This window comes from Oncorhynchus mykiss, chromosome 8 (assembly GCF_013265735.2).
Source record: "Oncorhynchus mykiss isolate Arlee chromosome 8, USDA_OmykA_1.1, whole genome shotgun sequence".
Classification (NCBI taxonomy): domain Eukaryota; kingdom Metazoa; phylum Chordata; class Actinopteri; order Salmoniformes; family Salmonidae; genus Oncorhynchus; species Oncorhynchus mykiss.
Window position 1 is genome coordinate 73,335,181 of NC_048572.1, and position 59,320 is coordinate 73,394,500.

At 42.8% G+C, this 59,320-nt stretch overlaps 3 protein-coding genes across 9 annotated transcripts; 1 reads left to right on the plus strand and 2 right to left on the minus strand.

Annotated features, from left to right (window-relative positions):
• Window positions 1-15,255: 15,255 nt before the first annotated feature.
• Window positions 15,256-28,635, minus strand: LOC110530523 (phospholipid phosphatase 3). Of its 2 annotated transcripts, none has more exons than XM_021613676.2 (6): window positions 28,147-28,629; window positions 21,294-21,451; window positions 17,516-17,796; window positions 17,235-17,292; window positions 16,948-17,124; window positions 15,256-16,772 (listed from the first exon to the last, which is right to left on the minus strand). In XM_021613676.2, the coding sequence occupies exons 1-6, from the start codon at window positions 28,286-28,288 to the stop codon at window positions 16,644-16,646; spliced, it is 945 nt and encodes a 314-aa protein (XP_021469351.1). In that variant the 5' UTR covers window positions 28,289-28,629; the 3' UTR covers window positions 15,256-16,643. The 2 variants fall into 2 exon arrangements, with proteins under 2 accessions (XP_021469351.1, XP_021469352.1); XM_021613677.2 differs by lacking the exon at window positions 21,294-21,451 and adding an exon at window positions 21,839-21,993 and having other exon boundaries at window positions 16,473-16,772; window positions 28,147-28,635.
• Window positions 28,636-31,000: 2,365 nt separating this feature from the next.
• Window positions 31,001-40,861, minus strand: si:ch211-188c16.1 (uncharacterized protein LOC562677 homolog). 6 transcript variants are annotated; one of them, XM_036986174.1, is made up of 19 exons: window positions 40,402-40,861; window positions 39,012-40,035; window positions 38,673-38,783; window positions 38,007-38,496; window positions 37,726-37,829; window positions 37,522-37,547; window positions 37,381-37,421; window positions 35,719-35,851; window positions 35,201-35,360; window positions 34,772-34,892; window positions 34,491-34,525; window positions 34,104-34,167; window positions 32,936-32,970; window positions 32,623-32,686; window positions 32,406-32,504; window positions 32,299-32,312; window positions 32,133-32,163; window positions 31,944-32,016; window positions 31,001-31,825 (listed from the first exon to the last, which is right to left on the minus strand). In XM_036986174.1, exons 1-18 carry the CDS (start codon window positions 40,408-40,410, stop codon window positions 31,947-31,949), a joined length of 2,631 nt encoding a protein of 876 aa, XP_036842069.1. In that variant the 5' UTR covers window positions 40,411-40,861; the 3' UTR covers window positions 31,001-31,825; window positions 31,944-31,946. The 6 variants fall into 6 exon arrangements, 5 of the variants coding, with proteins under 5 accessions (XP_036842069.1, XP_036842066.1, XP_036842068.1 ...); XM_036986171.1 differs by having other exon boundaries at window positions 38,673-38,873; XM_036986173.1 differs by lacking the exon at window positions 32,299-32,312 and having other exon boundaries at window positions 38,673-38,873.
• A 9,707-nt stretch (window positions 40,862-50,568) lies between these two features.
• c8a (complement component 8, alpha polypeptide) lies at window positions 50,569-56,237 on the plus strand. The gene is given in 11 exon segments (NM_001124624.1): window positions 50,569-50,728; window positions 52,188-52,302; window positions 52,442-52,589; window positions 52,768-52,915; window positions 53,066-53,255; window positions 53,375-53,557; window positions 53,821-54,064; window positions 54,298-54,435; window positions 54,759-54,916; window positions 55,537-55,762; window positions 55,919-56,237. Coding segments are annotated over 11 exon segments (1,848 nt in total). The 5' UTR covers window positions 50,569-50,579; the 3' UTR covers window positions 56,068-56,237.
• Window positions 56,238-59,320: the final 3,083 nt, after the last annotated feature.

Genomic DNA, 59,320 nt, shown 5'->3' on the forward strand with positions numbered 1-59,320 from the left:
CAGTTTTCAGTTCTTTCCACAGATTCTCGATTGGATTCAGGTTTGGACTTTGACTTGGCCATTCTAACACCTGGATATGTTTATTTTTGAACCATTCCATTGTAGATTTTGCTTTATGTTTTGGATCATTGTCTTGTTGGAAGACAAATCTCCGTCCCAGTCTCAGGTCTTTTGCAGACTCTTCCAGAATGGTTCTGTATTTGGCTCCATCCATCTTCCAATCAATTTTAACCATCCTGTCCCTGCTGAAGAAAAGCAGGCCCAAACCATGATGCTGCCACCACCATGTTTGACAGTGGGGATGGTGTGTGTTCAGGGTGATGAGCTTTGTTGCTTTTACGCCAAACATAACGTTTTGCATTGTTGCCAAAAAGTTCAATTTTGGTTTCATCTGACCAGAGCACCTTCTTCCACATGTTTGGTGTGTCTCCCAGGTGGCTTGTGGCAAACTTTAAACGACACTTTTTATGGATATCTTTAAGAAATGGCTTTCTTCTTGCCACTCTTCCATAAAGGCCAGATTTGTGCAATATACGACTGATTGTTGTCCTATGGACAGAGTCTCCCACCTCAGCTGTAGATCTCTGCAGTTCATCCAGAGTGATCATGGGCCTCTTGGCTGCATCTCTGATCAGTCTTCTCCTTGTATGAGCTGAAAGTTTAGAGGGACGGCCAGGTCTTGGTAGATTTGCAGTGGTCTGATACTCCTTCCATTTCAATATTATCGCTTGCAAAGTGCTCCTTGGGATGTTTAAAGCTTGAGAAATCTTTATGTATCCAAATCCGGCTTTAAACTTCTTCACAACTGTATCTCGGACCTGCCTGGTGTGTTCCTTGTTCTTCATGATGCTCTCTGCGCTTTTGACGGACCTCTGAGACTATCACAGTGCAGGTGCATTTATACGGAGACTTGATTACACACAGGTGGATTGTATTTATCATCACTAGTCATTTAGGTCAACATTGGATCATTCAGAGATCCTCACTGAACTTCTGGAGAGAGTTTGCTGCACTGAAAGTAAAGGGGCTGAATAATTTTGCATGCCCAATTTTTCAGTTTTTAATTTGTTAAAAAAGTTTGAAATATCCAATAAATGTCGTTCCACGTCATGATTGTGTCCCACTTGTTGTTGATTCTTCACAAAAAAATACAGTTTTATATCTTTATGTTTGAAGCCTGAAATGTGGCAAAAGGTCGCAAAGTTTAAGGGGGCCGAATACTTTCGCAAGGCACTGTATTTCCTACAACTATAATGTTTGCCTTCCATCTATTCTAGAGCTTCTGATACGATCTGATGGACATAAAGACATCTATAATGGCCATGCTCCTCTAAAGCACCCATCATTCAGATAAATGACACCGTCAACGGATTCCTTTTGCATCAGTGTTGTTGGTTAACTAGAAGGACCGCAACCAGAGAGACGGTACGTCTGATCGGCTGCCTGATAGGGGCCACATTAAGGGCCATACATGCAGATTCTAAGCACATTAACATTCCTGAATAAATAACCCCAGGGAATGTTACTCTGGAGACATTCAGCAGGATTTTCCTTTTAATGCCCAGAAGAGAATAATGAGTAGGATGGGATACCTCCAGTCCAGTCCACAGCCCCAGATTAGGAGCTAGGACCAGGGGTGAATTCCATGAGGCAAAATGTTCACAACACTGCAGATAGAAATGTAACAAATAGAGTCAACTCATGATATCCTATTGTTCTTCACAGACAACCAAATACAGTGCATTCGGAAAGTATCCACATTTTGTTACATTACAGCCTTATTCTAAAATGTCTAAAATAAAATAAAAATCTAATCAATCTACACACAATAACCCATAATGATAAGGGAAAACAGTTTTTTTGAAATTTTGGTAAATGTATTAAAAACAAAAAACAGAAATACCTTATTTACATAAGTATTCAGACCCTTTGCTATGAGACTCGAAATTGAGCACAGTTGAATCATGCTTCCATTGATCATCCTTGAGATGTTTTTACAACTTGATTGAAGTCCATCTGTGGTAAATTCAATTGTGGACATGATTTGGAAAGGTACACACCTGTCTATATAAGGTCTCACAGTTGACAGTGCATGTCAGAGCAAAAACCAAGCCTTGAGATCGAAGGAAATGTACGTAGAGCTCCGAGACAGCATTGAAGGTCCCCAAGACAACAGTGGCCTCCATCAATCATAAATGGAAGAAGTTTGGAACCCCCAAGACTCTTCCTAGAGCTGGCCCGCCCGGCCAAACTGGGGGAGAAGGGCCAAGGTCAGGTTGGTGACCAAGAACCCAATGGTCACTCTGACAGAGGTCCAGACTTCGTCTGTTGAGATGGGAGAACCTTCCAGAAGGACAACCATTGCTGCAGCAATCCACCAATCAGGCTTTTATGGTAGAGTGGTCAGATGGAAGCTACTCCTCAGTAAAAGGCACATGACAACCCACTTGGAGTTTGCCAAAAGGTACTTAAACAAGATACCTTGGTCTGATGAAAACAAGATTGAACTTTTAGGCCTGAATGCCAAGCGTCACATCTGGAGGAAACCTGGCACCATCCTTACGGTGAAGAATGGTGGTGGCAGCATCATGTTTTGTGGATATTTTTCAGCAGCCGGGACTGGGACACTAGTCAGGATCGACGGAAAGATGAACTGAGCAAAGTACAGAGAGATCCTTGATGAAAACTTGCTCCAGAGCCCTTGGGACCTCAGAATGGGCTGAAGGTTCACCTTCCAACAACCCTAAGCACACAGCCAAGACACCACAGGAGTGGCTTCGAGATAAGTCTCTGAATGTCCTTGAATGGCCTAGCCAGAGCCCGGACTTGAACCCGATCAAACATCTCTGGAGAGACCTGAAAATAGCTGTGCAGCAATAATCCCCATCCAACCTGACAGAGCTTGAGTGGATCTGCAGAGCAGAATGGGAGAAACTTCCTAAATACAGGTGTTCCAAGCTTGTAGCGTCATACCCAAGAAGACTCGAGGCTGTCATCGCTCCCAAAGGTGCTTCAACAAAGTATTGAGTAAAGGGTTTGAATACTTATGTAAATGTGATATTTCAGTATTTTTTTATACATTTGTAAACATTTCTAAAAACCTCTTTTTGCTTTGTCATTATGGGGTATTATGTGTAGATTGATGAGGAAACGTAACAAAATGTGGGAGAAGTCAAGGGGTCTGAATACTTTCCGAATGCACTCTATGTTCTACATAACACATCTGAATGTTCTGTAACATTGCACTCTCCTGAACAGGCCCCAGGTCTCTCAGCGCTGCATGCCACAGCCAGGACCAGCCAGATGGTTCTCTCTCTCTTGCGTTTTGTACTCTGTGTCCCTGGATGAATATTGTTAGCTAATCACCATGATATAGCAGGACACAGAGGGTAAGAAGATCCCTATTTTCTCTGGACCGTTAGATAATATCATTAGCAAACCCCTGCAATTCGAGATCTTTGTTTCTACATTTTCTGATGGAGATATGTTGTTATTGCCAAAAGTTCTCAAAACTCTGCCATGTTCCATTTGACATGCATAGGAGAGTGTTGGCAGAATTCTTCTAGATCTGCTAGTACAGATTGGTTTTCCAGCTTGGTTCTCCAGCTTGGTCCAATCTAGATAGGGCGACATCTCTCTTCTTTCAGCAGCCAAATCCACCCAACTTCCTGTGAATCACACATTCCTGGTGGTGCAGGTCAGTGTCATGGGACCACTTGTGTTTCATAGAGGAGCTGAATGATGATCAGATGAAATATGGCTGTAAATGATTGTTTGGTGTGTTGGAGTATTTCAATAATTTATAATTCTCCCAGGGTTCATCGCCTAGGGAGCGGTGTTACCGCTCACTGAATTATCCTGCAGTGAAAAGTGAATGAGGTCAAATACCTCTGGCCGTTCGCCAAGAAAAACCAATATTTCAGTTGAGAATGAGAGTGGTACCTGAAACTAAAAGTAAACCAAACACTGGGGATTTTTTCTCTTTGCTATTTTTTCCTTTTCCAATTTGTATGTCTCTTGTCTCTTGTCTCTTGCTTCACCCCTCCCTCTGCTCTGGTTTTGGGTTCAAAACACGAGGGGACAAACCAAGGCTCATGGTCTCCAAATGTTTAGCGTCTACCAGTCATCATTATACAGTCGAGGATGTTGTTTCGAATTTTCTCAACCTACGGCTCAGACTTTTCTAACATTCAAACCTTGTTGTGTATGGAATTATACACCTGTTATTGTTTTACTCTCCTTTAGTTTTCTCCTTCGTTAAAGAAGCTCCCCCGTAACGTTCCAAAGAAACCCACACAGACATATCGTGAGTTGTGTAACCAGTGTCACTGACAACACACACCAGTCTTTCTATGTCAGATGCTGTATGTAGGCTACATATGTGGGATGGGTGACTGGGATGGTTAGTTAAACCCACCAGTGAAGCGACATACGTATGTAACGGTCCCTGCTGTTAGTGGCAGTGAATGGCGCGCCAGTACCAGGTGACCATATGGAGAACATCAGAGTTTGCTTTTTGATGAAGTCAATGTTTGTGTTCAGTCAGCAATATATTCTTCTTGGCTCCTTCCCATGGGGCTCCTTCACACACACACATGGAGGTAATTTGTTCAAATTCTTTGGCAAGAAAAATAAATGGGGGGGGGGGGCCTTGGGATTCGGGGTTGGAAGTCGACTAAAGGGGCTGGGAGAGGATTTCTGTCTCTGGAAGAGGGAGGGGGTGGGGTAAGTGGGTTGGGACGGAGTGGGTACTGTGTGAAACAGTGTCAAAGATCGAAATGTCACATTGTAATTAGCTGTTACTGTACAGAACCAGTAAAAAGTTTGGACACACCTACTAATTCACCGGTTTTTCTTTGTTTTTAATATTTTCTACATTGTAGAATAATAGTGAAGACATCAAAACTATGAAATAACACATATGGATTCATGTACTAACCAAAAAAAGTGTTAAACAAATTAAAATATATTTTATATTTGAGATTCTTCAAAGTACCCACTGTTACGTTCCCCAGTTTCTGTGTTGTGGTTTTGTATGTGTGTGTTTCAGGATGGCTTCCTGAAATTCCCCCCAAGCAGCTGATTGGTCGGCCACATCGATGATTGGAGAGCTGACCCCGCCCCCTCATCAGGATACAGCTGTATCCCATTAGACTCCTTCTTCCAGCTATATAAGCCAGTGTTCTTATGCTCAGAAGAGAGCTGAGGGTTATATCATGTGTTGGTTGTTAAGAGAGAATTGGTATGTCCTATGTTGGTTGTTGCTGAGAGAGATATGATTAGTGTGTCCTGTGTTGGTTGTTAAGAGAGAATTGGGATGTACTATGCTGTTGCTGAGAGTGTTAATGTTTATGTTCTGTGTTCGTTTGTTGCTCAGTCAGAGCCTATTTTATGTCCTGTGTTTCTCAGTAGTTGTTTTGTGAAGTTGTTTGTAATATTGTTTAATTTGTTCCCGGGAGTGCTTAGGCAAGAGGCCCGTGGGCATACATAACCCGTAGTATTTACTGTCTATACACACTAGGTAAGACCTGGGTGGACCACACCCTGTATTTTGGTTAGAGCACCAGGTGGTGGTAAGTAGTGGGTAGGCAGGTAAGGTAGGACAGGGGATTTTGACATTTTACTTTGCTTTGGTTCCACCCAGCCGATTTCCCCCAAATTTACAGTGTGAAGGAAGCAATAAATTCCTAGTAAATGGTAAATTCTCTGCCTTTTATCATCCTTACTCGCACCTACAGTCCCATACCTCTTTCACTCCACGGGGAGTTGAGTTGTAGCAGGGTGTTGCGTTCCCTCTTCTTAGAGGCGTACGTAACACTCTTGGCAGAGCGTGATCACACAGTCGTCCGGAACAGCTGGTGCTCTAATGTATGTTTCAGTGTTACTTGCCTCGAAACGAGCATAGAAGTAATATAGCTCGTCTGTTAAGCTCGTGTCACTGGGCAGCTCTCAGCTGTGCTTCCCTTTGTAGTCTGTAATAGTTTGCAAGCCCTGCCACATCCGACCAGCGTAAGAAACGGTGTAATATGATTCAATCTTAGTCCTGTATTGACGCTTTGCCTGTTTGGTTTGTCGGAGGGCATAGTGGGATATCTTTATACACTTCCGGGTTAGAGTCCCGTTCCTTGAAAGCGGCTGCTCTACCCTTTAGCTCAGTGCAGATGTTGCCTGTAATCCATGGCTTTTGGTTTGGGTATGTACAGTCACTGTGGGGACGAAGTAATCAATGCACTTTGTACGCGTCTCTGTGTGTGGAGTAAGGTGGTCAAGAGTTTTTTTTTTTTTCCCCTCTGTTTTCACATTTAACATGCTGATATAAATTAGGTAAAACTGATTTAAGTTTCCTTGCATTAAAGTCCACGGCCACTAGGAGCTGGATGAGCGTTTTCCTGTTTGCTTTTGGCTGTATACAGCTCATTGAGTGTGGTCTTAGTGCCAGCATCGGTCTGTGATGGTATGTAGACAGCTACGAAAAATACAGATAACTCTTTAGGTAGATAGTGTGGTCTACAGCTTATCATGATATACTCTACCTCAGGCGAGCAAAACCTTGAGACTTCATTAAATATCGTTCACCAGCTCTTGTTTACAAATTTACATAGACCACCATACCTTTGCTTACAGAGGCTGCTGTTCTATCTTGCCGATACAATGTATAACCCGCCAGCTGTATGTTAATCATGTCGTCATTCAGCCACATCTCTGTGAAACATAAGATATTTCAGATTTTAATGTCCTGTTGGTATGATACACATGCTTTTAGTTACTCAATTTTATTATCCAGCCATTGTACGTTTGCCAATAGTATGGATGGCAAAGGCAGATTAGCCACTCGTCGCCTGATCCTCACAAGGCACCCCGATCTCCTTCCGCAAAACCTCCATCTCTTTCTCCAGCTAATAACGGGGATGAGGGCCTGTTTGGGTGTCTGGAGTAAATCCCACTCGTCAGACTCATTAAAGAAAAATTATTTGTCCAATTCAAGGTGAGTAATTGCTGTTCTGATGTCCAGAAGCTCTTTTTGGTCATAAGAGATGGTAGCAGCAACATTATGTACAAAATAAATTACAATGGGAAAAACAAACAAAATAGCACGGTTGGTTAAGAGCCAATAAAATGTCAGCCATCCTCTCCTGCGTCAGGCTTTCATGGTCGAATTGCTGCAAAGAAACTACTACGAAAGGACACCAATAAGGAGGAGACTTTCTTGGGCCAAGAAACACGAACAACGGACATTAGACCGGTGGAAATCTGTCCTTTGGTCTGATGAGTCCAAATGTGAGATTTTTGGTTCCAACCGCTGATCCTTTGTGAGACGCGGACTAGGTGAACTTCGCATGTGTGGTTCCCACAGTGAAGCATGGAGGAGGAGGTGTGATGGTGTGGGGGTGCATTGCTGGTGACACTGTCGTGATTTATTTAGAATTCAAGGCACACTTAAGCAGTATGGCTACCACAGCATTCTGCAGCGATAAGCCATCCCATCTGCTTTGGGCTTGACCTAAGCCCAATTGAGATGGTTTGGCATGAGTTGGAACGTGGCGTGAAGGAAACGTATTCAACAAGTGCTCAGCATATGTGGTAACTCCTTCAAGACTGTTGTAAAAGCATTCCAGGTGAAGCTGGTTGAGAGAATGCCAAGAGTGTGCAAAACTGTCATCAAGGAAAAGGGTGGCAACTTGTTTAAACTATTTGTTAAACACTTTTTTGCATACTACATGATTCCATCTGTTATTTCATAGTTTTAATGTATTCACTATTATTCTACAATGTAGAAAACAGTAAAAAAAATAAAAACACTTGAATGAGTAGGTCTGTCCAAACTTTTGACTGGTACTGTATATGACTAGACTGTGTCATCCAATGAAGGGAAAAGTACAGCACATATAGTAATGTATCTATACTGACATGTATACAGTCATGAAGACATTCATTAAATAGTACCCGCAAAACACCAGTCTCAACGTCAACAATGAAGAGGTGACTGCAGGATGCTGGACTTTGAGGCAGAGTTATTCTGTCCAGGTTCTGTGTCCAGGTTCTGCTCTGCCTAGAATGCCAGCATCCCAAAGTCGCCTCTTCAATGTTGACGTTGAGACTGGTGTTTTGCGGGTACTATTTACTGAAGCTGCCATTTGAGGACTTGTGAGGCCTCTGTTTCTCAAACTAGACACTCTAATGTATTTGTCCTCTTACTCAGTTGTGCACCGGGGCCTCCCACTCCTCTTTCTATTCTGGCTAGAGCCAGTTTGCTCTGTTCTGTGAAGGGAGTAGTACATAGCGTTGTACGAGATCTTCAGTTCCTTGGCAATTTCTCGCATGGAATAGCCTTCATTTCTCAGAACAAGAATAGACTGACGAGTTTTAGAAGAAAGTCCTTTGTTTCTGGACATTTTGAGCCTGTAATTTAACCCACAAATGCTGATGCTCCAGATACTCAACTAGTCTAAAGAAGGCCAGATTTATTGCTTCTTTAATCAGAGTTTTCAGCTGTGCTAACATAATTGCAAAAGGGTTTTCTAATGATCAATTAGCCTTTTAAAATGATAAACTTGGATTAGCTAGCACAACATCCCATTGGAACACAGGAATGATGGTTGCTGATAATGTGCCTCTGTACGCCTATGTAGATATTCCATTCAAAATCAGCCGTTTCCAACTACAATAGTCATTTACAACATTAACAATGTCTACACTGTATTTCTGCTCAATTTAGTGTTATTTTAATGGACAAAAAAATAAGCTTTTCTTTCAAAAACAAGGACATTTCTTATTGACCCCAACTTTTTGAGCGGTTGAGTATGGTGTAGAACAGATGTGATTGTCTGTCAAGTAGAATAGGGAATTGTGTCAACTCTATTTATTACATCTCTATCTGCACATTCAGAATATTTCACTTCATTGCCCATGTATTTGTATTAGTTTTTAGATCCCCATTACTTCCTGCCAAGGGAGCAGCTACTCCTCCTGGGGTCCGAACAAGATTAAGACAATTACATCACCATTTTTTTAATGAAACAGTACATCATACAACACATTATTACGCCACTACTCTTCCAATAGATATCTGTAATACAAAATGTTTAATATCCCAATACAATCCCAGTCAACATTACAATATACTGTGTAGAGGGTGTGTGTGTGTGTGTGTGTGTGAGCATGTGTGTGTGTGTGTGAGCATGTGTGTGTGTGAGCATGTGTGTGTGTGAGCATGTGTGTGTGTGTGTGTGTGTGTGAGAGAGAGCATGTGTGTTCGTATGCGTGTGTGTGTGTGCCTGTTTATGTCTCTTCACAGTCCGTGTTGTTCAGTAAGTGTCGTTTTATATATTTTTTAAATGTTTTAATCTGATTGCTTGAGTTACTTCATGTGGAATAGAGTTTCATGTAGTCATGGCTCTATGTAGTACTGTGCGTTTCCCATAGTCTTTTCTGGCGTCGGGGGCTGTGAAAAGACATCATGACTTGTAGGGTATACATGGGTGTTCGAGCTGTGTGCTAGTTGTTTGAACAGACAGTTCGGTGCTTTCAACATGTCAATACCTCTCTCAAAGACAAGGAGTGGTGCAGTCAATCTCTCCTCTACTTTGAGCCAGGATAGATTGACATGCATGCTATTGATGTTAACTCTCCTTGTACATAAGTCTTTGATACTTAACTCTTTTTTTCTCACCCAAGTGCCCAGCGTTTATTCCAGACCTTTCACATAAAACATTAATGGGCAACAAATACTCTAGTTAAAAAGGAAGGTTATGTACGGAGATGGAAAGAGGTATAAAGTGTGTGTGTGTGTGTTTGTGCATGCTCGTGGATGTGTTTATGTGTGCGATGACGCACACTGACTACCCTCTCGTAGTCTGGTGCTGGTTGGTGTCTCATGGGTGAAGGCCTGTGATTCGTGCAGAACATGTTGAGTAGAGACCCACGTTGTAATGAGGTCACCTATCAGCTGTGTGCATACGTGTGTGTGTGGGGGGGTGTGTGTGAGGCCAGTTATCAGCCGAGGCAATGGGCGGCAACCCCCAATCTGTCAGAGGGAGGGATGGAGGGAGGGATGATTTCAGCAACATCAACAACTGACAAACCATATGAGAGATCTCGAATGGAGAAAATGATCTTCCTCACTTAGGTCTGCACTCTTCAAACAATGTACACTGGCTGCTGTTCTTCTTCTTCTCTTATCCCTTTAGCTCATTTGTTATGCTCGCTATCAGTGGAGTTTAATATCACATGTTACTTCTAATGGTTGGTGTATGTTGTTCCACTTTCCACATTTATAAGACCTCACATCAAAATAACAGCTCACACATTGTAAAATGCAGCTCAGAGAATGTAGCAGAGCCCCCTCAGCAAATCTCCTAATTTGTTTGTGCTATAGAAATAAACCGCTTCAGTCGTTTTAATTGATAACATTTGTGCTTTGCTTCAAGTTTCACATTTCAAGAGCAGAAGGGGGGGGGGGGCCCTTTTGAATAACCAAACAAGAAAAATATAATCTTGAAATGTGACTTCAGAGGTGACCACAACAGTTCCACAGAGCTAACTGCATGTGAAGAATGCTGTCAGGGCAACACTCAACACAAAAATGCGACCGCACACATAATAGGCGTTAAATGACTGTGGGAAAACACGAACAACAAATTAGCCTCTTTGTTATAAGACCACATCTAAGAGATTCCATTATTAGTATGCTTAGGACTGTTGATGAAGAAATGGTTCTTTCTCTCAATGAAAAAAAAACATGAGGAGAATTCCCAGAAATGGCATGTCTGTTGTGGCCAACCTATACAACCTCAAGCCAAACATTTCATTCCCAATAATTGCAACACACAAATGTTTATAAGAAAACCCCCCCCAAAAAAGCCTTTTAGTGACCCTAACTGAAACAATAAAACACGTTTGGTCAAAACAAAGAGAAAAACTTTAAGTCAAACATTTCACTTCAAATCATTGCAACACATATTGGTCGAACTGGCACACAGAGGGATTTCTGAAGCATCTATAAAGGCCTTATGAAGGGTTTATGAAGCCATTGAACCTGTAGTTCCCATCATAGTTGGACTAGTAATAAACCTTTACCATCTGAGCAGAACGAAGGGGTTCAAGAAGGCTTCACATCACATTTCTGAATATCTATTAGACTCTTGGCCACTGTCTTCATCAGACAACGACATTTATTTCATTGAGAAATAGAATTCAGACACTGTAAATGCTTTCTTAATCTTCCTTTAACTATTATGACTTCTATGGCAGTAGTTCAAAAAATGGATTAAAGAGACAGCCATGTTTGGTAGCAATAAAAAGTTGTGCGTCAATAGCGTTTCATCTCTCAGAAAAAAAGCTCCATGTTTGGTTTGTGTAACTTTCACTAGTGTTGTTTATAGAAACAGAGAGAGACAAAACTGACTTTGAGGTTTTAAGGCAATGTTACTGCTCAGGCCTCTCAGTCCTCAATTGTGCCAAGTATCTACTCAGGAAGACGATGGTGGGCAAATACCATAACTGGCAAGAGAATAGATAGCAATAACTATGTAGAACACACTTCTTTAGGGACATCAGGAAATGGTTGTGACTGAGTCACAACTAGAGTAAGGGAACACCCCCCTGAAATGGACAAAAATGAATGGGAAGTCATTGGCACTGGACAAACCATATACACTGTGTCCAATACCACTCAATTCGGCGTCGTTTCGTTCAAAGTTGATTGCAAATGCCATATGGCAAATGCCAGGTGTAGCACTTTAAAAATCCAACAGTGCGCTCCACCGTGGTTTTTCATATTGCAAATGCAACACAAGTCAACATCCAAAAGTAACATTTTGAAAAAGTGAAACAAAAATCAAAAACCTAGCACCCCCTAAAAAAAGTGCTTTCTGGACCGTTTTTCGAAAGTCGTTCGATTTTTTTTTGTCAATTACACATATGTAAGAACTGTATGAATATACTTTTGTCCAATTTTATTATCATAATTTTTGTATTTTTTTTAAACTTGTGCATAAGGCATATGTTTTGTCCATTTGCAATATGATTTCATAGGAAGTCAAAGTCAAAAGTCACTTTTTTGGGGGCCAAATGCCATAAGAAATGTCCAAATGCAATATGAAAGATTTGAAAATGCCAAATCAGGATGTTAAGTCCATTTGCCATTTACCATCACAAATTTGACATGCTCAAAAATACTGCAGAAATGCAAAATTGACTGGCCTGATGAACTCGGGATGGCCGGGCAGTGATAGTTGTTCCTTTCCATCGCTCGTTGTGTTGATTTCATCGTGTCCATTTGGTGATGTTTTTTTCACTTTTGAATCATATTGCAAATGCACGTGCATTTGCAATATGTTTCAATGGGCATTTACCATCACGAATTTGTCATGCTCAAAAATCCTGCAGGACTGCAAAATTGACTGACCTGATGAACACAGGATGGCTGGGCAGTGATTCTGGTTCCTCTCCATCGCTCGTTAGGGTTGATTTCAGAATGTCACTTTGGTGATGGTACCTCACTGTTTAAACATATTGCAAATGGACAATAGTCACCAGTAAATCACTGTCCATCCGTCAATTAGATATCATTCTGACACCAAACTGATACAAACTGACACCAAACCCACTTTTTCCAACTCGTTTAGTATCCAACTATCACATACTACAGAGCTGGCCCAAAATTCACAACGCCTTCTATTCAAACCATAATAAAAACATAAAACACATAGTTACGTTCCAGCTGCGGGTCCAGTTCTGATGTTATGTAAGCAAGCTTTCCAGATTATAGCCATAATCACATATAAGCTCCTTGCTGGCACTGCCAGATCTACAGTATAGTTATATTGCTCATACATTTGAGAATGGATTCTTCAAAGATTGAATAGTAGCCTATGGAACGACAATAGGGATTGAAGTTGTAACAATACTAGTATTGTACGCTTTTAGGATCTCTTTCAGCTCTCGTCTTCCAAGATTCACATTCTCTTATGGGAATGTACACATTTTCCAATGTGACATACTCACAATCATTGTCTATATTATTACAGTGTATCACTGTGGCATACTCACCATCATGGTGTATATTATTACAGTGTATCACTGTGGCATACTCACCATCATGGTGTATATTATTACAGTGTATCACTGTGGCAAACTCACAATCATTGTCTATATTATTACAGTGTATCAATGTGACATATATTATTACAGTGTATCAATGTGACATATATTATTACAGTGTATCACTGTAACATACTCATCATCATTGTCTATATTATTACAGTGTATCACTGTGGCATACACATCATCATTGTCTATATTATTACAGTGTATCACTGTGGCATACTCACCATCATGGTCTATATTATTATAGTGTATCACTGTAGCATACTCACCATCATGGTCTATATTATTACAGTGTATCAATGTGACATACTCACCATCATGGTGTATATTATTACAGTGTATCACCGTGGCATACTCACCATCATGGTGTATATTATTACAGTGTATCAATGTGGCATACTCACCATCATGGTGTATATTATTACAGTGTATCAATGTGACATACTCACCATCATGGTCTATATTATTACAGTGTATCAATGTGGCATACTCTCCATCATGATCTATATTATTACAGTGTATCAATGTGACATACTCACCATCATGGTGTATATTATTACAGTGTATCACCGTGGCATACTCACCATCATGGTGTATATTATTACAGTGTATCAATGTGGCATACTCACCATCATGGTGTATATTATTACAGTGTATCAATGTGACATACTCACCATCATGGTCTATATTATTACAGTGTATCAATGTGACATACTCACCATCATGGTGTATATTATTACAGTGTATCACCGTGGCATACTCACCATCATGGTGTATATTATTACAGTGTATCACCGTGGCATACTCACCATCATGGTGTATATTATTACAGTGTATCAATGTGGCATACTCACCATCATGGTGTATATTATTACAGTGTATCAATGTGGCATACTCACCATCATGGTGTATATTATTACAGTGTATCAATGTGACATACTCACCATCATGGTCTATATTATTACAGTGTATCAATGTGGCATACTCACCATCATGGTCTATATTATTACAGTGTATCAATGTGGCATACTCACCATCATGGTGTATATTATTACAGTGTATCAATGTGGCATACTCACCATCATGGTGTATATTATTACAGTGTATCACTGTGGCATACTCACCATCATGGTGTATATTATTACAGTGTATCAATGTGGCATACTCACCATCATGGTGTATATTATTACAGTGTATCAATGTGACATACTCACCATCATGGTGTATATTATTACAGTGTATCAATGTGGCATACTCACCATCATGGTGTATATTATTACAGTGTATCAATGTGGCATACTCACCATCATGGTGTATATTATTACAGTGTATCAATGTGACATACTCACCATCATGGTGTATATTATTACAGTGTATCAATGTGGCATACTCACCATCATGGTGTATATTATTACAGTGTATCACTGTGGCATACTCACCATCATGGTGTATATTATTACAGTGTATCACTGTGGCATACTCACCATCATGGTGTATATTATTACAGTGTATCAATGTGGCATACTCACCATCATGGTGTATATTATTACAGTGTATCACTGTGGCATACTCACCATCATGGTCTATATTATTACAGTGTATCAATGTGACATACTCACCATAATGGTCTGTCATTTTAAAGTGTTCACTGTGGCATTCTCATCCGCATTGTCTATATTATTACAGTGTATCAATGTGGCATACTCACCATCATGGTCTATATTATTACAGTGTATCACTGTGGCATTCTCATCCGCATGGTCTTTATTATTACAGTTGACCACTGTGGCATACTCACCAGCATGGTCTATATTATTGCAGTGTACCACTGGGGACATGGGTTAAAAGCTGGAATGCACACTATTTCCCTTTCAGGATGTGAAGCACAGAACGGAACTCTACCATAGACTCTGGAACCTACGCCCAGATCTCACCCTCGCACGCAGTTGGAGAGAGCTGCTCCGCTACACTATCAACTCCCCTGTAAGTTTTTTATGCCTTTGTCGCAGTCAAAGTGAAGAAAGACATGAAAAAATAGCACAAACACTTTTAACATAACAATGTTTTTTTTATTACACTGCACATATTTGATACACACATATGGCTTGTATTTTTATTGAAGAAAATACAAAAAGGACAATACAAAAATATGAAAAGGTTATTTTAATATACATGTATTGAAGCTGTCTTTAAAAAAAGCAATTTTACAAAGTTTGAATACTCACAAAAGTTGTAATTTCACTAAATGACTTCTGGCAATCATTGCGTGTTTAAGCAGCACAATTACACAGGCATCGACACATGAAAAAACATAGTGGATATTTAATGAAAATAGTAGATAAATGATATTGTACAATTCTCTGATACATAAATTATCTAAAAAAATAAAACAGATATTGCTGTGTGGTTGAAATGACATGGAAGGACAGGATGTACTGCGTTGTCACAGAGATGGGGTTATTTTTGTTGTTGGTGCAGTTGGCACAGTATATGTAAATCATTACAAAATGTATCACAAAGCTATAAGAAAGTACAATTCCACAGTTTTCCTGTTTTTAATATAAACGTCTGTTGAAGCAGCCTCATGGTCCCGATCTTCAACCTGAAGCATTTATGACAAGACACACCAACTCACTCAAATATAGACATGACATTCATATACTGGCACATGACAGACACACACATACACACACACACACTCATGGCAGTGCACACACACACACTCACAGTCACTCTGTCCTAACACTTGTGAGTAGCCATCTGGCACACACACAGTTATTTAATTACAGGGCTCAGTGGAGGCTCGTCCCAACCAGCAGAAAGAGACCCACCTGTCTATCTACTGTACACACTATTACACCTCCATTACCTATAACTACACTTCTATACAAACTACATTTCAGGAGACCTAAAAGCTGATTTTAATACAAAGCTTTACAAAAAAAGCTTCACTTCAGTTCATTCAAGTGGTGACAATCAAATCAAATATCGAGTTTGGATATAGTGCTATAGCTCGACTATATAACAAAGATTATTCGTAAAATAAACATCCTTCCTGTAATCAAGGAATTTGTTTCTGTTCATGCGTTTCTGTCATAGGCAGAATTATGAGCCTGAATCCATGTTGCCTGAAGTTACCAGACCAAGTCAATCTGTAGAGCAGCAGGTTCCATGGAGACCTTCACTAATGAAAGCACAATAGAGAAACAGTTCTCCAGATAGGAATTGAGAGCTGTGCTCCCCACGTTCTTCCACATTCACATGTCAGATGAGATGGTGAGCAACATGGGCGTTGCTGGCTGTTCAAAAGGCACGTGTGTGTGTGTGTGTGTGTGTGTGTGTGTGTGTGTGTGTACACAACTCTCCTCTTTTTTCAAATGTTTTCCAGTTTATTATTTCTCTGTGCCTTACAGACATGTCAGTTTTCAGTCTTGTTTCTTTGGCTGGTTGTTGAATGTATACAGTACAGACCAGTAGATGAAGTAAGTGATCTTTAAAACCTACAGCGGTAGGTAGCTGTACTCTAGTGGTCTGTACTATGCCATGGTGAGGTGGTTGCTCCTCTCTCTGATGTCTGTCATTGGGTTGGTTGGGTTCTTTACTGGGGTCACTGGTAGAGCTGAACTCCTGCCTCTGGGCTTGAACAGGTCAGATACAAAAAACACCTGGAGGATAGGAAAAAACGAGATTTATTTTGGAATATTGTCGATAATCAATTATATAGTAAAAACAGGTCAGACATGTTATTGATACAGACTGCATAACTGCATTATGTATATAGTAATTTGTATATTCAGTACTATTTCATCCTATGTAGTAAGTCATAGTTATAGTACTTACTATGCAGTAAGACACCAAGGCTCCCTGTGCGAAGCCAGCCAGGACGTCTGTGGGGTGGTGCTTGTGGTCGGAGACGCGGGACAGGCCGGTGTAGAACGACATCATGATGAGGGTGAACTGGGTCAGGGGGCGCAGGAGACGGGCTCCACGCCAGGTGAACCTGGACTGCAGGTAGAACTGGGAGGACCGGACAGAGGGGTAATGAATCAACACAGGGGGACAAGTAGAGGTGTGTGTGTGTGTGTGTGTGTGTGTGTATTTGGCTAAGACACATAACAGTAACTCACCACCAGATACAGCATGGTGTACATGGAAAAGGATGCATGCCCAGAGAAGAACGACTTCCTGAAAAGGAGAGAATAAACATGTTAATACAGTGTTGTTGTTACTATCCAGGTATGCCTTTCTCCTGGGTATTGAACTAAGCATTCACTTTGCATGAAATATAACCAGTATCACTTTAAACTAAGCATAACTTATACATTTATTTATAGAGCATTCATAAAGTCTTCATAAGCACTACATAGATGTTTCACAATCACAATGGAGTCATGTCAGAGTAATGTACCTGGCCTCCTGGACTTTGCTCTCGGGCCCATGACACTGGTAGTCTGTGATGTAGCCCAGGGAACAGTTAATGGTGGACCAATCGGGCTTGCACACGTCCAGGAAGTGGGGACGCATGCGGCCCACTGACACCTTGGCGATGTCCGTGAACGATTGGCTGACTGCGCAGCCAAAGATGAACACGCCCACCTGCTTGTAGAGGGCGGAGATGTAGGGGTTCCCTACGAAGGACTTGGAGCCCTCGTTCAGGTAGTGAATCCTATAGCTCTCCCCAATGATGATCTGATGGGGAAGGAACAAGGAGAGGATATGGTCATGTAATCGACAGTACAAGATGGCCGCTGTGGCAGTGAAATGGTAGTTAATGGACCCGGAGTCTACGGCGGCCATTTTTGTAGATTACATGACTTTATCTCTCACTAGTGATGATCTGACAGGAGGTATCAAGGAGAGGATACAGAAATACACAACTCTGCATGTATATATGGCTCATCAGTCAGGTCATCTACAAAGATGGCTGCTGTAGACCTGGGGCAGTCAAATGACTGTTAGTATAGCATACAGTTACTGTATGTTCTCTGTTCCATAGTAGTTATGAAGACACTTTTCCTATGTCAACAAAACTGAACCACGTATTCATTTCCTAAATATACCATGTGATAGAGTATCAGACATCCAATACACACTTGGAATTCAGTAAATCACAGAGGGTAAAACAGGTGAGACAGATCAGAGAGTAGAGAGGGACAATATTAGGAGTAATCAGAATGCGATATGAACAGTGACATCAATTCTGTAAACTTGCCTTGTGTGAGGACAAAAAGCTTTACATCTAAGACATGCAAATGTTTCTGTTTGTTCTTGAGGAAAACATCCATAAAAACACTACAGATCAAACCCTTGGTCTGTACCATTAACATCAAAAACTAAATGCATAACTTTCAGTATAGCTACAGTATGTGAGGGTGGGTAAGTATGTGAGTTGTGGACAGCACATGCAGAGGTTTTCAGTGGGTAAATAAACAAACGTAGACTGGACTAGAGGACGTGGACTGGACTTCAATAATTCACTAAAGCTGTTCAAGTTCAAATGCCTTTCCCTTCCCCACACCAGTCTAATCGACCTCCTGGCCACTAACAAATGGGAGAGAGGGAGTGAGTGGGGATAGAAGGAGCGAGAGATGGAGAATTAGAGAGGGAGGGAGTGAGGAGAGGCATGAGGGAGAGGGAAGGGGGGAGGGAGAAAGAGAGTGAGACAGGAGGGACGGACAGAGGGGTAGAGAAGATTAGAGAGAGGAAGGGAGAGAGGGAGAGAACAGTGAGGGAAGAAGAGCTGGGGAGAGAGAGAGGGAGAGAGCGAGGGAGATAAAGAGGAAGGGGTGAGAAGGATTGAGTGGGGAGAGAAGAAAAGAGGGGGAGAGAGAGGGAAGGAGAAAAGGAGGGATAAATGTAGAGGAATTGAGAAAGGAATGAGAAAGGGAAGTAGGGAGAGAGAGGGAGAGGGAGGGAGAAAAGGAGGGAAAAGGTAGAGGAATTGAGAAGGGAATGAGAAAGGGAAGTAGGGAGAGGGAGGGAGGGAGAAAAGGAGGGAAAAGGTAGAGGAATGAGAAAGGGAAGTAGGGAGAGAGAGGGAGGGCGGGGGCAGCACTTCTGGTTTTAATCAGGAGAAACGCTGAGCTAGGCGACATGGTGTCCAGATTTGGCCAGAGCAGGCTCACATCAGGGGCTAGTTAGTCTTCCACCTCACCAACTGACTTGTTTTCGCAGGGCTCTGATTTCACTAGTGGATGTCTGGGTGTTTTCTTGTTAGTATCTCGGTTTCATCGCAAAATTCTTGTCTAGGCGAAAAAACGTCTCTCTTTTAAAAAAAAAAAAACACATTCCTTGGGGGGAAAGTCCTATAGAGAGATTTTACAAGCTGATAACATGTATGTCTTTCTTTTTTCTTTCTTTCTCTCCACCTTGGAGCACTTCAGGGCCTGGCTGATCCAACTCAGCTGCTTCATGGCTGCTTCATGGGAGAGAAAAGAATACATCTGGTTCTCATTGTGTGACAACTGAGAGAAGATCAACTATGTGAATGAAACAGCTTTGTAGTAACTTTATGTAACTGTTACAGTTGTAACCTCAGAGATATTCAAAGGGGGGAAGAGGTTGTCTCGTGGCTTGTCTCATAAATGTCTAGTCGTCTCACAAATGATAAAAAGTAGACTCGTACACTCCCAGAGTTGTTTTTCTTTCCAGAGATGTTTTTTACGCCATGCCAATTTAAAGGGACACAGCCTCTATGCCTTTAATTTAAGACAGGCAGCTTCTCTCTCCGCTTTATCCGAGGGGCAACGAAGCATTAAATGACCTAATGCTACGAGTTTTCCAAGAGTTCAAGAAAGTCTAAGGCCAGCCAAAAGGCTCTGGGCCTCTGGGGAACATGGAATTTAACGTCACGTTCAGAAGAAGAAAATGAGCCTACAGCTCTTCTCCTGTGCCATCCACCACATTTCCAGGCCCATGAATTACAGAGTTTGACCGAACAACCATTGCGTCAACCATAATTACACAGGCCCAGGGAGATCCTTCTCACCATGCAAACCAATCCAATCGCCTCAACCCCTGACTGGGTCTGTTCAGTGGAATGCAACCTTACAGAAGGTTGAGGATAGAAATGTCTAGAGCAGCATACATGATCATCTGACCCTATTCTAGAGGACAGAGAAGCATGTCTGTTCTAGATAATCTATTACTATCTGAAAGTTCTTGAACGTTGCACTCCAAAGAATGCAACCCTGAGGTTAGACTTCTATTCAGTGAGAGGGAGCCCTACACCAGCAACAGATCTTCAGTCATCTTATAGTAAACAGCAACAGCCTGATCCATTTAACACTTCAACCCTCTAAACTCTTTTATAACACGTTCAACACTGGAACCATCTTAATCACACCAATCAAGATAACGCTAACAGCAAAACCAACTGGCGAATGTCGATTCTGATTTGCTCTTATCTAGTGCTACTCACAACACTAAAAGGCCTGACAGGTCTGGAAAACCATAGTCAATAATGCTGTTTTTCGACTGTAACACGAGTGTTACATTAGTGTATACACCCTTATGATATACTAGGGAAATTGTTTCTGTAGCTAGGTCTGGCAGTGAAGGGCAGAATCAACAACCTCTGCATAATCAAAACCGTTGTTTGTGAGAAGATGTTAAAGTTCACAGTTCGCCATTGTTATGTAAATGAAAGCTTGAAAGTACAATTGGCCCATTTAGAAACGGGTGCCGGCCCACGTAGATGGAAACAGAAAAGTCTGAGCCTTTTGGGTAAAAGACTGAGGTAAATCCTGTATGGAAATGCACCATAAGATACTAATTCCGCAATCTGTCAGTGAGCATGTAGGCACTCAGAGAAAGTTCAACTTTGAATGAAGTGTATTGGCATGGTGGTCAAAAAACAAACCAACTTGATCCTTGATAACATCCACTAGACATGATAGTTCAAAGGTGACTCGATCTGTGGTAACATTTAGTTGACGCATAGTACAGTGACTGAGACACACAGTGGGTGGCCCGGTAGACACACAGTACAGTGAGTAGGTGACGGTGTACACTGCTGAGACAATGAGGTGAAAAGTCGGGTGAACATACATTAGTGAGTAACCTGAATCCCAGATCTGTTTGTGCTGTCTTGACAACTCCAATGAAAACTCTTATACATAAGAGTTGGCCATTACAGAACAAACTGAACTGGGACTGGGGCTAATTAGCGAGTTAGAGTGACTTACAGAAAGGATGGTGATAAGAATGCCAGCAGCAGAAAGCACAGCGTCGCTTATGGTGTCTCCGTGTTTGGCCGCGTACTTGATGGACTCATCGTTGCAGTAAAAGCCTCGGTGGTAGGGCTGTACAGCACTAGTCTCTATGATCAGGAAAGGCAGGCCGGCTATGTACACACAGCAGCGATGAGGCAGAGAGAGAGAGAGAAAAGAAGGAGAGGAAGAGAGAGACAGAGAACGAGAGGGTCAATAAGGGGCTCCTAGAGGAGTGTCCACAGGTAGATGGCACAGCGATGGACAAACAGGGAATATGGGGGTCTCACTTCTCACTCTAAATGTATTTTGGCCCAATGGAATCCCCTACTGACCTTGGTCTGTTTCTGCTATAGCCAACTGGCATGACTAGAAAGGTGATCCCCAACTAGTAAATGTTAGGAAGCTATAAGAGTGTACGGACACGTTTAGATAGCCATTTAGTGCCTGGGTGAAGTTGGAGTGAGTCCCCTGTATGTGTTCCCTGCCCCTCCTGCTGCTGTGCCATGCTAAAGACTTACGGAGGTGACGGGCACAGTGAACCCGACAGCTACCAGGGCAGTGGTGGGCACCGTGCTGCTCTTATAGGACAGACTGATGCTGCTGGCATTGCAGAACAAGCCCCTCCGGTGGGGCACGATGGGAAACTTGTGCAGAAAGGCAGCAAAGAGTATCACTGCACACAGACAGACACACGAGAGCTGGGGTCAGCCCATGTATTCTAACTGGCATACAAACACACCACACACACACAACCTGTATTTCTGCAGTTAACCCACAACACTCACACAGCAAACACAGAAAGACACACCCACACACTTACCAGGGGCGGACAAATACACTTGCATGGGCTCTGGAAGGGAACTGTTGTTATGCAGTTGTCATCATAACATTGATCAACGTTTTCTTCACACAAACCTCAGCTGATAACGTTGTACATTTGTGTAATATAAAATGATACAGTGATCAGAATTGGACCTGTACCATGTTCAATTTGAGGAAAATATCAAGGGGACATGTCGGCTACAGCAAATAATCTACCAAATATCCGTTTAAGTGATAGAGCCTCTCGTTCTACCACCAGATAACACATGAACATCCTGTTGTTGCTATCTCTGTGTACTGAAATGACCCGGCCATTGACAATATTAACTTAATAACAGCAACTCCTGGAAAATGTAATAAAAAAAAATAAATTTACTGACATGGCAGCCAAGAAAGGGAAAGATCTGTCATTGTTAGAATCTGTAGCACCCATCATACCATGAATAACCAACATCAAACAGAGGCAGCTAGTACTAAAAGGGTTGGATGGTATCCATCACAGATAACTAAAGTGGAAAAAAAATGGGAGCGCTATCAGCCTTCCACCTCTTCCTTCCTCTACCAGAAAACAGCCTTTCAAGGATGAGACTTAAAGGTGCCTGAAGGGTGTTTTTGTCAAATCTAATTAGTGTCTTTGGCCACTTTTAGAGGTAAAAGAGCTTATACATTTATTTTACAACAAACAAATAACAAACATATTGGATGAGAAAATAAAATGTAGGCCAAGAGGACTAAAGGGGAAAAGTGGTACCCAGGAGAGTCCAACCCCCTGACAGAAAACATACTCTCTCTCTCGATCACATCAAAGTGGACCTTTACTGATGTTTGACGCTTTGAAGTGAACCTCTTGAATAATTCTGAAATGTATGAATACAAAGAAAAACAAACATTGGCTCTCTCTCTGGGTATAGGCTGAGGCCAGGTTGGGAGGGAAGGTCAAACTTGGGGTGCTGGCCTGGGTGCTGCAGAGCTGAGGCAGGGGGCTTGATGTCTTCCAACCCAAATGTCAACACACACCTCAGTATGCTTGTCTCCACTTGCCCTGCTCCAAGCTGCCTGAGCTTTGAAGTCCCAGCTGGAAACAGCTCATGTTACAGGCCAGTCTCTCTGCCTGATGGGAACCCCAGACCCTAACCACTCCTCCACTGGCCTCCCTCCCTCACATCCAAGAATCAACATGATTCACATTATTACTGGTACTGTTTTTACTATTACTATTCAAACAAATACCCTGACAGGAGCAACAATAAACCAGAAGACCATGTGAAGCTACTGTAGGTGTTTTCAGAGGTGTTAGAGCTGTAGCAGAGAGAAAACCTACTTTAAGTACCATCCGATCTTGACTGTCTAATCCGTTGGGCCTTTTTCATGGCCCTTGTGATGGGAGGGAATCAGCAGGCATTCCTCTCACAGCACAGTGCTTGGCTTGGCAGCTTAGGACCGCTGCTTGCTGATGATGTAGGCAGTGGTGGAAAAAGTACCCAACTGTCATACTTGAGTCAAAGTTAAGATTCCATAATAGAAAATGACTCAAGTAAAAGTGAAAGTCACCCAGTCAAAGACTACTTGAGTAAAAGTCTAAAGTATTTGGTTTTAAATATACTTAAGTATCAAAAGTAAAAGTAAATGTATGAATAATAAATAAAATCCTTATATTAGGCAAACCAGACAGCACAATTTTCTTGTTTTTAAAAATGCACATATTGCCAGGAGAACACTCCAACACTGAGACATCATTTACAAATGAAGCATTTGTGCTTATAGTGAGTGCGCCAGATCAGAGGCAGCAGGGATGACCAGGGTTGTTCTCTTGATAAGTGTGGGAATTGGACAATTTTCTGTCCTGCTAAGGACTACTTTTGGGTGTCAAGGAAAATGTATGGATTAAAAAGTAAATTATTTTCTTTAGGAATGTAGTAGTAAATGTAATAGTTGTTAAAAAATAAATAGTATGTGTATGAGTACCCCCCCAAAAAAAACTTAAGTAAAAATACTTTAAAGTACTACTTAAGTACTTTACGCCACTGGATGTAGGGAAGTGGAAAGAAAAAAAGAGGGCCCTGGTCACAGCTATGAATGTACAAGGCGTTAATCGTGGTGTCTTGATCTCACAGACCACCTTTAAACACATGATCATTTCCAAGACTCACAGAGTAGGCTGGCGAGTAAAAATGAGAGCAAGTTAAATAAAAGGAAATTGAGATGTTACAAAGTCTGTTTTTCCCATGATTCAGCTGTGTTGTCTTGCCCCGAGGCCCCCAAACCTGACATCCCATGCCACCAGACAGTGCAGCATCAGCATTCTGCAAGACATCTTGGGATTTCCCGTTTTACTCGCTTCACACAAGCGAGGGAAAACTAGTGCCCCGCTGGTTGCCAAGAACAACACCAGCCGAGAGGCGCATGTCTAATGCATTAGCTAGCATGATTGAGCAGGTAGAATCTTCTTTTACCAAAATCAAAATGGTGGTCTATTTATTATTTGGCTTTTCTATCATCGTAAGCGGATTACTTTAAAGCCCCAGTAAGGTATAACCAAACAACTTCCTCAAAGTGATGAGTTAGTACTCAAACTTTGCCTTATTTTCTCTCATGGAAAATTGGAAGCGAGAAACATTTACCTTGAGCTTATTGGGTTATAAGAATTCTTAAGCACGCCCATAGGACTTTTTAAAATTACAGTTTGTGGCGTCAATTCCACTATGGAAACTACAATCAATGTTTGGAACAGGCAAATAGAGGCTTGCATTGAATGTATTAAATTCCACCATATTTTGGGGGCATTTACCATAACACCAGTTGCTGAAGCTAAAATAAACAGACACATTTTCCACTTGCTGCCAATGCTCGTCCCACTGACATACTTAGTGTATACTACATGTATGATAGAGTATATACAGATGCCCTTGTTTTTACTTGTACCATTGTGTGCATGGCAGGCAGTACCCCCACAGAAACTACTCCCTGTCTGTCTGGTCGTGGTGCGGCGAGCAAACCCTGTTCTTATACTCTCATAATTCCACAGACTGCTGGGAGAGAGGAACGGAGGGGAAAAGATCACATTTGTGTTGAATTGTGGTTGCCAAAAATATTTGTGATGAATGCTTAATGTGGCAATCAGCAGCTGAAACAATAACAAAGTCCCTCCCAGCCACTGTTTTGGTAAAAAGCTGGGGGATGGGGCTGGAGAAATGTAACCACTCTCAAATTCATAGCCAGTGCTATTGATGCAAGGACTGACTATCCATGATTTCAAAATTATAGTTGTAATCATGTTTTGAGACTATACAGTGTTTATTTACATTTACTTTGTTTACAAACATTGGAGAAAAACATCTGTATATTTTGGGTTCTCACGGAGTGTGACAGTTGAACTAAGCTAATGAGGCATTTACAAGTTATATTCTTCAAAAATAAAAACACATTCAGTGCATTCGGGAAGTGTTCAGACCACTTGACTTTTTCCACATTTTGTTACGTTACAGCCTAATTCTAAAATAGATTCAATCGCTTTTTTCCCTTATCAATCTACACACAATATCCCATAATGACAAAGCAAAAACAGGTTTTTAGAAATGATTGAAAATGTATAAAAATAAAATATGACCTATTCAGAAGTATTTCAGACCCTTTACTCAGTACTTTGTTAAAGCACCTTTGGCAGTGATTATAGCCTTGAGTCTTCTTGGGTATGACGCTACAAGCTTGGCACACCTGTAATTGGAGAGTTTCTCCCATTCTTCACTGCAGATCTACTCAAGCTTTGTCAGGTTGGATGGGGAGCGTTGCTGCACAGCTATTTTCAGGTCTCTCCAGAGATGTTAGATTGGGTTTGAGTCCGGGCCCTGGCTGGGCCACTCAATGACATTGAGACTTGTCCCGAAGTCACTTCTGCGTTGTCTTGGCTGTGTGCTTAGGGTCGTTGTCCTGTTGGAAAGTGAACTTTCACTCCAGTCTGAGGCCCTGAGCGCTCTGGAGCAGGTTTCCATTAAGGATCTCTCTATACTTTGCTCAGTTCATCTTTGCCCCGATCCTGACTAGTCTCCCAGTCCCTGCCACTGAAAAACATCCCCACAGCATGATGCTTCCACCACCATGCTTCACCGTAGGGATGGTGCCAAGTTTTCTCCAAACGTGACGCTTGGCGTTTAGACCAAAGAGTTCAATCTTAGTTTCATCAGACCAGATAATCTTGTTTCTCATGGTCTGAGAGTCTTTAGGTGCCTTTTGGCAAACTCCAAGCGGGCTGTCTTGTGCCTTATACTGAGAAATGGCTTCCATCCTTCCACTCTACCGTAAAGGCCTGATTGGTGGATTGCTGCAGAGATGGTTGTTTTTCTCCCATCTCCACAGAGGAACTCTAGAGCTCTGTCAGTGACCATCGGGTTCTTGGTCACCTCCCTGACCAAGGCCCTTCTCCCCTGATTGCTTAGTTTGGCCGGGCGGCCAGCTCTAGGAAGAGTCTTGGTGGTTCCAAACATCTTCCATTTAAGAATGATGGAGGCCACTGTGCTCTTGGGGACCTTCAATGGTGCAGACATGTGTTGGTACCCTTCCCCAGATCTGTGTCTCGACACAATCCTGTCTCGGACCTGTATGAACAATTCCTTTGACTTTATAGCTTGATTTTTGCTCTGACATGCACTGTCAAAGGTGGGAACTTAAATCATGTCCAATCAATTGAATTTACCACAGGTGGACTTTATTTTTGTTTTTGCAAACATTTCTAAAAACCTGTTTTCGCTTTGTCATTATGGGGTATTGTGTGTAGATTGCTAAGGATTTTATTGTATTTAATCCAATTTAGAATAAGGCTGTAATGTAACAAGGCACTGCATTTCTGTATTTGCAGGGCAATAGAGAGACAGAGAAGTTTGTTGACAGGAGAACCTCTACTGACCTGAGATAACCTTATCAGAGACTATTTCTACTAAACAGTTGTGGGGTAAGAAGTGGCCATAGATGTCTCATGGGACACAGTCAACTCAGTCAGTAACCCTGTAGAAGTTGAATACTACATCTTCACCACAGAGTAATACCTCCATGTATTATACATTTCAACCCATCAAAGGAATAATACCTTCAAACTGTCAAGGGGTAAAAATGACTGGTCTCTGAAATGCATTTCATAACACCTTGTACTGTTGGCGTTGTGTTAAGTCACCAGCAGATCAAATACTACTAGGGCTTGGATCAGAAGACTTATTAGGGTCTTTCTTGGAATGACTGATTCATTCACCTTTGAGCTGTTTGGCACTTCCCCACCTTAGTGTTTTTGAGCCTGGTAAGGGATCATTCACTCGTAGCTCAGAAAGAGAGAGAGAGAGAGAGGGAAATATATGGCACCCAGAACATTAGCTGAACATATGGCTGACCTTGTCACCACTTTCCTTTAATCACACACACACACACACACACACACCAGATGTCACTTCAATAGAATTCCTGGCTTGTGGCATGTGAGACATTCTGTAAAATATCAAAACAGGCCAAATGAGTGCAACAAGTAAAAATACAACCCTCTTGTAGCAATTTATCAATGACCCTTTCCCATTTGCATTGTGGGCAATGGCATTCAAATAACAAATATTGTCATGAGAAATCATTGCCTTTCTAAAGGGGAGAAAAACGTTTCAACTATTTTTGCTGTTTAATATATATATATATATATATATATATATATATATATATATATATATATATATATATCTTGGATAAAGAATGATGTTGCTCAGAGATTGCTTGGATTAATTATTATTATTAGACTGACAGTTTCTGGATTTGACATAATTATGGGATTAACACTCTAGCTCAACTATGATGACAAACTAACATTGTCCCAGAACACTATGCTGCTTATTAACATGAATAACATCATTAATGAAAATAATACAACATATGATAATTCGCATAACCAGATTTTATGCAAATAAAAAACATGTTGACTCACTTCACATCCGAAAATCATTAAACATCTATAGAAATGAAAGGCAGAAAATCTCACCTAAAAACAAGCAGACGAGATCCATACCGACGAGCAACTTTCTCCTGCTGTTGTCTTTACAGTTGTTGTTATTCCGGGAAGAGCTTCCTCCATTCCTTGTCTCTGGTGCCATTGTCTTCTCATAAATTAAACAGCGTTGCATTTATAGGCCCCTTGAATGGTTTTCCAAATTAAAGAAAGAAAGCGTGGCAAAGTTGCAGCCTGCAGTCCCGTTAACTTCTCCTAGTCAGTTATTGAGTTACCATCAGCTGAGAGATGATTTTAAATAGTTTTCCATATATTGTGCTGATAAATTCAAATGAGATGTGTCGGTTTTTCTGATAGTAATGTAGACCTTCAAGTTAACTGCAAGGGTTTATTTCTTTCTCGTTTATTCTGCTCGTTCTGTGTTCTTTCGTTGTTGAGCCAGCTTCTAATAATCCTTGAGGACCACCGAAGGTTTAGTTGTGCTCCCACCTCCGGTGACCGCCTCCTACAAGACCCACGGACCTCCCCCTACAGCCAGTAGTGATGGGCATTCCGGCTCTTTTCAGTGAGCCGGCTCGTTCGGCTCAGCTCACCAAAAAGAGCCGTCTCTTTTGACTCACAAACGGATCTTTAAAAAGTCAAACAGTTTGCCAAAGTTTGACTATGATTGGTGTCAAAACAATTCTAATTAAATAAAATCATACTCTACCTTAACCACAATGTATTTAAAAATGCATTGGCTTGTTATGAAAAAAAAAATGCTATTAAACATTTGCATTTAAAGTAGAACTTTTTAATGTATATAAACAAAGTGCATATAAATGTAACAATTCAAAATGAAAACAATCTGAACAACATAATAATAGAATATTGCACCACATCAAAGAAAAATAAATAACAATGTACAAAACTGCAGCATCCCAACATGAAACTTTCTGTCCATTGATGAACATAGTGTTTCCATCAACTCTGTCACATGTCCTGTAGTTACATTTGCTTCTCTCTGGCGGCTGGCTGTGATTCGCTGCAGACCCTTATACAGGAGTATCATTTGAGGCTGTCACATAGCTGAAAAGACAGAACAGTACAGTAACTCAGGTTCATGTTTTGTCTACTGATACTGCATTCTCATCTTCTGCTCATATACATATATAATACTGGATTAAATAATGATGTAGTAATAACTGCTTACTGTACTTCTCTCCACTGATCTCCACAGTGACCTGCTCAAAGGGTTCCAGGACTCCTCCTCCACCACCTCCCATTCCTCTTGGGTCAGAGCATCAACAGGTGCATTGACAATGGCCAGGGTAGAGATGATGGCATCCTTTGACTCAAGAAACCGCTTCAACGTATAAAATGTTGAATTCCACCTTGTAGTGCAGTCTTGTTCAGGCCTCTGCTCAGGCATCCCCATCTGGCATTGTGTAGACTTTAGGTTTTCAGCACCTACTGTGCTCCTGTGGAAGTATTCCACAGCTGATTTCACTTTGTCCACAGTGGGCTTCATCTCCTTCAGAACATATCTTACAATCAGGTTGATTGTGTGGGCAAGACATGGATGATGGGTCCATTTAAACATTTTCATGGCTTTGGTTATGTTAGCTGCATTGTCGCTAACACAACAGACCACTTTTCCATCTACTTGCCATTCTCTGGCCACTCAACAGTTCCTCTGCCAAGTTATCTGAGGTGTTTCTGTTGCTGTACTCAAAGCAGTCAGCTAGACATCGAAAAATCTTCAATGAAGTGACATGTAACTGACATGTAAGAAGTGGTTATTCTTGATGTCCAGCAGTCAGTGGTAAGACAAACTGCAGTAACTTTTTGGACTCTTTCCCACACTGAAGCCTGTGTACTCTTGTACAGTGGTGGAATAAGTGATTTTGAAAGGGTTTTCCTGCTTGTAATAGTGTACATTGGATTTAGACTATTGCTATCATTTCTAAAAAACGCTGTCCTCCATGATCGAAAATGGCTGGAAATCGGTGGCTATCATTTTAGCCAGTGCAATATCAATTTGGCCTTGTTTTGCTACCGACATAAACTTTGGCATAAACTGGCCCATAGAAGACTACGATGCTGTGGGTCATGGAGCAGGCCTGCTTGACTGAGTGGATACATCTCCACATGTGGAGGTGCTGGCTCCAACACTATCACTAGCAGGCCCGCTAGTTTTTCGAAGCTCTGCTACAGATAGCTTCACAGTTGGGTGCACAGTTCACATATGCCGGTGTAGGTTGTGCGTAGAACCGGCTTTATATGAGATTTTGTTTTGGTAAATTCTACACTGTGCTCTAACATTGTCTGCATTATTAAAATGCATCCAAATGCTACTGTGCTTCAGACTCATTTTCCAGCTATCCTTCCTCTCTCTCCTTGGCTGCTAAGTGTGTGACTGAGTGAGTTGGCTCGGCCCTCCCTCACATCTTTGGTTGACAGGAACAGGTGAGGCTGTTAGTCTGAGCAGACTAAGAATGTGCATTTGAGCATTTAGGGCTATTTTCTTTATTTTTTCATTCATTATATTAAATATTTTGATTATTCATATCTTAATGTTTTTTTATATATAGATTCGGCTCTTCTGGTATGGAATCGGCTCTTCGCGAACGACCCATCACTAACAGCCGGCAACTACCCCAGCCCGGTCAGAAACTTTGGCCAGTGTCTAACCAACCAGGTTTTTTTCTCTTTATAATCTTCAACTGGCTGAAAGCAGCTGCCTTACTTGAACTATCATCTTTAAATTCAGTACAACCATTGTTACCATTACATGGATTGGATACATTGTGAGAAGTGAAGTCACTGTTGATTTTAATAGTTTTATCGGTCAGTTTCTGCAACAGGGTAGCATGCCCTCTTTTGGAGAAAAAAAAGTGTTACTCTGTTAGACTATATGACCATTTATTTGACGCTTTACATTAAGGTGATACATTGGACATCAAAATCAGATATTTTGAACAAACAGACCAAAACAAGTGTGAAGAGCCAAAAAATAATTATACATACTCTTGACCAAGGCATTGTACCCAAAACAATGCACCATTTCACCATTGTGTTATGGAAAGTGCAGACTACTACTTCATCGTTTCCCATTCAGTAGTGCCAAAATGATCAATGAACAGAAAGTGAATTACTTACTGTGTTCATAGTCAAAAGGCAACAAGAACAAAAACAATTGTATAACAGTACACATGCAATGGATAAAGCATTAAGCAGCCACACAACTATCAAAACAAATGTGATCGAGAGAAATAAAGGCATCAGGTCAAACGTACTTCACTAATAATAATAATAAACACCCCTCCCCCAGTTTTCAAAAGTTATCGGATTTCAACAATTGGATATGATTAAAGGCATATAAATAGAATGGACAACCCCATTCAAATATAATACAGACAGTTCTATTAATTTTATTTCTATGCTTTTAATCCAACAGATCTGAGATATGACAATGGTTTATCGAGCTAGTTTTATACATCTATAACAACTGTGGTTCATCTGGATCTAAACGGTAGATCTAGAGTCCATAGATCTAGAACGACAGTGGTTCATCTGGAGTTCATGGTATGTTCTCCAGGCCCAAGGCAGAGTGATATGTGTGGGGTTGGTCAGCTGGCTGCCTGGCCTGCATCAGTAACAGTCAGGTTACTCAGCCAATCATTGGAGAAGAAACTGTTGTGCTCCCCTTTAGTTCTCTCAGTCAGTGAAGCTAGAGAGCAGAGAAAGAGTTTGTTAATGCTCAGAATTTAGGACCAGTGCAGTTTTTCCTGGCCATAATGATCTGACCAGCGAAAACCCCTGTGCCATTAGTGTTAGTCTGTACTGACCTGTCACAGGAAATCTGCATATAGAACTGGAGGGGGAAGTAGTTCAAAATCTGCAAAAACCACTTCCTGGTCTCTGCCATAGAAAACAGGTACATACATTTTGGTCCAAGCTAGACTACTACCTCAAGGGCTATTAAGACCAATGAGGATAATGCATGAAATATACACACACACACTATCTTCACTTACGAGTATGGAGGCTCCACAACACATAGGAAGCCTGTAGATGGACATAAACATAAAGTCCCACAAACATTGGCTGGAGTGAGAGTTTACTTTTCAAACTCACCACAATCAATGACATGCGAGGCGATAGCAAACCCAACCATAGAGAAGTCAGTATCCAGCTACTTACTTGGCGCTTCAGCACTTCAGAAGACAAAGCGAAAGAGTTTTAAAATTAGAATAATGGAATAGAAAGATGGCAGTGAGGATTTGTAATGCAATTTGTAAATACTGTACTTTGTAGGGGTTGGCACTCGGTCTTCTGCTGTGTCACTGATGCCAGCTTTGTTGTTCTGAAAGAAGATGGCTAACTTCTGAAGAGCCTCATGTCTGGTTCTGAAGACAGAAACCGTTAACTACTAAGTTAGGGAACTTTGTGATACATTGTGGTAGAAAAGGCTGCATAAATAACATTTGAATTTGGCATCACAGTAAAGACAAAGTAGAGCCTTACTGTGTGTGGGGGTCCTCTATGCTGCCATCACTAAGGGTGTGGTGGGCACTAGCATGGCTGCAGACTTCCAGTGAGAGGGGACAGGAGAGAGAGAGAGGGATGAAGAGGGTGAAGGGGTTAGTAGAAATGGGGGGAGAGGGTCATTTTATGGTGGTCTTTGAAGGCGTGATTGAAATGGTCTGCCATAAGTATATGGGCAGTAGAATGAAGACCTGAGACCGCAGGTACACTCTCTCTAATCCAGACGTCTGAAACAAACATTGAATCTATAACTTCAAAGATATGGATATATACCATATAAAATCCTACTCACGCATATCAGGCATTGAGACAGTCCGATTGTGAATGCTAAAGAATATATAAGAAAACAGATGAAATGTATTAGTCCTTCACTTAGCTTTTCCTAGAAAAACAAACTAATTATTTAATTTCTATACACAGTACATTGCAGTCTTCAAAAGTTTTTCATCAATTATCTATACAGAAATTCTGTGAGGATAACATGGTTGAGCCGAATCAAACGAACTGTAAAGCAGCGATTTAACTGGTGGGGTCGCAGGAGTTGTTTTTCCCTCCCCAATTTTGTGGTATCCAATTGGTAGTTACAGTCTTGTCCCATCGCTGCAACTCCCGTACGGACTTGGGAGAGGCAAAGGTTGATGGCCGTGCATCCTCCGAAACAAACCAGCCAAGCCGCACTGCTTCTTGACAACGCCTGCTTAACCCCGAAGCCAGCCACACCAATGTGTCGGAGGAAACACTAATTGCTAATGTGCGATGGGACAGGAACATCCTTGCCGGCCAAACCCTCCCCTAACACGGACGACAATGCTGGGCAAATTGTGCGCCGCCCCATGGGTCTTCCAGTCGCGGCCGGCTGCGACAGAGCCTGGACTGGAAACAGGATCTCTAGTGGTACAGCTAACACTACGATGCAGTGCCTTAGACCACTGAGCCACTCGACAGGCCCTACTGCAGTTCTTTTAGTGTGTGAATTTTGGGGGGGGGATGAATAAAATACTCGCCTGAATTTAAAATGACTAAGACCAGGTAGAATGTCATTTAAAATCTCTGAGAAAGGTTTCTTCAAATCACAGTATTTTCAATATAAAAGTTATCAGCAGCACTATTTAGTGGATTTGGTTGATTTTGTAGTCAAACAAGTGAGCTTACTAACATTTGTTTACAAGAATATGGGCAAAATGGAATTATTGACAATTAAAAAAAAAGGTGGAAATGTTTCTCTGGCCATTTAATTGCTACATTGAATGCCATATTTGTAGTCAATTGTTTTCCAGATTGCATTTTGACAAAAATGTTGTGTGTGTATATCTCACACACACACACACACACACACTTGGGTCCCGAGGCAAAACCAATGAAGAACCACTGCTGTTAAGCACTTGACAATTAAAAAAAAGGGCTTTACAAATACAAATGGGATTGCATGACTGCGTCCCAAACAGTGTAGAAAGTCTCACCGGTTCTCCATGTAGGGGGACAGGGTCTCTTCGTCTAATGTCCACTCCTCATCATCATCTGTGACTGAGAGAGAGAGCATGATAGGCTGCAAAACCACCAAAACCACCATAGCCAATGGGAAGGGCTTTGGCACAACACCACACTGCAGGCCTGCTGCCTAAAATGCATGGAATTCCTTTACTATCATAAAGCCAACTGATAAAAATACTCTGGGTTATTTCAATCAGGTGTGCTTCTGCAGAACTCCAATCCTCTGTAAATGTAGGCAGATTTTTCAACGTGCCTCAGACAATACTTTATCAATGTTGATTGATAAATTGTCAGTTGATTATCAATCATGCAGTTTTTACACAGAACTGGCTGTAAGCATGTTGAAGATGACTTACAGCTGCTGTGTAGCATGGGATGATGATTAGATGATCTGTAAAATATAATGGAGACAGAATAGGAAGGGCACGGAACCAAAGGGAGTGAGTAAATAAAATATACAAATACCCTGATTATGGCAACATGCTTAAATTCTTTCATTTTGCATTCCATTTTTTTTATTTTATTCCTAAGAACAGTGACTATTTCTCTGTACAACAAAATATGTTTGGAATTGATGTACAGTACTGAACAATAGACTGTACAGTACTGAACAATAGACTGTTGCATTCTGTTGTACCTGCTCCCCATGCTGATGGTATCTCCCTCTGTGCCTCCTCGGCCAGCAGCCTGAGCCTTCTTCCCGAGCTCCAGCATCTCTTTGATATTCAGCTCCACATTCATTACAGAGATATAGCCATCTGGAAAAGTCAACAATCAAACAGGGAAAAACACCCAGCAACAGAGCAGTGAAGAACTGAAGCCTGATAATAACTTGGGCCACAGTTTAGCCAGAGTTTTTCCTGACCTGTGACATATTCAAAAACCATCTACTCTGATGATCTTAAGGGAGAAAAACTAATCCTAATGTTCCCTCATTTTTGTATTCTTTAAAAAAATATATATATATAAAAAAAAATCTGAACTCCTACCCGGAGACTTTCTGACCCCCCCCCCCCCCCCCCCCAAGGCCATTTAAAGAACAATAATACAACATTGACAAACTCACATTTGTGGTTGGCGTCACGGGCCAGCCATTTTCCTTTGGGGCAGTTGGTGGTTCGGATGATGCTAACCGTGTCACCACTCTTCACTGGCAGGTCATTCTTACGCACTTTACTGGCCACTGTCACCCTGGCATGGTACATCGCCTCCTCCTGGCCAGTCACCTGAACACAGATGTTACACAGTAACCACAGCCATAGTTTGGCAAACTTTGTTTGGTGTGGAGTGTTTTGGGAACGTTAATGGGTGCCATATTGGATCTAAAAGTTCAAATTTCACAATTGAGTAGTTGGAATGCAAATTTGAATGCTATTATCCTGGAACATTTTAGGTCAACATGGTAGATAGCTTGTTGAAATATTGTTTGTCAACGTGTTGATCTATGGGAAAATAAAGCTGGACCCTCAAAATACCAAAACAAGACTGACCTATGAGCCTGATACCCATGACACAGCAACTTTTAAACTGATAGCTAGTAAGATAATGTATCATTAAGTCTACATGTGACAAGCTCAGAATTACTTTGAATTTTTTCTTCATTTCATTCTCCTTTTTCTCCCTCTCCTTTTGCTCTTTCTTCTCCTTCTCGAGGCGGTGCTTCTCTCTCTTCCTCTGATCTTTGTCCTCGTGGTTCTCAGGGCTCTGTTTTTCCTTACTGAGAACAATATAATTATTCTATTAACATGAATCTAACTGACAACATGCTATGAAGTGGAACCAAATATTAGAGGTATTGATGAATTTGATTAATCCCTTTAATTGAAGCATCAGTGAGACATGAGATGACAAACACACCTGTGCACATGATGTACACTCTCCTCCATATGCATTTGGACAGTGAAGCCACCATTTTAATGTGGCTCTATACTTTTAGATGAAAAGTGTCCTATGAGGCGACAGTACAGAATGTCACCTTTTATTTGAGGGTATTTTCATACATCTGTTTTACCATTTAGAAATTAAGGCACTTTATGTATCTAGTTCCCCCATTTGAAGGTGTCATAAGTATTTGTACAAATTCACTTATATGGTGTTAACGTAGTCAAAGGTTTAATGTTTGGACCAATATTACATCAAGTTTGTGACTACACACTCGTTGATGCATTTTCAGTTTGTTTGGTTGTGTTATATTTTGCCCAATAGTAACTGAACGGCCATGACGAACAACTTTCTTTACAAGTGAGTCGATGGGATGATTCTAAACACTCCTCAATTAAGAAAAATCATGAATAATGTCTGATGTGTGAGAATGTTATAACAAATCATGCTAACCTCTAACCATTACCAATAATGGGGAGAGGAGTTTAGGGGAGTTTAGAATTTTATGGGCGTTATGATCTTTGTGCCTCCATAACCTACTCATGATCCTCCATAATTAAAAAAAAATATTTCACCTTTATTTAACCAGGTCGGCCAGTTGAGAACAAGTTCTCATTTACAACTGCGACCTGGTCAAGATAAAGCAAAGCAGTGCGACAGAAACAGAGTTACATGGAATAAACAAGCGTACAGTCAATAACACAATAGAAAAAAAAGAAAGTCTATATACAGTGTGTGCAAATGGCATGAGAAGGTAAGGCAATAAATAGGCCATAGTAGCAAAGTAATTACAATTTAGCAGATTAACACTGGAGTGATAGATGAGCAGATGATGGTGTGTAAGTAGTGATACTGGTGTGCAAAAGAGCAGCGATGTAAATAAAAACAATATGGGGATGAGGTAGGTAGATTGGGTGGGCTATTTGCAGATGGACTTTGTACAGCTGCAGCATTTAAAACATGTGTATGTTTTAAATGCTGGAGTATAGAGCCCCCCCCCCCAAAAAAAAGGTTTCTTCACTGTCCAAATACATATGGAGGGGATGTACACCAGGGGTCAGCAACAGGCCCGCTAGTGATTTGGCAAAAATCAACCCACTAGCGATTTAGCCCCCAAAGTTAAGTAAACTCACAACAAAATATACATAATTTATTTATTTTAAATCACCAGGAATTATTGTGAAGGAAATTTGTTCCCAAGTATACCCACAAATAAAAAGAGATGCGTCATTGTGTATCAATGTAACTAAGGTATGAAATTGGTATTTTCAAATACAATCTCTTTTTGGGCTTACTTATGGTTAATTTGCCTGTGCAACAACTACAATATTTGAATAATTGAGCCATCATTTAGAGCCGACATACCATGGATTCCGGGGCCATATGTGCATTCGAGGCTCCTCCTTCTTCAGATACAAACAGAAAACAAAGAATAATTTTTTATACACAACAGCACCAACCATTCAGTTACCGAAATAAACTCTGCAGTAAAATTGTGTCACTTACCACTGGATGGGGGTCCCCATAAGGATCTAGAAGAGAATTTGAAAAACATAACGTTTGGAACAAATCATAAACACACCCTCTTTGAATTAGAGTAGGCTTTGACAAAAGGTAAATAGCTCATAAAAGAAATGGCTAAATGTTATAGATACTGGTATAACGATATGGGCTCTCAATTAAATAAATTAAACATATGTAGTGTCTTACTCTTTGGTGGGCCTTTACGTTTGTGTGAGTTTTGACTGACAGTGTTCTCAACAACTTCATACACATTATCACAGGTTTCATAATAGTTCTCCTGTTGACAGACACTAGAAGAGAGGACATTTCAGAGGTTAGGTGTAAAGAGGAATAACGGACTTCCCAGAGCTAAACTTAAGTTCACTATACCAAATACTCAGTAGTTTCTGTCCCCACACAATCCCTGGTGAGACACTTCAGCAGACTATAGTATTTAGCAAAAATAAGATCGTTTTCAAGCAGTTCACCTCAACGTCAGTCCTGAATGGGGAAATTCAACCGAAGCGGAGTCATGGTCAGTGTCCTCTGTGAATGAGGGTTCAACAGGCAACATTTCAGCAGATAGCTCAGAAACAACTTGAGGTTTTAGAACTGAAGCTGGAAACTCCCACGTTTGAGCCAAGAACTCTGAAAGAACTAGATCATGATGACTGCTGAGGGTCAGGGCTCGTTGGTCAAAGCTGGGAATTTTTGGAGGCTCACAAGATGGTAACTCGCATTCAGGGGATAGAAAATCTGGAACCCTCAAGTCTAGATCTACTGGATATTCAGGGGTTCCAAATTCTGTAGCTTCTAGTTCTAGAGCTGCAAGGTCAAATGCATTGCCTTCTGCAGTTTCCAGTTCTGAATTCAACTCAAAGTCTGGAAACTCTGGAACAACCAGTTCAGGATTAGCAATGGATGGAGGCTCAGAGTGTGGATCCTCACATGTCTCAGGTTCAACCGCTGAAGTCAACTCTGCAAGCAAAACAACAAAACAGACATTTGACTTGAGCTCAATAAACAGCACACATCAAATGATCTTTGAAGTAAATTGCATTACATCAACATACATTCTTTAAGTTTAAAGTGAAAAATCGGAGTCAGTGTCACTTACAGTGGAATTGACCACAACTGGTGAAAAATAAAAGTACCTCTGTGATGTTCTGTGGTTGGTTGGTAACATCTGAGATCTACCCTTGGAGGTCTTGGAGGTTTCATCGGCAAAGGTCCCAGAGACCCCCGGTCAGGTAGAAGTTTCCTGGCTGGATGAGGAGGGGGAAGTCCATCAGATTTTACAAGCAGAAGCTCTGCTCTATCCTGGCCAAACTGTTTCTCTGATGCAGTCTCTAGTCCTAAGAAAATGAAGAGAGCAATTGTATCTCAACTATACAATCATACCGCATTAACTCTAACACTATTGTAGCAGAACATGAGAATGACCATACAAAATGACCACATCACAAAATTGTTCTGAATCTGAGATGACTTACTGCGGGAAGAGTCATTCATCTTGAACGGCAGAGCTGAAACACAAGGGAGGTGCGGGAGACAGACAGGCAAAGGGGCTGGAAGGTCATGTTCTGGGGCATGACTCTCATAATCTGTAGAGGGCAGATGAACTCCCTTGTCCATGGTAGAGCTATGGTCTGAGAGATGGACCCCATTGGAACGCAGGCTCTTGGGCCTGGCATACACCAACAGGTGCTTAGGTGAGAACCGTTTCTTGCCTTTCTCCAACGTGCTGAAGAACTGGGTCGCACTAACCATAGAGGATAAGTCTTCACCTGGGCCTTCTAACGGAGTAGTGATGGTGATGTCTGGGCTGGAGGTTGGGCACTCCGTGCTAGAATGTTCCATCTGGAGTGGCAGCCTATCTTCAGCCTTATTCCTGTCCATCACAAGCCCCTCTACTGGAGCTCCTGAATGTCTGTTGGTGGTCAAACCAGCATACGCAGGCTCGTCTGCAGGTTCGCCACCAACCTTGGAGACTTTGGTTGACTTGAAGGGGTGGTGGAGCAGCAAACCCTTTTTCTTGCATTTTGTTGGAGGCGGGACCTCTTTATGAGGTGGCAAATGGGTTTTGTGCTCCTTCAAAGGCAGGCCAGGCAGTACGAGAGGCAAGTGGCGGTCTTTGAAGGATTTCTTGGCTGTCGCTGTGCAGTCCCTTCCGCCATTGTGGAGACTGTTCTGGTGTGGTGGTGTTGGTGGTTTTGGTGGGATGGCCTGCAGTACAAGTGCAGGGAAGGAGACGGGCCATTTGCCCCCAGACACCCTGGTCCCATCCCTGAAGATGACCCTGGGGATGACAGGTTTGTTCTCCACAGCCGAGTGGATGGAGCTCATCAGGGCTCCATCCTGGGGATGACAGGTTTGTTCCTGCTCCCCAGGAACAGTGGATGGGAGCCGTCTGGGCTTCTCAGCAATGGCAGGTCGGTGTTGGTCCCGGGCTTGAGCCTGGGCTCTGGCTTCCTCCTGAAACTTGGCCCTCAGAGCTTTGACATTGATTGGTCCCTCCTAGGATCAATGAGATCACTATAGTGATTAGTTAACAATGCTTAAAAACAGGCTACAATTGTTTGAAAGTAATAATTGTTTCTACCTCAGCATATAACAGTGTGTGCATTCAACTAATTATATGGATAACACAAGGCTAATTATTATAAAGGCACCAGTTGTTCATGGATGGTACAACAGATAACATGTACAACTCAGTTGTTTCATAGTATACTAAAATACTGTTTGTTGTGCAGACAGAAAACCAACTGTAATCAGTTTCGGATAAATCGCGAGTTGACCTTGCAAAGAGCAAAGATAACAACATCCAACAGATATGCAAACAGATCAATAGGGGCAGCAATAGATCATCTCGAATTTCATTACCTGTTCCATTGTTCCTCGTTACTTTCATCAACTGACAATCAAATGTAGTTATTTTACGCAATTGGACACGTTTCAGTTCACTGTCTCATTATGTCGACGTAGCCGCCAAAAATAGAACGCATTCTCTGATAAACTGATTTCTGAACTCTCTGAAGTTGCAAACAAATAGAGAGATACCGCAATAAACCTGCGCAGATGTGCGCATGACCTTATTGAATGATGTCACGTGTGCACGCGAAGAAAGTGTAATTTTCTTGAAACGTAGGTTTTATCAGATTTTAGTGTTCTATAAGGACCTGTGTTTTAATTAGTCGCAATGATATCTAGTGTATTGATTGTAGGATAAATGCCAATTGTATGGTATTATAGTTATATTATAGGCTAAATACAAGGTTTAGTGCCATAGGAACAATCTGCCTCTACAGAAGTCTGGGCCTTTATAGCCAAAGCTTGGAAGTATGGGGCTGCATACTTGGGAGTGTGTCATAAAGTGTGCGTTGCAAAACAAGTGGGTAGATCAACAGCGGGTTGACTCGTAACCCGCAGTCCCAGCGGGGAGGGTGGGTTTAGGGTTATGAAATATTGTCTGGATAAAGTTCGGGTTGAATAAAGAGAAACAATACCCCCAGAAATGTATCATTATTGTGCAATTTCTATCTATTCGTTTTTTATTTCATTATTTTAGGCTATGTGGCATTAGGGCCAAACTATACCGTGCCAAATAGCCAACACGCTTATCGCCAAATGCTTTTGGGAACGGGCAGAACAAGTTAACTTGCGAAATGTCGAGTTGAAAAAAAAGAGAAGGGAGGGCCAGAAAAGTAATGTTTTGGAAAGATTTGGTGTAGTGGTAAAAGGATGATAGCAGTGCAGGTTGTTATAGCCTACGTGATGGTTGTGAGGCACTATAAAATGTCGAGTCACCGAACGGACCTTCAAATAGACCTCTCACATAGCCTTAATATTACCTCCTGCAGAAATAAACATTTCTTGCAGCAGGCTAAAATGATACACCAAATGTTTTACTTGGGAACAAGAGTGGAGAAATATGATTTCTTTCTTTCAGCAACTTGAGAGAATTCAAATGCTCACGTCTGTCTGTAGAGGTGCTATCTTTATCTGAGTAATAAAAGCTGATAGTAGCCTATTTCAACCGCCGTTAATTTCAACCACATAAAATATGCATGCATCCAAGCGGAACTGAGATCTTTTCAAAAACATGATTTTGGGTCGTTTTCACAGGTTTGTATTTTCTTAAACTGGTAAAATTGATATAATTTGGACATTTTGCACAGAAAATCTTTCTGTTTGTTTTGTTATTGCATTTTCTCCTCGGCCCCTAAACGTCATTTTTTTTGTTGCCCCTAAACGTCATTTTTTTTGTTGCCCCTAAACGTCTTTTTTTTTTGCCCCTAAACCTCTTTGCACCGCGAAAGAAGCAGAGATGACAGCGACCACTTTATCAATGTCAACTAGATCGAATCATTCATTTGTATCGATGTATGACATTATTCTGGTTAGCAATGACTTATTTAGTATTTTAGTGCAACATATTGTCACATCCTGTTCTGTTTCACCTGTACTTGTCTCCACCTCCATCCAGGCGTCGCCCATCTTCCACATTATCCTCTGTGTATTTATACCTGTGGTTTCTGTCTGTGCCAGTTCGTCTTGTTTGCTAAGTCAACCAGCATTTTTCTACTAGCTCCTGGTTTTTCCCAGTCTCTGTTTTTCTCGTCCTCCTGGGTCTAACCTTTGCCTGTCCTGACTCTGTTCTCGCCTGCCTGACCATTTTGCCTGCCCCTGACCTCGAACCTGCCTGCGGCATTGTACCGTTTTGGACTACTTATGAACGTCAAACAACAACATTGACGAATACGCTGATTCGGTGAGCGAGTTCCTTAGAACGTGCGTTGAAGATTTCGTTCCCATAGCAACGATTAAAACATTCCCAAACCAGAAACCGTGGATTGATGGCAGCATTCGTGTGAAACTGAAAGCCCGAACCACTGCTTTTAATCAGGGCAAGGTGACCGGAAACATGACCGATTACAAACAGTGTAGCTATTCCCTCCGCAAGGCAATCTAACAAGCTAAACGTCAATATAGAGACAAAGTAGAATCGCAATTCAACGGCTCAGACACAAGAGGTATGTGGCAGGTTCTACGGTCAATCACGGATTACAAAAAGAAAACCAGCCCAGTCACGGACCAGGATGCCTTGCTCCCAGGCAGATTAAATAACTTTTTTTGCCCGCTTTGAGGACAATACAGTGCCACTGACATGGCCCGCAACCAAAACATGCGGACTCTCCTTCACTGCAGCCGAGGTGAGTAAAACATTTAAACGTGTTAACCCTCGCAAGGCTGCAGGCCCAGACGGCATCCCCAGCCGCACCCTCAGAGCATGCGCAGACCAGCTGGCTGGTGTGTTTACGGACATATTCAATCAATCCCAGTCTGCTGTTCCCACATGCTTCAAGAGGGCCACCATTGTTCCTGTTCCCAAGAAAGCTAAGGTAACTGAGCTAAACGACTACCGCCCCGTAGCACTCACTTCCGTCATCATGAAGTGCTTTGAGAGACTAGTCAAGGACCATATCACCTCCACCCTACCTGACACCCTAGACCCACTCCAATTTGCTTACCGCCCAAATAGGTCCACAGACGATGCAATCTCAACCACACTGCACACTGCCCTAACCCATCTGGACAAGAGGACTACCTATGTGAGAATGCTGTTCATCGACTACAGCTCAGCATTTAACACCATAGTACCCTCCAAACTCGTCATCAACCCTGGGTCTCGACCCCGCCCTGTGCAACTGGGTACTGGACTTCCTGACGGGCCGCCCCCAGGTGGTGAGGGTAGGTAACAACATCTCCACCCCGCTGATCCTCAACACTGGGGCCCCACATGGGTGCGTTCTGAGCCCTCTCCTGTACTCCCTGTTCACCCACGACTGCGTGGCCATGCACGCCTCCAACTCAATCATCAAGTTTGCGGACAACACAACAGTGGTAGGCTTGATTACCAACAACGACGAGACGGCCTACAGGGAGGAGGTGAGGGCCCTCGGAGTGTGGTGTCAGGAAAATAACCTCACACTCAACGTCAACAAAACTAAGGAGATGATTGTGGACTTCAGGAAACAGCAGAGGGAACACCCCCCTATCCACATCGATGGAACAGTAGTGGAGAGGGTAGTAAGTTTTAAGTTCCTCGGCATACACATCACAGACAAACTGAATTGGTCCACCCACACAGACAGCATCGTGAAGAAGGCGCAGCAGCGCCTCTTCAACCTCAGGAGGCTGAAGAAATTCGGCTTGTCACCAAAAGCACTCACAAACTTCTACAGATGCACAATCGAGAGCATCCTGTTGGGGTGTATAGCCTGGTACGGCAACTGCTCCGCCCACAACCGTAAGGCTCTCCAGAGGGTAGTGAGGTCTGCACAACGCATCACCGGGGGCAAACTACCTGCCCTCCAGGACACCTACACCACCCGATGTCACAGGAAGGCCACAAAGATCATCAAGGACAACAACCACCCGAGCCACTGCCTGTTCACCCCGCTATCATCCAGAAGGCGAGGTCAGTACAGGTGCATCAAAGCTGGGACCGAGAGACTGAAAAACAGCTTCTATCTCAAGGCCATCAGACTGTTAAACAGCCACCACTAACATTGAGTGGCTGCTGCCAACACACTGACTCAACTCCAGCCACTTTAATAATGGGAATTGATGTAAAATATATGACTAGCCACTTTAAACAATGCCACTTAATATAATGTTTACATACCCTACATTATTCATCTCATATGTCTACGTATATACTGTACTCTATATCATCTACTGCTTCTTTATGTAATACATGTATCACTAGCTATGCCGTTCTGTACCATCACTCATTCATATATCTTTATGTACATATTCTTTATCGCTTTACACTTGTGTGTATAAGGTAGTAGTTTTGGAATTGTTAGTTAGATTACTCGTTGGTTGTTACTGCATTGTCGGAACTAGAAGCACAAGCATTTCGCTACACTCGCATTAACATCTGCTAACCATGTGTATGTGACAAATACAATTTGATTTGATTTGAACTCTTGCCTGTCCTGACCTGCCTTTTGCCTACGCCTTGGATTATAATAAATATCAGAACTCAAACCATCTGCCTCCAATGTGTCTGCATCTGGGTCTCGCTTTGTGTCGTTATCGTACGAACTGGCCATGACAGACCCAGCAGACTTGGACCAGCTCCGTCACGCTGTCTCCCTGCAGGGAGCTACCATTGAGAAACAGGAGGAGCTACTTCAGAACCTGATGGAGAGGTTCCAATCTCTGGCGGAACTCCACGTCCAGGGGTTCAAGGCATTAACGGAGCAATTCCGTGAATTAGCTCGCAGACAGCATTCCACATCTGAGACCTCTCAGCCACTAAGTAACTTCCCTGCTAGTGGTGGGTTTGTTCAGCCTACCCCGGCTCTCCGAGAACCCCGCCTACCTCTTCCGGAGCGATATTCTGGCGATCCTGGAACCTGCCTGGCGTTTCTTTCCCAGTGCTCCCTCATTTTTGAGCTTCAGCCATATTCATTCCCTTTGGATTGATCGAAGATAGCATATCTAATTATGCTAATGTCCGGAAGGGTGCTCTCCTGGGGTTTGGGAACAACAATCCGCTGTTTGCCATAACTTGGAAGATTTCATGGCGGAGGTGAGGAAGGTATTTGATTCTCCGGTGCTCGGGAGAGAGGCGGCCCAAAAACTACTGAAGGTACATCAGAGCTCCCGTAGTGTGACAGACTACACAGTATATGTTCACACATTGGCCGCCGAGAGTGCCTGGAATTCGGAGGCTCTGTTCGATACCTTCTTTCACGGACTGCCCGAGGAAATAAAGGACAAGCTCGCAGCTCGGGAGTTACCATTGGACCTCGATTCCCTCATCGCCCTCACGATTAGGATTGATGGATGTCTACGAGAATGCAAGCGTGAGAGGAGGTCAGGTCTCGAGAACATTCGTCCATCCGCTGCTGCTTGCTCACCTCCGAAGGAATCCATAAATCCCCTAAGTGTGCATTTCCGAGAAGCGCCAAAGCCACCCGAGTTCCCTCGAGAATCACCGGCGACGGATGAGTCTATGCAACTGGGCAGAGCTATATTGTCTCCTAGAGAATGCTCTCACAGTGTGAGCTCCGACTGTTGTCTGTACTGTGTGGCTGCGGAACATTATATAGCCACCTGCCCTGTTAAGAGACCTATTTCTTTAGTACAGTGCCTTGCGAAAGTATTCGGCCCCCTTGAACTTTGCGAACTTTTGCCACATTTCAGGCTTCAAACATAAAGATATAAAACTGTATTTTTTTGTGAAGAATCAACAACAAGTGGGACACAATCATGAAGTGGAACAACATTTATTGGATATTTCAAACTTTTTTAACAAATCAAAAACTGAAAAATTGGGCGTGCAAAGTTATTCAACCCCCTTAAGTTAATACTTTGTAGCGCCACCTTTTGCTGCAATTACAGCTGTAAGTCGCTTGGGGTATGTCTCTATCAGTTTTGCACATCGAGATAATTAATTTTTTTCCCATTCCTCCTTGCAAAACAGCTCGAGCTCAGTGAGGTTGGATGGAGAGCATTTGTGAACAGCAGTTTTCAGTTCTTTCCACAGATTCTCGATTGGATTCAGGTCTGGACTTTGACTTGGCCATTCTAACACCTGGATATGTTTATTTTTGAACCATTCCATTGTAGATTTTGCTTTATGTTTTGGATCATTGTCTTGTTGGAAGACAAATTTCTGTCCCAGTCTCAGGTCTTTTGCAGACTCCATCAGGTTTTCTTCCAGAATGATCCTGTATTTGGCTCCATCCATCTTCCCATCAATTTTAACCATCGTCCCTGTCCCTGCTGAAGAAAAGCAGGCCCAAACCATGATGCTGCCACCACCATGTTTGACAGTGGGGATGGTGTGTTCAGCTGTGTTGCTTTTACGCCAAACATAACGTTTTGCATTGTTGCCAAAAAGTTCAATTTTGGTTTCATCTGACCAGAGCACCTTCTTCCACATGTTTGGTGTGTCTCCCAGGTGGCTTGTGGCAAACTTTAAACGACACTTTTTATGGATATCTTTAAGAAATGGCTTTCTTCTTGCCACTCTTCCATAAAGGCCAGATTTGTGCAATATACGACTGATTGTTGTCCTATGGACAGAGTCTCCCACCTCAGCTGTAGATCTCTGCAGTTCATCCAGAGTGATCATGGGCCTCTTGGCTGCATCTCTGATCAGTCTTCTCCTTGTATGAGCTGAAAGTTTAGAGGGACGGCCAGGTCTTGGTAGATTTGCAGTGGTCTGATACTCCTTCCATTTCAATATTATCGCTTGCACAGTGCTCCTTGGGATGTTTAAAGCTTGGGAAATCTTTTTGTATCCAAATCCGGCTTTAAACTTCTTCACAACAGTATCTCGGACCTGCCTGGTGTGTTCCTTGTTCTTCATGATGCTCTCTGCGCTTTTAACGGACCTCTGAGACTATCACAGTGCAGGTGCATTTATACGGAGACTTGATTACACACAGGTGGATTGTATTTATCATCATTAGTCATTTAGGTCAACATTGGATCATTCAGAGATCCTCACTGAACTTCTGGAGAGAGTTTGCTGCACTGAAAGTAAAGGGGCTGAATAATTTTGCACGCCCAATTTTTCAGTTTTTGATTTGTTAAAAAAGTTTGAAATATCCAATAAATGTCGTTCCATGATTGTGTCCCACTTGTTGTTGATTCTTCACAAAAAAATACAGTTTTATATCTTTATGTTTGAAGCCTGAAATGTGGCAAAAGGTCGCAAAGTTCAAGGGGGCCGAATACTTTCGCAAGGCACTGTAGGTACAAGTACAATAATTCTCTAATTCCCATCATCCGCACTCCTTTTTTTGTGTGATACTCCTGTGGGTAGACCAGTCTAAGTCACTCTGGGGCAGATGAGAGCTTTATGGATGCTACCCTAGTTTCTGAATTAGGTATCCCCACTCAACTCCTCTCTGTTCCCATGGACGCTAGAGCACTGGATGGTCGCTCCATTGGAAGAGTTACCCACAGTACCATCACCTCCTGGAGATCTTCAGCAAGACACGGGCTACTTCTTCCCCTGCATTGTCCCTACAATTGTGCCATTAACCTTCTTCCAGGCACCAAACTGCCCTGTGGTCAGCTATATTCCCTATCCGGCCCAGAGACCAAGGCCATGGAGGAGTATATTGAGGACTCTCTGGCTGCTGGAAGCATCCATTCTTCTGCATCCTCTGCCAGCGCAGGGTTTTTCTTTGTGGAAAAGGGCAAGACCCTGCGTCTGTGCATTGACTACCTGGGTCTTAATGACATAACTATCAAGAATCGTTACCCCCTAGCACTCCTCTCCTCAGTTTTCGAACCTCTCCAGGGGGCTACAATCTTTTCCAAGCTGGACCTTCGGGAATGCCTACCACCTGGTTCGTATACGCAAAGGAGATGAGTTGAAGGCAGCTTTAAACACTGCCAGTAGACATGATGAGTACCTGGTCATGCCTTTTGGTCTCAGCAGGTGTCTTCCAGGCCCCGGTAAACGATGTGCTCCGGGACATGTTAAATCGTTTTGTGTTCGTCTACCTCGACGATGTCCTGTTTTTTCCCCCCATTTTGCCCAAGAACACATCCTCCATGTTCGACAAGTCCTTCAGCGCCTCCTGGAGAACTAGTTATTTGTGAAAGCGGAGGAGTGCGAGTTCCACCGTTCTACAATCTCCTTTCTGGGATATGTCATCGCTGAAGGAAATGTCCAGATGGACCATGAAAATGTGAAAGCAGTAGTGGATTGCCCCCAACCTACATCCAGGGTGCAGCTGCAACTTTTCCTGGGGTTTGCCAATTTCTACCGCCGTTTCATTCAAGGCTACATCACCCTGGCGGCCCCCTCTCTGCACTCACCCCTCCCAAGGTGTGTTCACATGGTCCCCAGCTGTTGACAGAGCCTTTGTGGACCTGAAGCATCGGTTCACTACAGCCCCAATCCTCGTCCATCCGGACCCATCCCGTTAGTTTGTGGTTGAGGTCGATGCTTCTGATTATGGAGTGGGGGCTATCCTGTCCCATCGGTCTGCCTAGGACCAAAAGCTCCATCCCTGTGCTTTCCTGTCCCATTGTCTCAATTCTGCAGAAAGAAGCTACAACGTAGGTGACTGAGAACTCCTGGTGGTCAAGATGGCACTGGAAGAGTGGAGGCACTGTCTGGAAGGAGCAGAACATCCATTTTTGGTTTGGACCGACAATAAGAATTTGGAACATCTCCGCACAGCCAAGCGCCTTAACTCCAGGCAGGCCCGGTGGACTCTGTTATACACCAGATTCAACGGCACCATTTCCTACCGCCCAGGGTCCAAGAATGTCAAACCTGCCACACCCTCTGACCCCGACACCATCCTCCCTACCTCATGCCTTGTGGCTTCAGTGGGCTGGGGTATTGAGACCCTGGTCTGTAAGGCACAACGTTCCCAGCCTGACCCTGGAGGGGGCCCGGCTAATCGGTTGTTTGTCCCTAATTCAGTCCAGTCCCAGGTATGGAATGGGCTCATTCCTCCAGGCTTACCTGTCATCCGGGTTCCCGTCGAACCCTGGCCTTCCTCCGACAACATTTCTGGTGGCCCATGGTTCCTGACGCCTCTGCCTTTGACGCTGCATGCACGTGCTCAGAATAAGACATTGCGGCAAGCTCCGTCTGGCCTTCTTCACCCACTACCTGTCCCTCAACGTCCCTGGTCCCATATTTCCCTGGACTTTGTCACTGGGCTCCCTCCGTCTGATGGCAACACTGTCTTTCTGACGGTAGTGGATTGGTTTTCCAAGGCTGCCCATTTCATTCCTCTCCCCAAACTACCCTCTGCCAAAGAGACAACCCAGCTCATGGTGCAGCATGTCTTCCAGATCTATGGACTCCCGGTTGACATGGTCTCCGTCCGGGGTCCTCAGTTCTTGTCTCGGTTCTGGAAGGCGTTCTGCACCCTTATTGGGTCGTCAGCCAGCCTGTCCTCCGGATTCCATCCCCAATCCAACGGCCAGTCGGAGCGAGCGAACCAAGCTCTGGAAACAAGTTTAATATGCCTCGTCTCAACCAACCCCACTACCTGGAGCCGACAACTGGTCTGGATGGAGTACGACTGGACACTCTTCCCTGTTCGACCACTGGACTCTCCCCTTTCGAGTGCTCCATGTGTATCAGCCTCCACTCTTCAATGAACAAGAGCAGGAAGTCAGCATACCCTGGGCCGAGATGTTCGTCCGCCATTGTCGGCGTACCTGGAGAAGAGCCATGCAAAATAGTCTTGCGTGACAACAAATCTGCACAGTAAGCTGATCCATACACCCACTGTTGAGCCTCCCACTTCTGTTGACACGCCCACTTCAGACACGCTTTATGTAGGCAGTTATCCATGGCTCAAACGTTGCCTATTATTTTGACAAAATAGTCGAGTGACCGCTCTAACAATGGAAATGCATGCCTCAAACATTTACACCATCATTGTAAAGTCCTAGTTATTGTTGCTTTGACAAAGTCATTTCTGAAGATCATTTATTTCATATGATTAGTGATTCATTTACTTTCATCCCTCCTTTTAAGGTCCACCCTGTTACATGAACTGAACTCTTGTTTAAATATGTTGAAATTGTTCTTTAAATGTTGTTTTCAGTGACTGAGCATGTACAACATAATATCACGTCAACCCTGTTACCCATAAATAGTCTACAAATGTTTTAACACATCAATTTCCCCTCCATGCTGCACACAACATGCTTACATTCCCCCAAACACGTTTTTTGTGTAAAGTTGAACATGTGCTCTTTATGACAGAACATTAAAATGAGGTGAATTTAGTTTTCTTGGACCAAGTTACACTTCTCAAAATATGCTCTGTTCATGGAACGACCTGTGTGTGTGTTTTGTACTACGAATTTTGGAAGTGAGTGGGCCAGGATGTGGTGTGCTTGTGTAGACCTATGTGTGTGATATTACGAAAAATATATTTCCCAACTGTTAGAGCATGTTTACCCTTGATCAATCATTTACTGTGGCCTCTTATGACATGAGTGCACTTACCCCAGGATGACAACTATCAGTCATCTAAACAAAGCTTAACATGAGCTCATTTTCATCAAGGAGCTCTTTTATTTCTAATATGAATAGACTGATATGTGTATTATTGGGCTCCTACATTCTGCTGCTGGTTTTAAACAAATCTCCCACTGTAGATGCAACGGAGTACTCATGGAATATGGCTGAAACCAGGTAGATTTCTGTAGTTTTTACTACAAATACTACTACTTTTATTTACTACTACTGGGTGATTCCAGCAGGAGCAGAAACTATTACTGGTATTTCAGATTGTTCTGGCAATTCTCACACTGAAACTTCATTGGGAGGTAGAATGAATAAAATACTTTTTACATTTGTGTCACAAAACATTTTTGAGAAAATCATGATGATAATTTAGAGACAGAATACAGAGAGCAGAGTTTACACACATTATGTACAACTAGGTAGAATGAGCATAGAGCTATAAGAGAATGGGTAATGTATACAGCTTATGTGTATTATCAGTATGAATATATTTAAATGCAGTATAGTACAGGTATTTGTGTACATTTCAGAGATGGCTTGATGCGGTGTGTATGCATTTTACAGACACGCTTATCCAGAGCAACTAGGGTAAAGAGCCTTGCTCATGGGCATATCATTAGACTAGTCGGCGATTTGAACCAGTGACCTTTCGGGTTATGCCTCCTGTCAGACCATATAATATGTGACCCGTACATGATACAGACAACATCTGGGTGTCATTATACTCCTTATAATGTACTCTGTCATATAGAGTATGTTTAGATTCTGAAATGTATTTATTTATTTTATTTTATTTCACCTTTATTTAACCAGGTAGGCAAGTTGAGAACAAGTTCTCATTTACAATTGCGACCTGGATACACGTTCACATGAATTTATTCAGCATTAAAACGATTTAAAATTAATATTTCAAAACAATCCTTTTTGATGAAGCTCTTTTTTAGACATATTGTTTGAAACAATACACTCTTCAGACCCATCACATTTCCAGAGTGGCTCTGGGACTTTTAATGATATGACCCATTTTATACATATAACCAATCACAGCCCTCCTTTAGGATTGCATATTCAGCAAATCACCAGCAGTGGGCGTTCCCTTAGAAACCATTTACCATTTACAGTATTGCTGGTGTTCATAAAATTGGTCAGAATTTCAGAATTAGCAGAGCCCACTTTGGAAATGTGATCTACTTGTACTTTAAAATGAACAAAATCCAAAATAATAGTTTTGAGATATTTATATGAATATTTTTTTATGTAGAATAAATTTGTGAGAAAATGTGTATTTCAGAATCTAGACATAGTCCATATGTTAGAGCACACTATCAGGGGTATAATGACACCCAGACGTTGTCAGTATCGTGCACGGCTCACAGATCATGTATAGGTCTAAAAAACACCAATAATGGCAACTTTCCCCATGATAAAAAAACAAATTACGTTTTGTGATGTAAATCTAAAAAGCATATCACACATACCTCCTCCCAATTACATTTCTATGTGAGAATTGCCAGAAATTCTAAGATGACAAAAATATTTTCTGCTCCCGCTGTTGTGGAATCGCTCTACTTCAATCTAAAATGTCTGTGAAGCTTGAAACTGTAATGGTATTTGTATTTGACTGAAGAACAGGGCAATCTGCTATCAGGAGGGTCAGGAGTGTAAACAAACCAGCTCCTATCAACTGTAAGATGAAAATGTGGTCGTCATGGAGCCCTTGTGACTCCTGCACAGACAAGAAGGTAAAGGGTTTCTTCTCATTATACGGTTCATGTTCAAGGCTTGGGACTAAATAATAAACTATACTTTCTATGATACACAATGATCTGTTGTTCCACTAAAACAATTCTCATATTTGTGTTCATTATTTATATTGCCCAGTTTCGTTTCCGTTACATGGAGAAAGCGTCCCAGTTTGGTGGGAGACAATGTTTGGACAGTCAGTGGGAAGAGCTGGCATGCCCCACAGCACAGGCAGTGTGTTGGGAACCAGACATCTGTGGAGAAAGATTCACCTGCAATGCCACAGGTAAGTACACAATATACATCACCTCCAACCTCAAGCCAAGCGTACAATGTGTTGAGTCTTCTTTTGTCTCCAAATGTTTCATGTGGTTTTCATGTGGGTTTGTGTGTGTGTGTGCATACGTGCTTGTAATGAGCGTGTGTGTGTGCGTGTGTGCGTGCGTGCATCCATCCGTACTTAGGTCGTTGTGTGAGCCAGGCGCTTCGCTGTAACGGTGAGGTCGACTGTGACGACGAGTCTGATGAGACGGACTGTGAGCAGGTGGACGACAGACAGGACAAGTGTTCCACACTACTACCCATCCCTGGAGCTGGCCGCGGCACTCAGGGGTAAGCAGGGGTCAGAGGACAGAGGTCATCAACAGTCATAATAAGTGGGAACGACAGGATGCATCTGACACAGAAAAGATATGTTGCTGTTTGTGCTGCACACACACATCATTTGAAACAACAACAAAGTATTGCTCTTTATGTTCCTAGCTTTAACATACTGACAGGAGAATTTGTGGACCACGTTCTTGACCCACAATACTATGGAGGACAGTGTGAATATGTCTACAATGGAGAATGGAGAAAACTCATCTATGATCCCTTCTGTGAGAATTTACATTATAACGAGGATGAGAAAAACTATCGTAAACCCTACAACTTCCATACATACCGCTTCATGGTACGGTACTGTACTGTATGCATCGTCATGTCACAAAATGGACACTTTTTACAATGCTCAACTTATCAATGACATTTGAAAAAAGTTATATGTGTTTTGTTATTTTTGGGTTATTCTAGGCCCAGGCTACTTCTGAAGGCTCCTCAGAGTATTATGAAGATATGGCCACATTACTGAAAGCCAGAAAGACGGAAGATTCTTTTAATCTGGGTGTTACTGTTGGGATTCAGTACGTGGAGTTTGGAGTATCAGGGAATGTGGAGTCTGCGTTACTAACAAATCTAACAAAATACACCAATCAGGTAAGAGAATATGTCTTAAATAATACCCCCGAAACAGCCTCTTTATACCCAGGGAACACAACTGTAGTTAGTCCCTGGCTGCGTTTTATTCCAGGAGGCTATTGCCTACAACCTTGTTTTCTCAGATCCACGAAGGGTAGTGAACGAGAACATCCATCCTGAAATGAAACCCCTGAGTCCTATATTTCTCATTTGAGCATGTATGAAGCTGAAAAGCGCTATACAAATATAGTTCTGGTTATGTGTTCTCCTTTGTCCCTCAGGAACTTGGCTTCATCAGGTTGCAGTCTAAGGTTCAGACGGCCCAGTTTAAGATGAGGAGCGAGGGGCTGATGCTTCATGAAGACATGTACCTGTCCCTCATGGAGCTTCCTGAGGAGAAGTATGACTTTGGCCTGTACTCCCGCTTCCTCAACACTTACGGAACGCACTACGTCACCCAGGGCATCATGGGAGGGACCCTGGAGTATGTGGCGGTCGTCAACACAACCGCCATGAAAACGTCTAGTATGGTGTCTTTTTTTATTTCTGTGATGCTGTCGTTGAATGAGTGAGCGAGGTTTCAGGCTGGGTCAGTGGTGGAAAAAGTGTGAAGGATTTTTAGACCTTTCTATATTTTGGGAGGAACCATATAATATTATCATGTGAGTTATTAAAGTCAATGGTATATTTGAAGAGTCCATTTCTGTGTGAATTTAATGCTTATTCCAAAACTTGTTTTTGCTCTTGACTTTTAACAGAGATTGATGCGGAACAACTTAAAGGGTGTTTGGGTGGATCCATTGGCATAAGCAGTCCTATAGGCAAGACGAAGCAGGTAGAAGTTGGAGGCAAACTTGAAGTCAAAGGTTGCAAAGGCACTGGCTCTTATGAAAAAGGTGTGTGATCATCCCAACCGACCTTATCTAGCAAAGGACACCTTGGTTAACATTTCCTACTTTTTCTACCAACACCAGATACCAAAGGACAGCTTGGTTAACATTTCCTACTTTTTCTAACAACACCAGATTTCTACCTCATTTCAACTGTATATTGTTGTTCAACTTTCTGACTTTCTGGTAGTAACATTCAGTTAGAGCAATTGTGGGTAACAGGGATAGGGTATATTCAGTAAGTATACTGGAATTGCAGTTTACTTCCAGAGTTTACTGAATTGAGATGGACCCATGTGGATAATTGATGATTTCCCTCTGTAACCCAGAGATGTATGGCAGCTCCAGTTTGATCAAGGACATTGTGACGCTGGTGAAGGGGGGCAGTACAGGAAGTAGTGGGGGTCTGCTGGCCATCAAGGACCCTGACACATACAGGAAGTGGGGCCTTTCGCTCAAGTACAACCCAAATCTCATCGAGTTTGAGGTATAATAGCATTTACTTACAGATATACCTGAACACACTGTATATAGCCAATGATGTATATAAACCCTGGATTGCTGATGCTATGTATTGGCCATTGAGAGGCTTTGAAGCCACCAGTCGGCCATATTGGCACTCCCCGGTAGAAGCAGTCCTCCATAGGACTGAATGGAATTCTACAGTATTTCAATTAAATGTTTCAAGGACAATTTTTTGTTGTTGTTGTAGTGGGTACAGTAACATTAGAACTTTCAGAAAATGTTACTTTAAGAAATGTTTGTGTATATACTGTATGTTTAGCTCACATAACATTATTTAAAAGTCTCTAATAAAATAAACATGACAAAAACAAATGTAGACATTCATAAATGCATTTCTATAGCTTCCAGAATATGTTTTACAATGGTGGGGGAGTGCCAGTCAACCAGTGTATATATACATTGTGTATTCAGCACACAGATGGTGCTGGACATTACATCTGTGCATGCTACTTGAAACATGGTACTTTTACGTGTTTACTTTATATACAGTGCATTCAAACATAGTACATTCAATATGCACAAACACATCAAGTAACTCATCAAGCATGGTCTCCTCTTCCCTCCTCTCCCCCCTCTCCCCAGACCCTGCCCATATTTGAGCTGGTGCGTCTGAGCACAGCGGGGGACCACGTGGGGGCACGGCCGGCCCACCTGAGGAGGGCGTGGGAGGAGTACCTGCTCCAGTTCAACTCCTGTCGCTGTGCTCCCTGCAGGCATGACGGCATCCCTGTCCTCTCCCAGACCTCCTGCCACTGCATCTGCAAGCAGGGCTTCAGAGGGGAAGCCTGCGAGGAAACCCTCAGGAAAGGTGGGCGTAACAGTGCTATTATATGCAGTTACTTATATCTGCCCTCAGATGACAGCAAGTGCCACACCTTACTACAGTAACTATGCTATTCAGTTAGTATGTGTAGAGACGTAGATGAGTGGGTAACACAGAGCCTGGCATTCTGTCGTCTGATAGATTCCACGACGGACGGGGCCTGGAGTTGCTGGGGGGCGTGGTCTTCCTGTCAGTCAGGAAGTAAGACGCGCCGACGGTCATGTGACAACCCCCAGCCAGATGGGGGTGCCGCCTGCCTTGGCTCCTCCTCCCAGAACCAACGCTGTTGATGTCACCAGCCAGACGGGTCACAGCGCGGCAGGGGACACAGATTTCAAAACTACATCAGGAAGTAGGAGTGAATACCAATGATGTTCATTATGTTACCAACTCTGTATTTTTATCTGGCCAGAAAGATGAGGGTCAAAAAGTTTGTTCAGAAATAAAACAGTTCAAGATATTCTCGATTATCAAATCATTTTGTTTTATTTGTCACATGCGCAGAATATGTTTTATCTCCTCAGTTATCTCACTGTCACTATAAAATACTCAACATTGAAAACATACTGTAACACAGGCACAACACTTCCAATTATTTTACTAGGCAAGTCAGTTAAGAACAAATTATTTTATACAATGGTGGCTTAGGAACAGTGGGTTAACTGCATTGTTCAGGGGCAGAACAACATATTTATACCTTGTCAGATCAGGGATTCGATGCAGCAACATTTCAGTTACTGGCCCAACGCTCTAACCAGTAGGCACCCTGCTGGTTACTGGCCCAACGCTCTAACCACTAGGCACCCTGCTGGTTACTGGCCCAATGCTCTAACCACAAGGCACCCTGCTGGTTACTGGCCCAACGCTCTAACCACTAGGCACCCTGCTGGTTACTGGCCCAATGCTCCAACCACTAGGCACTCTGCTGGTTACTGGCCCACCGCTCTAACCACTAGGCACCCTGCTGGTTACTGGCCCAATGCTCTAACCACTAGGCACCCTGCTGGTTACTGGCCCAACGCTCTAACCACTAGGCACCCTGCTGGTTACTGGCCCAACTCTCTAACCACTAGGCACCCCGCTGGTTACTGGCCCAATGCTCTAACCTCTAGGCTTCCTGCTGGTTACTGGCCCAACGCTCTAACCACTAGGCACCCTGCTGGTTACTGGCCCAATGCTCTAACCACTAGGCTACCTGCTGGTTACTGGCCCAATGCTCTAACCACTAGGCACCCTGCTGGTTACTGGCCCAACACTCTAACCACTAGGCACCCTGCTGGTTACTGGCCCAATGCTCCAACCACTAGGCTTCCTGCTGTGCTGGTTACTGGCCCAACGCTCTAACCACTAGGCTACCTGCTGGTTACTGGCCCAATGCTCTAACCACTAGGCTACCTGCTGGTTACTGGCCCAACACTCTAACCACTAGGCTACCTGCTGGTTACTGGCCCAACACTTTAACCACTAGGCACCCTGCTGGTTACAGGCCCAACACTTTAACCACTAGGCTACCTGCTGGTTACTGGCCCAATGCTCTAACCACTAGGCTACCTGCTGGTTACTGGCCCAATGCTCTAACCACTAGGCTACCTGCTGGTTACTGGCCCAACACTCTAACCACTAGGCTACCTGCTGGTTATTGGCCCAACACTTTAACCACTAGGCACCCTGCTGGTTACAGGCCCAACACTTTAACCACTAGGCTTCCTGCTGGTTACTGGCCCAACGCTCTAACCACTAGGCTACCTGCTGGTTACTGGCCCAACACTTTAACCACTAGGCACCCTGCTGGTTACTGGCCCAACACTTTAACCACTAGGCTACCTGATGGTTACTGGCCCAATGCTCTAACCACTAGGCTACTTGCTGGTTACTGGCCCAACACTTTAACCACTAGGCACCCTGCTGGTTACTGGCCCAGCACTTTAACCCCTAGACTACCTGCTGGTTACTGGCCCAACGCTTTAACCACTAGGCACCCTGCTGGTTACTGGCCCAACGCTCTAACCACTAGGCTACCTGCTGGTTACTGGCCCAACACTCTAGCCACTAGGCTACCTGCTGGTTACTGGCCCAACACTTTAACCACTAGGCACCCTGCTAGTTACTGGCACAACACTTTAACCACTAGGCTACCTGCTGGTTACTGGCCCAACACTTTAACCACTAGGCTACCTGCTGGTTACTGGCCCAACACTTTAACCACTAGGCTACCTGCTGGTTACTGGCCCAACGCTCTAACCACTAGGCTACCTGCTGGTTACTGGCCCAACACTTTAACCACTAGGCTACCTGCCTCCCCTATTAGCTTTATTTCAATTAAGAGTCTGGGACAATATCAGAAACAGTAAATTCCACCTGGAGTCCTCTGCAGGCCATGCCTCTGTTGTAGGGTTGTTACACTGGCGGCTCCTTGTCTTAGTCCTCTCCTTGCAGGGCGGCCACGAACCCCAGCAGGCTCCAGCTATGGCTATATCTGTTAGGGTCAAAGTTTAAACGGTTAAACCTCCATAATAGCATGGAAATGGCAATACTGTGGAAATTAAATAGAGATGTTTAAGCTACAGGTGAAGGTATTTTCATGTAGTTTTGTGTTTTTATTAAGAGGCTGACCTGGTCGTTGGGTGATCTCACATTCCAGCCCACTGTAGCCAGACACACTCACATCTAGAGCCTAATGAGAGAGATGCATACATTGTTATCATTGTGATGATCATCATCCTCAGCATCATCACCATCACCATCTCTCATAGGTTTATAAATATAAAGTACAGTTGGATTGAGGAGGGAGGGAGTCTTTTAAGAAAAGCCAATCTGTTTTTGAAGCAGGCAGGAGGGATGGTGTTTAGCATAGCGGCAGGAGCTGTCTCATCAGGTTCTTCTTCAGGGAGATAGCGTGGGAGAAGTCTCTGGAGGTCACCAGCTCATATCGCAGTCGTGTCTGTCACACAGGCAACAACATCACAACCAGCTCAGGACTTGAGTCTGACACACAGGTAGAGGACACCTATAGACAGAGAGGAGGTAAAGAGAGAGGAGATAGAGAGGGAGACAGAGACAGAGAGGGAGACAGAGAGAGAGAGAAAGAGGGAGATAGAGAGAAACAGACAGCGGGAGACAGACAGAACAGACAGACAGAACAGACAGACAGACAGAGGGGGAGAGAGAGACAGAGGGAGACAGACAGAGGGAGACAGACAGACAGAGGGAGGGAGACAGACAAAGGGAGACAGATAGAGAGAGACAGACAGAGACAGAGGGAGACAGAGAAAGAAAGATTGAGGGAGGGAGACAGAGAAAGAGAGAGACAGGTGGAGAGACAGGGGGAGAGAGAGACAGGGAGAGGGAGAGACAGACAGAGGGAGACAGACAGGGAGAGGCAAACAGAGAGAGAGAGAGAGAGAGAGAGACAAAGGGTCCCAGGTTGCTGAAGAGAAAAGGAGATGTAGAAAGAGAAAGGAGAAGTATAAAAAAGAGACAGCGAGAAGTGGCAAGAACAGAGTACAGAAAGAGAGACAGTATTCCCACTGCACTGCGGATGAA

Excerpts from the sequence above, each read along its gene's own strand:
- LOC110530523 (XM_021613676.2), bottom strand. The coding sequence starts at position 28,288 with ATGCAACGCTGTTTAATTTATGAGAAGACAATGGCACCAGAGACAAGG. Across the intron at positions 17,797-21,293 it reads TTCTTATCACCATCCTTTCT|ATCATCATTGGGGAGAGCTA; the intron begins GTAAGTCACTCT and ends CTTCCCCATCAG. Across the intron at positions 17,293-17,515 it reads AGCAAAGTCCAGGAGGCCAG|GAAGTCGTTCTTCTCTGGGC; the intron begins GTACATTACTCT and ends TCTCCTTTTCAG.
- si:ch211-188c16.1 (XM_036986171.1), bottom strand. Across the intron at positions 35,852-37,380 it reads ATATGGCCCCGGAATCCATG|TAAGGAAAAACAGAGCCCTG; the intron begins GTATGTCGGCTC and ends TATTGTTCTCAG. Across the intron at positions 32,505-32,622 it reads ATAGAGGACCCCCACACACA|AACCAGACATGAGGCTCTTC; the intron begins GTAAGGCTCTAC and ends TTCTGTCTTCAG.